We start from the raw sequence: 72,089 nt of genomic DNA, 5'->3' as shown, positions 1-72,089 counted from the left end.
TGATGAATTGCACACTACTGCTGCTGCTGCTGTATGATGAGTTGCTATGAGCTGCTGCTGCTGCTATATGATGCTTTTAGGTGGTGCTGCCATATGATAATAACCAGCCACTTGGACCATCGAATTTCAATAAATAATTGTTCTTCATTTAAATGTGGGTCATGCGTTCTTCGCTTAAATTAGGCAATGGGATCTCTATGGAAGACATTGACCAAAGTAGATTGTGCCAAGTAGATGGTATCTTTGTATTTGCATTTTGAACAAATAGTGTTGGTCTGTTTTCCTATCATATTAATTACTACACTGGGTTCAATTTGTGATGTTTGCAAGTCAAATTAATTTTCATATGGGCAGCAAAATGAAAAAATATAATGCAATCTAGACTTTTCACTGATCATGCCAAAGATAAGCTGAAAAGGAAGGCAATGAAAAGAACTGGTTGGCTTATTACCTGGAGCTTATATTCACAAGTGCTTATTTTCTTAGGATAACTCGTAAAAACTGTCGCTAAGAAACTTGGCCAATAGAACTGACATACAAATCACATGTCACGATGATTGCAATGGAGGAGTGACCTACCATAGCACATTGTATAGGCTCACTGCTGCCTCTCATTTTTTGCGATGTTCCATGAAATTTCCACATACATCTTGTACTTTTTCATTGTGTAACCCCATCTGCAAGTTGACACGGCTAATTTTAGACATCTCTACATGATAATACATTGCATATCGCTTGCGCATATTTAAGCCACCAATTAACGATTGTGTGCGTAGCATAAACTAGCCATGACTCTATGTGCTGGACTAGCAGGCACTCTAAGGGAGCCTAATGTAGTGCACTGGAATTCCTACATGCCACCTACGATTTTGTGTAATGTACTACCTCTGTTCCTAAATATATGTCTTTGTAGAGATTCCAGTATAGACCACATACAGATGTATATAAATGCATTTTTGAGTGTAGATTCACTCATTTTGCTCCGTATGTAGCCTATAGTGGAATCTCGAGAAAGACTTATATTTAGAAATGGAGGTACGAGGTAGTATCATGTATGACATCTACATATCTAATTTAGCAGCCAGTAGTAGAAATATTGTCTGCACAAAGGTATTACTGGTCGAAAATCCTAGCAAAGCACGCTGGCAGGCACAAAACAATACAAGAGAGAGGGACGCACTTACAAGATCATAGCAATGCCTCGGTCCAGGATCTTGGTTGGCCAAGCTGTTAGATTCAGAAGAAACATCGTCCTTGTAGTTTTTGCCAGCTGCATAACAGGTAACATCGACCTGTTAGTATATTTGAATTACATTGGGCAGGTGATGCTAGACGGGTTTAAAGGTGACAAGTACCTAGGCCGTGGCGGGTGCTTGGCATCTTGCCAGACGGTGGGAATCAGTTAGAAACGTCAAGGGTGATGAAGCTGTGCTGCCTGTCGAGGTCCGACAAGGAGATCTAGAACCGTCAAGTAGGGTGTTTGTGGAGCGGCTCCGGTAGGGTGGACTACGGTGTGGGCGAAGCGGATCTGTGGCCGTGGACGAGGGCGTCGGTGAAGCTGCTCCGATGGTTGCACTACAAAAAAAGACACTTCCGTGATGACACGTGTTTGTCACAGTAGGTCACGTTTTCTGTCATGCATGTACATCCATGACAATTTTATGACAGAATCAAGATAGTCATACCTGTGCTGTCGTAGAAGTGTTCCATGACATTACCAAAATTATCATCCGGAAGTGTCCACTTCCATGACGATAAATCGCGCGTCATGGAAGTGCTTTCGTCAAGGGTGACCGACACGTGGCATCCACCGTAACGGAACGCCGTTAAGCTGTCGGGCCGAGTTTCGGATCCGATAACCCGCTAACAGCCCGGACCAATGAGGATTTTCCACGTGTAAAATTCTCATTGGCCGGAGGAAACACGTGTTGGCTAACCGTTGGGACAGATGTCATCCATTCATTGGACAGGAGGCGCCTATGATAGGTCGACACATGGCACGGCCCAACAGTGGCCCATTCCGGTGAAAAAGGCCGGCCCAGTAAAAATTAGCAGGCTGACCCATATAAGGCCTACTTGTGTCAGGTCCATTTAAGCCCAGGGCCCATACGAGATGTGCCAATTCGGCCCGTCAACGGCCTGTTAAAGATCTGACACCATTGTAGCCCATCGTCAGTTCGAGCCCGTTAATAGCCCGCTATATATTTGGGCTCGATATCGGCCCGATGTGATTTCGGCCTGTTAACGGCCCATTCAAGCGATGGGCCAATTTTCAGGATGTACATCTTTCGGCCTTTTAGCGACCCATTTAAGTGTTGGGCCAATTTCCGGCCCGGTGTGTCTTTCAGCCTGTTGACGGCCCATAAATGAGTTGGGCCATTTGTAGTCGGACCTTAGTTTTGGTCTTTTAGCGACCCATTTAAGTGTTGGGCCAATTCTCAGCCCGGTATGTCTTTCAGCCTGTTGACGGCCCATAAATGATTTGGGCCATTTATAGTCGGACCTGAGTTTTGGCCTTTTAACGGCCCATGCTCTTCATGGTCCAATACCAGCCCAGTTTCTCTTTCGGACTGCTAAAGGCCCACAACACAATTGGGCCATTTACAGTACGACCTGACTTTCGGCCTCTTAGCGGCCCATGCTCTTCATGGTCCAGTACGAGCCCGCTGTCTCTTTTGGCCTGCTAAAGGCCCACAGTATAGTTGGGCCATATGTAGCCCGACATAAGTAACGGCCTGTTAACGGCCCGTGAAATCAAATGGGCCCACCTGTTGCCGCTTCGATGTCGGCCTGTTATCGACCCGGGAGGTAAGAGGGCCCACCATTAACTTTCGGCCTGGTAACGGCCCATTAACTTAATGGGCCCACTAAAGTTCGTACATGTCTTTAGGCCCAATTAGATAATTTGAGCCCATTACAACGAGCAATTATGCACATGACCAAAACCGATCAAGCAAAGGTACGACATACAGGGAAAAACGTTGCACATCCAACATATATTACATGAAATTACATCCACTGGGCAATCAAAGATTGATGCCACTGCAAATAAATGAACAGAACCTAACGATCTACAACGTCACAATCTGCAACCTCAGCGCGGATGACGCCCGTAAGCATGTGGGTAAGTTCTTGCTGCTTTGCTACACTGTCTCTGAAATCATTGATCAGTTGTTGTTGCGCACGAATGTGCACCTCTGATTCCTCCACCATTTTCATCATTGCTTCAGCCATTAATTGGTTCACAAACATACATTTTTTCCGTTGCATTCGAGACAGAGGAAACTGAACAGATTCAGATGGCGGTTTTGGCAGGCTTGTATTATTGATAGTGGAGAGTGTCTTGACCACTGCATCATAACATAAATCAGGAGGGGAACCGAATAGATTAATCAAGAGTTATTGTCATATTACCTGGCCTAGATTTATTGGAAAGAAACAATGGGTCTGCCTTGCTGTTTTTAGAGTTTGTCTTCTTATCTTCAGCAGCCTGCACCAAATTAACACACTAGCATTGCTATCATTGGCCAGGTCAGATAATAGGAAAGCAACATTGACACAACGAATGTTTGGGCAACCAGACCACACCAGCCTACACCAAATTAACGCAATATGGCACAGCTATCATCAGCCAGGTAAGGTAATACGAAAGCAACATTGACACAATGAATGAATGAATGGGCAACCAGAACAACACTACTATTCAGTAATGTGCATGATATGAGATAGTAAACTCATGCAGCTCAGTATGCAAAACTACCAGGCAGTTTTCCTTACAAAGATCAACATTGTCGCCTTTAATTATACATTTTGCTATAACTAAATTTAGATCAGATAAAGGTTGGATTCATGCCGATTAACAAAATACATGCTGATGTAAAAATATAGTGATATTCAACAGGTATTTACATCAGCATTGGAGCACAGAGAATTCCCGCAAGATAGTTTCCTCGAATACGATCCCAGTGCAGAAAGTCTTCTATCATTTAGGCTTATTTTCTAAAACAGAGATGGGTAAGAAACATGTAGAAAATATGATTAGAATGCTATAAAATTTCATGATGCGAGGATATGCACACGCTTCTTAGAATGGAGTTGACATATTTTTGCTAGATTGGAGCGGACTAGTTCTTTGGCCACTGGAATCTGCTTATTATCAGAAGGAGTTGGGTTTCTTTGTCCTGGAGCAATATCTATGAAAACTGGAGTTGGTTTATGATCTCCTGGCGTTTGGATCTTTTGCAAAGACCTGGTTTGTAACCCTTCAGATTCTAACATAGGCGTGTTCCCCTTACATGCCTTATATAGAAGAATGGTGCTTCAATTATAAAACATGCTACAACAGAGATGAAATAGGTATTGAAGAATAGAAAGGCATGACATATTGACATGTATTCCCTCCATCCGGAAATAAATGGATGGGTCTAGGCGTATTTCAGTTCTAGATACATCCAGTTTTATCCATTTCCGCGACATGTAATCCGGACAGAGGGAGTATGATGTAAGAGCTAGGGATACGACAGGACAACAGTGTAAAAAAGAACTACTTGAATGTAAAAGTGTATGCTAGCGAAATACATATAGAAAAACACTAAGGCAACATATGCGTGTATGATTGGGAAACTAAGATGGCATTGCAAGAGACCACTAGAACAACACTTCAATGTAAAAAAACATGGTATGGTAGGCAGATGAAGTACATACTGATGAATAACAATGCATAAGATATTGAGAAGCATGATGTCCAAACTAAGCATATGGCATTGCGATAGAGTAGAATGACAGTCTTGAATTTGAAAACATGTTATAATGAATGGAATAGGTACTGAAAAACAGGAAGGCATGCCATATTTACATGCATGATCAGCAGGCTAAGCACAAGGCATTGCAACAGAGTAGATGCACTCCAGGACATTATATGCATGCTGTACCCATATCAAGGGCCAAGTTAGAGCAAGCACCTTATGGGGTGAATAGGATTCATCATCTTTCTGCAAGTCTTGTGAAGAACTGCCTTTACATGTTCCATCATATTTGGTATCATTGATGTCAAGTTTGTTGGCCGTTATATTGCTCTGTGAGGTTCTTGTGGATAAATCAGTGTGTGCAATTATATCTGACATGCATGGAAGACAACTACTAGTTAGATTTATGTAATGAGTGCCTGTAGGAGACGGCATAAATAGTAGGACTGGGGTTAACTAGCAGCAACAGGTCTCAAAAACTAAAGGGAGAACACAGATGAAAGATACAGAATATGTATCGTTTGTACTCGAGATTAACTAGATGGCACACAAAAGTATTAAGGAACAACATAGGTTATACTAGAAGTGGTATAATGCTATAATCACCAGCCTGTGGGATAGCATTGGCTGATGGATGATAACTATGGAACATCGTTACCTAAAGAACAAGTCTCTTAGCCGAACTATGGAACAACGTTAACTCCTGAACAAGACTCATAAGAGATCAACATGAATATACAGTGAAATGTGATAATCTATTTTCAATGCTTAGATGAATAACAAAGCCATAAATTGCACACAAGTAAGATGAGGGTACAACCTATCTGGCCGCCATCCATAGGAGTGAGCATCATGTGCTGACTTGTCGATGGCCCTGCAGTTGTTGTGGCTGTCCATGTCAGGCACGCGCATTCGATGGAGGGAACTGTTGAGTGGGGACTATAGATCCCTTCTGGTGCATGCTTCCCTTGTTGGAGCAGCTGCGGTGAGTCGGAAGACGGTGTGTCTGAAGATGCAGAAAACGCATAATGTTAAGAACGACACATCCCTCTGATCTGAAGAAATACCCTAAGAGATTAACAGCAAGGTAGAAGAGTGGTCACACGTCTGTTGACTAAAGACTAAATTGGGGTCACACGATTTTATTTTATTTTGGTACTATCCGATCTATGCCGTATGGCTTGATGGCTGTCTTGTGCCTCCTGGCTGACACTGTCCAGAATCTTCCCCGAAGAGCTAGCGACCACCGGCAGAGCAGCCTGCCTCCGCCGTCCATGGCCCCGACCAAAACCCCACTCCCCGCCCCACCGCACTGCCGTGGTTGCGCCGCCCCCGGGCCAATCCACAAAGACTCACTGTCATCCAGATCCAGCCGCGGCAGTACCTTCAACCCACACAACTCTAAGATAGCCATCTAAGCACTGCTTCCGCGGCGAACTTGCGCCCCTGCACCCTTACGTTAGACACCAGCCAACCGGCAGCCTAGGAGCTCCACCGGCTCGAGGGGTGCTGCTTCCCATTGGGAATCGATTGGCCCAGAATAAAGATTCAGACAACTGACACCTAAATAAAGTGATTTGAGATGAGGGTGCGTCCTATCTGGTGGCCCGATGAAGTAGGCAGCTCCAGCTGCCTAGTCGGTGAGGCCGACACGGTTGCGGTGGCTACCGGCGGCAGGGAAGTAGAGATGTCGCGATGGTCGACGGCTACGGGGAAGCAGCGCCGGGGCTCTGGACGGGTCCAAAGTTGGAGCCGCTCCGGTGCCGTGAACAACGGCGGGGGTGAGTCGGCTCCTGTACGGTTCACGCGGCCATCGTCGAGGCAGCTCCGGCAGCACGGAGTAAGAGGCACACGGCCGAGTGCATGACGGCAAATGGACAGCGTCTCTGGGATTAGAGAGGAGGGCGGCTGTGAATTTGGTGTGGTGGGGGCGCCATGGAGGAGGGGTTGAGGTTTCGCAGCTCGGGAGAAGGGAGCTTCCGGGGAGAAGGTGATTTGGCGCCCACGAGGTATGAATGGGGAATTGGGAGGGGGAACCATGTCTTACGGACGCATTTGTCTGAAATGTGGGGGGGGGGAGTTACAGTTCTACCCCTGCCTTTAGGCTTCTCGGCTTGGGTCTGTGTACTGAGGGTCGGGGATAGTAGAGTAACTTTGCTTCTCCCAAATAGTGGGCGCGACGATTTCGAGCGAGGAGGGCGTGTTTTGAAATATACTGGGCGCGAGCGATTTCGGGCGAGGAGGGCGTGTTTTGAAATATAGTGGGCGCGAGCGATTTCGGGTGAGGAGGGCGTGTTTTAAAATATAGTGGGTGCGAGCGATTTCGGGCGAGGAGAGCGTGTTTTGAAATAGTGGGCGCGAGCTATTTCGGGCGAGGAGAGGGTGTTTTGCCGACCATGGTTTATGAATTATTCGGCACATGTCATTTCGGCCGAGGAGAAGGCGCGCTTGGATGAAGTTACAAACCTACCCTCGATGTACATCGGGCCAATTGATGCTTGTCCCACATAGGTCGGTAATTTCACGTCTCCCATTTATTTGCTCGGGCGAATTCCACCGAGCAGCGGGTGTTTAACGGTTCATTCAAATTTGGGGAGAACGAGCATCCATGTCTATCTTACCAAGTCGATTCGAATTAAATTTTGAAATATTAGCTTGCCACTTCATTTTTAGATGGAGAGATGATGCTCGGGAGTAATGTGTTTTTACATGCTCCTTGCTAGTGATTTACTATATGACAAATAGTTGACCCACTCAAAAATGGGAATCAAACCCAAAATGAAATATCTCGATTCAATGAAATAGCTCGTTCACCAGGTCAAAATAGTGAACTAAATCCAAAATTGAACACCTCAATCGAGTAGCATGTTGTACAGTATTATAGTACTCCATGAACATGTTGAGAGTCAAATTAACGAACTTGTTTGATATACGCATATCTCCGTTCATGTGTGGATGCAGACAACATGTTCTCCAATTTAAATATTTGAATGCAAGTTTATATCGAAACATGGTTTATATCAGTCTTTGATGCATAAAATGCGACCTCCCCCTCTCCCGGACTCTATCTCTCTCTCTTTCTCTCTCTCTCTCTCTCTCTCTCTCTCTCTCTCTCTCTCGCTGACAATCTTCAATTCTGTCGCACGCATCCAACACACAAACCTTGTTGGTCCCTACTACCTCTTGAGCACTGCGTTGGTTTTCCCTTGAAGAGGAAAGGGTGATGCAGCAAGGTAGCCTAAGTATTTCCCTCAGTTTTTGAGAACCAAGGTATCAATACAGTAGGAGGCTACGCGTGAGTCCCTCGCAACCAACGCGATAAGGGGTTGTCAATCCCTTCACGGTCACTTACGAGAGTGAGATCTGATAGATATGATAGGATAATATTTTTGGTATTTTTGTGATAAAGATGCAAAGTAAAATAAAAGCAAAGTAAAAAGCAAAGGAAATAACTAAGTGTTGGAAGATTAATATGATGAAGATAGACCCGGGGGCCATAGGTTTCACTAGTGGCTTCTCTCAAGAGCATAAGTATTTTACGGTGGGTGAACAAATTACTGTTGAGCAATTGACAGAATTGAGCATAGTTATGAGAATATCTAGGTATGATCATGTATATAGGCATCACGTCCGAGACAAGTAGACCGACTCCTGCCTGCATCTACTACTATTACTCCACACATCGACCGCTATCCATCATGCATCTAGAGTATTAAGTTCATAAGAACAGAGTAACGCCTTAAGCAAGATGACATGATGTAGAGGGATAAATTCATGCAATATGATAAAAACCCCAGCTTGTTATCCTCGATGGCAACAATACAATACATGCCTTGCTGCCCCTACTGTCACTGGGAAAGGACACCGCAAGATTGAACCCAAAGCTAAGCACTTCTCCCATTGCAAGAAAGATCAATCTAGTAGGCCAAACCAAACTGATAATTCGAAGAGACTCGCAAAGATAACCAATCATACATAAAAGAATGCAGAAGATTCAAATATTGTTCATAGATAAACTTGATCATAAACCCATAATTCATCGGTCTCAACAAACACACCGCAAAAGAAGATTACATCGAATAGATCTCCACGAGAGGTGGAGAACATTGTATTGAGATCCAAAAAGAGAGAACAAGCCATCTAGCTAATAACTATGGACCCGAAGGTCTGAGGTAAACTACTCACACTTCATCGGAGGGGCTATGGTGTTGATGTAGAAGCCCTCCGTGATCGATGCCCCCTCCGGCGGAGCTCCGGAACAGTGTAACATCCCAAATTTCCAATTTGGAATGTTATACATAGATCATCATTGCATATCATGTTTTGTTGCATTTTGACAAATCCTCGTTAAATCCTAAGCAACTCAAGGACCCTCGGAGAGAGTTGGGGATTTTCTCGAATTTTCCAATTTGATTTTTCAAACGAGGATTGTGGTTTTAATTATTTTTCTCTCCGGAAAATATTTCAATTTTAAAAATAAACGAGAGGAGAAAATATGACTTCTCCAAAACATTTGAAATACTGGAGGAAAAATGTGAAAATCATTTATTGGCATTTATTTGGATTTTATTTGCAATTTTTATTGCATTAAAAATATTGCATGTTTTCAAAATATTTATTTTTGATTATAAAAATGTTCACCCTATTCTAGATTTTCTAACTAGACGGGGAAAATTTATTTCATATTTTTCTGATTTTTATTTATTTTTCTACGTATTATTTTCCGCGGAACTTATTTAACAAAAAAAAACGCCCGCGCTCTCCTCTTCCCGCATGACGCCGAGCCGCCGCCGGAGTCCGCCGCCCGCACGCCGCCCCGGCCGACCCCTTCCCCAAGCCGCCGCCGCCCCCCCTCCTTAAATACCCCCCCTCGTCTCTCTCCTCACCTCGAGCCGCCGCCGCCGCCCTCATCTCGCCGAGCGCCGCCGCCCGCACTTGCCCGTCGCCGCCGCCGAGAAGCCGCCGCCGCCGCCCCTCGCCGCCCCCCGAGCCCCGAGCCGCCGAGCCCCGCCTCGCCGGAGCCCCTCGCCGGAGCCCGCCGTCGAGGTACTGCCGCCGCCCGTTCCCGTCGTTGACCGGTTTTCTGTAAAAAAAACCTTCGTTTAAAAAAAAACCTAGATCGGTTTTTTTTCCGGTTTTTATTATTTTGCGAGCGTTCACCGAACCGTTCGTTTTAACGAACGCGTTCGTCGGTTTTTCTCTGTTAACAAACGTCCGTTCTTTAACCGTTCGTCCGTTTTTCTTTTTCGTCGGATTTTCTCGTTATTTTCTCAGATTCGATTTCTGATCGAATTTTCGAATCTGTTTAACTTCTCGCTCGTTTATCGGAATCAGGCGATTCAAGCACCTAGAGTTTCGTCTCGAAGTTCTCTTTCCGTTTAACCTACTCAAACAAGTTTTTGCTACAGTAAAATTTGACCTAGATCCAGATTAGCAAACGAAGTTTCTTTCTTTCGCCGTTTGACTTTCGTTGCTTCTTTCGAGTTGATTCTTTTTGCAAACCGGAGTTCTTAAGTTGAACTTTCTGGTTGGATCTTTCATTCGAGTTTTACCCGTGCATTAGATGAGTACTGATTGTATGCTTGTTTGTTTGCGATAGAGTACCCAGAGTGTGCCGCTTGTTACTTCGAATCGCTAGGTTTTGCGGATCATCAGCAAGGCAAGTAACACTTTGATCATGCCCCGTTCATACCCAGTTTTATTTGCATTAGATCTATTTCCTCAAACACTTGCATGATTAGGATCTAATTAAATTATGGGAACTGGGAAGTAGTTGAGGTAGTACCTATTACCTGTTTCTATTCAAACCCTTGGGAGTTACTTCTACGTTGCTATTATTATTGCCATGCTATGCTCGTAGACGTGGATTGGGTTTGAGTGATATTCATGACAGATGTGAGATTGTTAATAATGGTTCAACTTAAGGTGGCAACTAAAACTCACATCTGGGTGGATTGAGGCACCTGGAGAACCCAGTGTTGCCTGTATGTATAAGGTCCGCCACCCAGGCTCAAAGGGATCATGAGATTATTCATGCTAGAAACTTCCGTGCGCAGCCACAAGCTATTATGGGCTCTAGCATAGCTGAGTAGGTTACAGGATCTCTTGAAGAGGTGGACTAGCAGATGTAGGGGAAAGTAGGTGTACCGGTCCATCCAGAGTAAAGAGTGATTGTTTCTGAAAGACTGTGTCTCGGTCATCCGTTTCTCAAACATCATGCAGTGCGAGAATCAAGCGGAGGCGATCGAGTCTTGTGGGGAAAAGTGCACAAACCTCTGCAGAGTGTACAAACTGATCATGATTAGCCGTGTCCCCGGTTATGGACAACTTGAGTATCTAGTACCTGGATCATCATTTGAATCTCATCACCGTGATACTTATAATTAATTTTGTTGGGTTAATGATGACACTTAATTGGGATTGAGTTGGAGGTACCTTCTCAATGTTTCAACCACCATGATAGTTAAATAAAATTTATTCCTTTTGAACTAGGATAAAATTGGCTTTTCGCAAAACTGTAACCATAGAGCTTTCCACCAGCCATATATGCATATAGTATAGCATTATTATTGTTCATTGCTCTCTATGTGTTACTTTGCCATCATATTCTATGTGCTGACCCGTTTTCGGGCTGCAACGTTTCATGTTGCAGACTTTTCAGACGACGAGTAAGGTGCCTTAGGTCGTGGTCTTATACTCAGTGATGCCGCTGGAGTTGATGGACTCACTTATCTTCCAAGTCTTCCACTGTTATCGTTATTAGATGGCCTTAAGCCATGTTTATCATACTTAATCTCTTCGGAGATATTCGATGTAATAAGTGTGTGATTGCTACTCTGTTATAAATCCTCCGTTTGTACTGTGCGTGTCAGCATTACTGATCCAGGGATGACACTGGTGCACAGCAGCACAGGCCATTTGAGGTCTGGTCGCTACAAAGTTGGTATCAGAGCACACGCTGACTATAGGACACGACCACTAAGCTTAAGCCCTAGAAAGCTTCTCTCTTCTCATTTCTGACCCCTCTCCACTTTCTACTCTTTTAGGAATGGCGAATGCCAGGAGCAAGTTCATGCAACCAGATGAAGACACGGCGTTTGGACGACACTTGAAGGAAGTCACCAAGTACTTGAACATAGGAATACCAAGCGTCACCGGAACCTACAACGCCACATTACCTGAAGAGGAGAGCTGGAAGATTCAAGTTGTCATTCCAGGAAGGACGTTTGTGCCAATTACGGAACCCATGAGATTGGTTTTTGAAGCACCAACTTGGAGTTTAGGGAAGAGCATGGCCGCACATATCGCCATGGGACGCATTGGAGAAGTCTATCACCAGGAGCTTAAGGATACAATCTACCAAATTTGTGGACGTCGAGACGCGCAATGGGAGATGATCAAGACCAAGAAGGATGTATCAATTGCAGCTTTCATCCAGGAGCAGAACCAACATATTCGTCGCCAGGAGAACCAGATGTGCACGGACAAGGAAGAACTGAAGAAGGCATTAACGAAGATCAAGGAGCCCCAAGAAGAACTCAAGGCTACACGCGAAGATTATTTGGAGGAAATCGACGCACTAGTAGGGAAGATTGATGACCTGGAGAAGAAGATTGGAGCATTCGTGGGAAATCCAGTGCCAAAAGCAGAAGTCGACGAATGCACTTGTCCGGATAACTACATCATCATCGACGACACCGACTTGGAACCAAGTGAAGACGACTGGATTGATGAAGCTGGAGCAGACATCATGGAGTCTTCAACGGATCAGAATTTCTAGTAGACCACCATATCAGTAGTAGTTTTCCCCCATTTAATAGTATAGTTCAAGCACTTTGTAACGCTAGCTAGATCGATTGTTTTGCCTTGTTTGGATTGATTGAGTGATATTGATTGAATTTGTCTCATGAGCATATGGGTAGTGTTTTCTCCCTAGACCTCATTCTACTCTTAACTCTCGTCTTTTCTAAACCTATCAGATGCCTCCGAGACGCGACACCGGATTTGTTTTCCCGCCAGAGATCACCCAGTTGATTCAGCAGCAGAATGCCCTGATGCAAGTGTTAGTTCAGAACCAAGGCAACAACAACAACAACAACAACAACCCACCGCCACCACCACCTGTTGACCACTTAGCCCGTTTCTTAAGGCTAAACCCGCCGGTGTTTTCCAGTAGCACCGAGCCGATTGTTGCAGATGATTGGCTCCGCAAAGTTGGAAGGGAGTTGACCACTGCAGGATGCACAGATGCGGAAAGAGTGCGTTTTGCCGCACATCAGCTTGATGGACCCGCAGCATCATGGTGGGAGAATTACACAGCCACGCACCCTATTGACACTGTCACATGGGACCAGTTTCAGCAAGCTTTCCGTACAGCTCATGTTTCAGCAGGAGCTATGGCTATGAAGAAGCGTGAGTTTCGCAACCTACGCCAAGGAGGACGCACCGTAGGCCAGTATGTGGAGGATTTCAGTAAGTTAGCACATTATGCACCAGATGACGTTGCTATAGATGCAGCCAAGCAGGAGAAGTTTCTGGAAGGATTGAATGATGAGCTGAGTATGCAGTTGATGGTAGCAACTTTCAACAACTACCAGGAGCTGGTAGATAGAGCTCTCATGATTGAAGGGAAGCAACAGCAGATTGAAAACCGTAAGAGGAAGTATGGACAAGGGAAGTTCAATTCTGGAGCCCAGCAGAAGCCACGATTTACCCCGAAGCTGGGAGGACAGTTTCAGCATACCCATGGAGGAGGTAGCTCGCACAACCATAATGGCTCCAAGAATGGTAATGGGAATGGAGGAGGAAACGGACAGAACCGCACCAACCCATCTACCCCAACCAAGAGAGATCTAAGTCACATTACTTGTTTCAAGTGCCAGAAGACGGGACATTATGCTACTGATTGTCCCGAAGCCCAAAATGGAAATGGCAATGGAAGCTCTGGGAAGAAGCCGAACCCGTTCAACAAAGGACATGTGAACCACGTGAGCGTGGAGGAGGTTGAAGCCCAGCCTGATGCAGTAATAGGTAAGTTTTTGGTTAAGTCATTTACTGCAACCGTTCTTTTCGATACTGGTGCATCGCATTCATACATATCAAGGGGATTCGTGAATAAGTTTAAGATGTCCACCAAAGTTCTCAGAGACCCTATGTTAGTAACCTCGCTAGGAGCAGAGTATATGGCCACCCAAGGATGTTTTCAGATACCGTTGGCCATTGGTAGGCATGTTTTCCCCTCAGACCTCATTGTTTTGGAATCGTAAGGTTTGGATGTGATTTTAGGAATGGATTGGCTATCGTTGTATGGAGGAAACATCGATTGTGCCAGCAAGACGATTTTGCTTACCACCCCGGAAGGAAAAAGGATCAAGTATGTATCCCGGCATATGCCGAAAAGGACTCAAGTGAATTCCTTATCAGGAGTTGTACAGGAGGAAGTACCAGTGGTGAAGGATTATCCGGATGTATTTCCAGAAGAGTTGCCAGGCATGCCACCAGATAGAGACATTGAGTTTTTGATTGAACTTTTGCCAGGCACAGGGCCAATATCTAAGAGACCGTACAGGATGCCCGCAAAGGATTTGGAGGAAATTAAGAAGCAGATCAAGGAGTTACTGGATAAAGGCTATATTCGCCCAAGTTCGTCACCTTGGGGATCACCAGTACTTCTAGTGGAGAAGAAAGATGGATCACTAAGGATGGTTGTTGATTACCGAGGATTGAATGAAGTGACCATCAAAAACAAGTACCCACTGCCGATGATCAATGATTTGTTTGACCACCTACAAGGAGCTAAAGTATTTTCCAAGATCGATCTACGATCAGGATACCATCAGTTAAAGATTCGAGAGCAGGATATACCTAAGACGGCATTTACCACCAGATATGGATTGTATGAGTATACCGTTATGTCATTTGGACAGACTAACGCACCGGCCTATTTCATGAACCTGATGAACAAAGTGTTTATGGAGTTTTTGGATAAGTTCGTCGTGGTGTTCATTGATGATATTTTAATCTTTTCCAAGGATGAAGAAGAGCATGAGGAGCATTTACGATTGGTACTTGAGAAGCTCAAAGAACATCAGTTATATGCCAAGTTCAGCAAATGTGAGTTTTGGTTGAAGGAAGTTGGATTCCTTGGACGTGTTATTTCTGGAGAAGGAATAGCAGTAGACCCTGCCAAGGTTGACACAGTGACAAGTTGGGAATCACCCGCGACAGTTGGAGAAATCCGGAGTTTTCTTGGACTTGCAGGATACTACCGGAGATTTATCGAGAATTTCTCAAAGATTGCTAAGCCCATGACTGAGCTATTGAAGAAGGACACCAAATTCAATTGGACTGAGGAATGTGAAGCTAGTTTCCAAGAGTTGAAGAAACGATTGGTTACATCACCAGTGTTGATTCTGCCAGATCAACGCAAGGACTATGAAGTGTATTGCGACGCTTCTCGTCGAGGACTTGGAGCAGTGCTTATGCAGGAAGGAAGAGTTGTGTCATATGCTTCAAGACAACTTAAACCCCATGAGAAGAATTATGCTACGCATGATTTGGAATTAGCAGCCGTGGTGCATGCATTGAAAACATGGAGACATTTTCTCATCGGAAACCATTGTGAGGTGTACACGGATCACAAGAGTTTGAAGTACATTTTCACGCAGAAGGAGTTAAACCTCAGACAGAGGAGATGGTTGGAGCTCATTAAAGATTATGATATGAGATTGCATTATCACCCTGGAAAGGCTAACGTAGTAGCAGACGCGTTGAGCCGCAAGAGTCATGTCAACACCCTCATGACAGGAGAATTACCTCAGGAGTTAGCCGAGGACCTTCGCGAGCTATGTTTGGAGATAGTCCCTAGAGGCTATTTAGCGACGTTGGAGATTCAGTCTACCTTGATGGAAAGGATCAGAGAAGCTCACAAGTCAGACAGGAAGATTGAAGAGATAAAGGAGAAGATGAGCAAAGGAAAAGCCAAGGGATTTCGTGAGGATGAGCACGATACCTTATGGTTCGAGGACCGCGTATATGTACCAAATGATCCGGAGATCAGGAAGTTGATTTTGCAAGAAGCCCATGATTTACCATACTCGATTCACCTAGGGAATACCAAGATGTATTTGGATTTGAAGAATACTTTCTGGTGGACCGGAATGAAGAAGGATATTGCGGAGTATGTAGCAGTTTGTGATGTATGTCAGAGAGTGAAGGCAGAGCATCAGAAGCCAGCAGGATTGCTGCAACCATTGCCGATACCCGAATGGAAGTGGGATAAAATAGGCATGGATTTTATCACAGGATTACCCAGGACTCGTTCAGGCTATGACTCGATATGGGTTGTAGTCGACCGTTTGACGAAAGTGGCTCATTTCATTCCAGTGAAGACCACTTACACCAGTGCTAAGTTGGCAAAGATATACATGACCAGGATCGTATGTTTGCATGGAGTTCCGAGGACCATTGTATCAGACAGAGGAACCCAATTTACCTCGAAGTTTTGGAAGCAGTTACATGAAACTTTGGGAACCAGGCTGGAATTCAGTACAACATTTCACCCACAGACAGATGGACAGACCGAGAGAGTCAACCAGATTTTGGAGGACATGTTGAGAGCATGTGCACTAGATTATGGATCTAGTTGGGACGACAATTTGCCATATGCGGAGTTTTCTTATAACAACAGTTATCAAACCAGTTTGAAGATGGCCCCTTTCGAAGCTTTGTACGGAAGGAGGTGTAGAACACCGTTGTTATGGGACGAAGTTGGAGACCGTCAGTTGTTTGGACCAGATTTGATTAAGGAGTCTGAACAGAAAGTGAGATTGATTCGCGATAGGCTCAAGGTAGCCCAGTCTAGGCAGAAGAGTTATGTTGATTCTAAACGAAAGGAGACAGTTCACGAAGTCGGAGACAGAGTGTATCTTCGAGTATCACCACTTCGAGGAGTGAAGCGCTTTGGAGTTAAAGGAAAGTTAGCGCCCCGTTTCATCGGACCATACAGAGTTTTGGAACGTATGGGAGAAGTTGCTTACAAATTGGAATTGCCCGAAGGATTGTCTGGAGTACATGATGTATTTCATGTTTCGCAGTTGAAGAAGTGCCACGCAGAAATGGCTGAATACCACTGAGAGACACTGTGCCACTGGAAGCGATTCAGTTGGAAAGTGATTTGACCTATGAGGAGAAACCAGTGAAGATTCTTGAGTATGCCAGTCGAGTTACCCGCAGCAAAGTTATCAAGTTTTGCAAAGTTCAGTGGAGTCACCACATAGAGGATGAAGCCACCTGAGAGCGAGAGGAAGGTCTACGGAAAAACCACTCCCACCTGTTTTCTAGCCAACCCGAATCTCGAGGGCGAGATTCATCTTAAGGGGGGTAGGTTTGTAACATCCCAAATTTCCAATTTGGAATGTTATACATAGATCATCATTGCATATCATGTTTTGTTGCATTTTGACAAATCCTCGTTAAATCCTAAGCAACTCAAGGACCCTCGGAGAGAGTTGGGGATTTTCTCGAATTTTCCAATTTGATTTTTCAAACGAGGATTGTGGTTTTAATTAGTTTTCTCTCCGGAAAAATATTTCAATTTTAAAAATAAACGAGAGGAGAAAATATGACTTCTCCAAAACATTTGAAATACTGGAGGAAAAATGTTAAAATCATTTATTGGCATTTATTTGGATTTTATTTGCAATTTTTATTGCATTAAAAATATTGCATGTTTTCAAAATATTTATTTTTGATTATAAAAATGTTCACCCTATTCTAGATTTTCTAACTAGACGGGGAAAATTTATTTCATATTTTTCTGATTTTTATTTATTTTTCTACGTATTATTTTCCGCGGAACTTATTAAAAAAAAACGCCCGCGCTCTCCTCTTCCCGCACGACGCCGAGCCGCCGCCCGCACGCCGCCCTGGCCGACCCCTTCCCCAAGCCACTGCCGCCCCCCTCCTTAAATACCCCCCCTCGTCTCTCTCCTCACCTCGAGCCGCCGCCGCCGCCCTCATCTCGCCGAGCGCCGCCGCCCGCACTTGCCCGTCGCCGCCGCCGGGAAGCCGCCGCCGCCGCCCCTCGCCGCCCCCCTGAGCCCCGAGCCCCGAGCCCCGAGCCGCCGAGCCCCGCCTCGCCGGAGCCCCTCGCCGGAGCCCGCCGTCGAGGTATTGCCGCCGCCCGTTCCCGTCGTTGACCGGTTTTCTGTAAAAAAAACCTTCGTTTAAAAAAACCCTAGATCGGTTTTTTTTTTGGTTTTATTATTTTGCGAGCGTTCACCGAACCGTTCGTCGGTTTTTCTCTGTTAACGAACGTCCGTTCTTTAACCGTTCGTCCATTTTTCTTTTTCGTCTGATTTTCTCGTTATTTTCTCAGATTCGATTTCTGATCGAATTTTCGAATCTGTTTAACTTCTCGCTCGTTTATCGGAACCAGGCGATTCAAGCGCCTAGAGTTTTGTCTCGAAGTTCTCTTTCCGTTTAACCTACTCAAACAAGTTTTTGCTACAGTAAAATTTGACCTAGATCCAGATTAGCAAACGAAGTTTCTTTCTTTCGCCGTTTGACTTTCGTTGCTTCTTTCGAGTTGATTCTTTTTGCAAACCGGAGTTCTTAAGTTGAACTTTCTGGTTGGATCTTTCATTTGAGTTTTACCCGTGCATTAGATGAGTACTGATTGTATGCTTGTTTGTTTGCGATAGAGTACCCGGAGTGTGCCGCTTGTTACTTCGAATCGCTAGGTTTTGCAGATCATCAGCAAGGCAAGTAACACTTTGATCATGCCCCGTTCATACCCAGTTTTATTTGCATTAGATCTATTTCCTCAAACACTTGCATGATTAGGATCTAATTAAATTGTGGGAACTGGGAAGTAGTTGAGGTAGTACCTATTACCTGTTTCTATTCAAACCCTTGGGAGTTACTTCTACGTTGCTATTATTATTGCCATGCTATGCTCGTAGACGTGGATTGGGTTTGAGTGATATTCATGACAGATGTGAGATTGTTAATAATGGTTCAACTTAAGGTGGCAACTAAAACTCACATCTGGGTGGATTGAGGCACCTGGAGAACCCAGTGTTGCCTGTATGTATAAGGTCCGCCACCCAGGCTCAAAGGGATCATGAGATTATTCATGCTAGAAACTTCCGTGCGCAGCCACAAGCTATTATGGGCTCTAGCATAGCTGAGTAGGTTACAGGATCTCTTGAAGAGGTGGACTAGCAGATGTAGGGGAAAGTAGGTGTACCGGTCCATCCAGAGTAAAGAGTGATTGTTTCTGAAAGACTGTGTCTCGGTCATCCGTTTCTCAAACATCATGCAGTGCGAGAATCAAGCGGAGGCGATCGAGTCTTGTGGGGAAAAGTGCACAAACCTCTGCAGAGTGTACAAACTGATCATGATTAGCCGTGTCCCCGGTTATGGACAACTTGAGTATCTAGTACCTGGATCATCATTTGAATCTCATCACCGTGATACTTATAATTAATTTTGTTGGGTTAATGATGACACTTAATTGGGATTGAGTTGGAGGTACCTTCTCAATGTTTCAACCACCATGATAGTTAAATAAAATTTATTCCTTTTGAACTAGGATAAAATTGGCTTTTCGCAAAACTGTAACCATAGAGCTTTCCACCAGCCATATATGCATATAGTATAGCATTATTATTGTTCATTGCTCTCTATGTGTTACTTTGCCATCATATTCTATGTGCTGACCCGTTTTCGGGCTGCAACGTTTCATGTTGCAGACTTTTCAGACGACGAGTAAGGTGCCTTAGGTCGTGGTCTTATACTCAGTGATGCCGCTGGAGTTGATGGACTCACTTATCTTCCAAGTCTTCCACTGTTATCGTTATTAGATGGCCTTAAGCCATGTTTATCATACTTAATCTCTTCGGAGATATTCGATGTAATAAGTGTGTGATTGCTACTCTGTTATAAATCCTCCGTTTGTACTGTGCGTGTCAGCATTACTGATCCAGGGATGACACTGGTGCACAGCAGCACAGGCCATTTGAGGTCTGGTCGCTACAAAGTTGGTATCAGAGCACACGCTGACTATAGGACACGACCACTAAGCTTAAGCCCTAGAAAGCTTCTCTCTTCTCATTTCTGACCCCTCTCCACTTTCTACTCTTTTAGGAATGGCGAATGCCAGGAGCAAGTTCATGCAACCAGATGAAGACACGGCGTTTGGACGACACTTGAAGGAAGTCACGGTGTGGTTGTGGAGAAGACAAAAAAGGAGAAGATAGTCTCACATCAACTAGGCGTATCAACGGGCTATGGAGATGCCCATCAATAGATATCAATGTGAGTGAGTAGGGATTGCCATGCAACGGATGCACTAGAGCTATAAGTATATGAAAGCTCAACAAAAGAAACTAAGTGGGTGTGCATCCAACTCGCTTGCTCACGAAGACCTAGGGCATTTTGAGGAAGCCCATCATTGGAATATACAAGCCAAGTTCTATAATGAAAAATTCCCACTAGTATATGAAAGTGACAAAATGAGAGACTCTCTATCATGAAGATCATGGTGCTACTTTGAAGCACAAGTGTGGTAAAAGGATAGTAACATTGTCCCTTCTCTCTTTTTCTCTCTTTTTTTATTTGGGCCTTTTCCCCTTTTTTTATGGCCTCCTTTTTTTATATTTTTCCTCCGGAGTCTCATCCCGACTTGTGGGGGAATCATAGTCTCCGTCATCCTTTTCCTCACTTGGGACAATGCTCTAAAAATGAAGATCATCACACTTTTATTTTCTTACAACTCAACAATTACATCTCGATACTTAGAACAAAATATGACTCTATATGAATGCCTCCGACGGTGTACCGGGATATGCAATGAATCAAGAGTGACATGTATGAAAGAATTATGAACGGTGGCTTTGCCACAAATACGATGTCAACTACATGATCATGCAAAGCAATATGACAATGATGGAGCGTGTCATAATAAATGGAACGGTGGAAAGTTGCATGGCAATATATCTTGGAATGGCTATGGAAATTCCATGATAGGTAGGTATGGTGGCTGTTTTGAGGAAGGTTTATGGTGGGTGTATGATACCGGCGAAAAGTGCGCGGTATTAGAGAGGCTAGCAATGGTGGGAGGAAGAAAAGTGCGTATAATCCATGGACTCAACATTAGTCATAAAGAACTCATATACTTATTGCAAAAATCTACAAGTTATCAAAGCAAAGTATTACGCGCATGCTCCTAGGGGGATAGATTGGTAGCAAAAGACCATCGCTCGTCCCCGACCGCCACTCATAAGGAAGACAATCAATAAATAAATTATGCTCTGACTTCATCACATAACGGTTCACCATACGTGCATGCTACGGGAATCACAAACTTCAACACAAGTATTTCTCAAATTCACAACTACTCAACTAGCATGACTCTAATATCACCATCTTTATATCTCAAAACAATTATCAAGCATCAAACTTTTCTTAGTATTCAACACACTCATAAGAAAGTTTTTACTAATCTTGAAAACCAAGCATATTAGGATTATTTAAGCAAATTACCATGCTATATAAGACTCTCAAAATAATCTAAGTGAAGCATGAGAGATCAATAGTTTCTATAAAACAAATCCACCACCGTGCTCTAAAAGATATAAGTGAAGTACTAGAGCAAAACTATATAACTCAAAAGATATAAGCGAAGCACATAGAGTATTCTAACAAATTACAAATCATGTATGGCTCTCTAAAAAGGTGTGTACAGCAAGGATGATTGTGGTAAACTAAAAAGCAAAGATTCATATCATACAAGACGCTCCAAGCAAAATACATATCATGTGGTGAATAAAAATATAGCTCCAAGTAAAGTTACCGATGGAAGTAGACGAAAGAGGGGATGCCTTCCGGGGCATCCCCAACATTTGGCTTTATGGTGTCCTTAGATTATCTTGGGGGTGCCATGGCATCCCCAATCTTAGGCTCTTTCCACTCCTTGTTCCATAATCCATCAAATCTTTCAACCAAAACTTGAAAACTTCACAACACAAAACTCAACAGAAAATCTCGTGAGCTCCGTTAGCGAAAGAAAACAAAAGACCACTTCAAGGTACTGTAATGAACTCATTCTTTATTTATATTGGTGTTAAACCTACTATATTCAACTTATCTATGGTTTATAAACTATTTTAATAGCCATAGATTCATCAAAATAAGCAAACAACACACGAAAAACAGAATCTGTCAAAAACAGAACAGTCTGTAGTAATCTGTAACTAACGCAAACTTCTGGAACTCCAAAAAATCAGCCAAAATAGGAAGACCTATACAATTTGTTTATTGATCAGAAGCAATTGGAATCAGTATTTTATCACGTTCTGGTGATTTTTAACAATTATTTTCGTGAACAGAAAGTTTCTGGAAATTACAGCAAGATCAAATAACTATCATCCAAGAAGATCCTATAGGTTTAACTTGGCACAAATACTAATTAAAACATAAAAACACATCTAACCAGAGGCTAGAACAAATATTTATTCCTAAATAGAAGCAAAAAGCAAAAAACTAAAAATAAAATAGGGTTGCCTCCCAACAAGCGCTATCGTTTAACGCCCCTAGCTAGGCATAAAAGCAAGGATTGATCTAGGTATTGCCATCTTTGGTAGGCAATCCATAAGTGGCTCTCATGATAGATTAATATGGTAATTTTATTTTATTCCTAGGGAAGTGTTCCATGCCTTTCTTTAATGGAAATTGGAATCTAATATTCCTTTCCTTCATATCAATAATTGCACCAATCGTTCTAAGGAAAGGTCTACCAAGAATAATAGGACATGAAGGATTGCAATCTATGTCAAGAACGATAAAATCTACGGGCACATAGTTCCTATTTGCAACAATAAGAACATCATTAATTCTTCCCATAGGTTTCTTAATCGTGGAATCCGCAAGGTGCAAGTTTAGAGAGCAATCATCAAAATCACGGAAATCTAGCAAATCGCACAAAGTTTTGGGAATAGTGGAAACACTAGCACCCAAATCACATAAAGCATAGAACTCATGATCCTTAATCTTAATTTTAATACTAGGTTCCCACTCATCATAAATTTTTCTAGGGATAGAAACTTCCAACTCAAGCTTTTCTTCATAAGATTGCATCAAGGCATCAACGATATGTTTGGTAAAAGCTTTATTTTGACTATAAGCATGAGGAGAATTTAGCACGGATTGCAACAAGGAAATACAATCTATCAAAGAGCAATTATCATAATTAAATTCCTTGAAATCCAAAATAGTGGGTTTATTAATATCTAACATTTTGATCTCTTCAATCCCACTTTTATCAAATTTAGCATCAAGGTCTAAAAACTCCGAATTTTTGGAACGCTTTCTAGGTAAAGGTGGATCATATTCAGTCCCATAATTATCAAAATTCATATTGCAAAACAAGGATTTAATAGGGGACACATCAATAACTTTTAGATCTTCATCTTTATTTTCATAAAAATTAGAAGAACACGCTTTCATAAAGCAATCTTTCTTAGCACGCATCCTAGCGGTTCTTTCTTTGCACTCATTGATATCATGCTTAGGAGGAATAAATCTAAGTTTTAAAGAATCAACATCAAGAGAAATTTTATCAACGTTCCTAGCCAATTCATCAACTTTAAGCAATTTCTCTTCAAGCAAAGCATTGAAATTCTTTTGTGAATTCATAAACTCTTCAACACTAGTCTCAAATTCAGAGGGCATCTTATTAAAATTTCCATAAGAGTTGTTGTAGGAATTTCCATAATTATTTGAGGAATTGCTAGGATAAGGCCTAGGATTAAAGTTTCCTCTATACGCGTTGTTACCAAAATTATTCCTACCAACAAAATTCACATCCATAGATTCATTATTATCCTCAATCAAACTAGACAAAGGCATATCATTAGGATCAGAAGAAACACTCTTAGTAGCAAATAATTTCATAAGTTCATCCATCTTTCCACTCAAAACATTAATTTCTTCTATCGCATGCACTTTTTTATTAGTAGATCTTTCAATGTGCCATTGAGAATAATTAACCATAATATTATCTAGGAGTTTAGTAGCTTCTCCTAAAGTGATTTCCATAAAAGTGCCTCCCGCGGCCGAATCTAAAAGATTTTTAGAAGCAAAATTCAATCCGGCATAAAAGTTTTGTATAATCATCCACAAATTCAAACCATGAGTAGGGCAATTACGTATCATTAATTTCATCCTCTCCCAAGGTTGTGCAACATGTTCATGATCAAGTTGCTTAAAATTCATAATATCGTTTCTAAGAGAGATGATCTTAGCGGGAGGAAAATACTTAGAGATAAAAGCATCTTTGCACTTATTCCATGAATCAATACTATTTTTAGGCAAAGACGAAAACCAAGCTTTAGCACGATCTCTAAGAGAAAAAGGAAATAGCTTCAATTTAACAATATCATTGTCCACATCTTTCTTCTTTTGCATATCACACAAATCAAGGAAGCTATTTAGATGAGTAGCGGCATCCTCACTAGGAAGGCCGGCGAATTGATCTTTCATGACAAGATTCAACAAAGCAGCATTGATTTCACAAGATTCAGTATTGGTAAGAGGAGCAATCGGAGTGCTAAGGAAATCATTATTGTTGGTATTGGTAAAGTCACATAATTTGGTATTATCTTGAGCCATCGTGACAAACAAGCAATCCAACACACGAGCAAACAAAAAGCAAGTGAAAAAGAGGCAAACAAAAAAGAGAGGGTGAATAAAACGGCAAGGGTGAAGTGGGGGAGAGGAAAACGAGAGGCAAATGGCAAATAATGTAATGCGGGAGATAAGGGATTGTGATGGGTACTTGGTAGGTTGACTTTTGCGTATACCTCCCCGGCAACGGCGCCAAAAATCCTTCTTGCTACCTCTTGAGCACTGCGTTGGTTTTCCCTTGAAGAGGAAAGGGTGATGCAGCAAAGTAGCGTAAGTATTTCCCTCAGTTTTTGAGAACCAAGGTATCAATCCAGTAGGAGGCTACGCGCGAGTCCCTCGCACCTACACAAAACAAATAAATCCTCGTAACCAACGTGATAAGGGGTTGTCAATCCCTTCACGGTCATTTACGAGAGTGAGATCTGATAGATATGATAGGATAATATTTTTGGTATTTTTGTGATAAAGATGCAAAGTAAAATAAAAGCAAAGTAAAAAGCAAAGGAAGTAACTAAGTGTTGGAAGATTAATATGATGAAGATAGACCCGGGGGCCATAGGTTTCACTAGTGGCTTCTCTCAAGAGCATAAGTATTTTACGGTGGGTGAACAAATTACTGTTGAGCAATTGACAGAATTGAGCATAGTTATGAGAATATCTAGGTATGATCATGTATATAGGCATCACGTCCGAGACAAGTAGACCGACTCCTGCCTGCATCTACTACTATTACTCCACACATCGACCGCTATCCAGCATGCATCTAGAGTATTAAGTTCATAAGAACAGAGTAACGCCTTAAGCAAGATGACATGATGTAGAAGGATAAATTCATGCAATATGATAAAAAACCCATCTTGTTATCCTCGATGGCAACAATACAATACGTTCTTTGCTGCCCCTACTGTCACTGGGAAAGGACACCGCAAGATTGAACCCAAAGCTAAGCACTTCTCCCATTGCAAGAAAGATCAATCTAGTAGGCCAAACCAAACTGATAATTCGAAGAAACTTGCAAATATAACCAATCATACATAAAAGAATTCAGAAGATTCAAATATTGTTCATAGATAAACTTGATCATAAACCCACAATTCATCGGTCTCAACAAACACATCGCAAAAGAAGGTTACATCGAATAGATCTCCACGAGAGAGGGGAGAACATTGTATTGAGATCCAAAAAGAGAGAAGAAGCCATCTAGCTAATAACTATGGACCCGAAGGTCTGAGGTAAACTACTCACACTTCATCGGAGGGGCTATGGTGTTGATGTAGAAGCCCTCTGTGATCGATGCCCCCTCCGGCGGAGCTCCGGAACAGGCCCCAAGATGGGATCTCGTGGGTACAGAAGGTTGCGGCGGTGGAATTAGGTTTTTGGCTCCGTATCTGATCGTTTGGGGGTACGTAGGTATATATAGGAGGAAGGAGTTCGTCGGTGGAGCAACAGGGGGCCCACGAGGGTGGAGGGCGCGCCTGGGGGGGGGGGGTAGGCGCGCCCCCTACCTCGTGGCCTCCTCCTTTACTTCTTGACGTAGGGTCCAAGTCTCCTGGATCATATTCGTTCTGAAAATCACGTTCCCGAAGGTTTCATTCCGTTTGGACTCCGTTTGATATTATTTTTCTGCAAAACTCTGAAATAGGCAAAAAACAGCAATTCTGGGCTGGGCCTCCGGTTAATAGGTTAGTCCCAAAAATAATATAAAAGTGAATAATAAAGCCCAATAATGTCCAAAACAATAGATAATATAGCATGGAGCAATCAAAAATTATAGATACGTTGGAGACGTATCATTCCCTCTCCGTCTCTCTCTCTCTCTCTCTCTCTCTCTCTCTCTCTCTCTCTTTGTGTGTGTGGGGGTCTTTCTAGTTCGCATGCATATATACTCCATCTATAGGTCTCTCTAGCACACTATGTATGATTCTCTAGTCCAAGCTAAATATCTTGGGTGCACTCATTGTATGCACACAAATTCCTTGGCTCATTGCCCGTAACTCTCTCATGCACCACTCTGTCGTCTCGGAGCTCTTCCCTCTCTCTCTCTCTCTCTCTCAAACTCTCCATCTACCTGGGTCACACATAAACATGCATATCTCACTCGCACTCGATAGACCCATCTAAAACTTTATCTCTCTCCCTCGTTCTCTCTCCATCTCACATGCACACACACACAATCTCATGCCTAGCCAAGTATGATGGTCTCTCACACAAATGTAGGCACACGCAGTCCCCCCCTATATGTATATGACTAGCTAATATTAGTCTCCATCACAAATATGTTCATGGTCTATCTCGATTTCTCTTGGGGCATCTTTCTATCTCGCACGCACCTCCCTCGATCTCCCACCCATATAAGTCCCCTCACGATCTCGAGGGGATCTCTCTATCACAAACACACCCTCTCTCCCTCCCCATGCATCCATGTTCTCCATGTGTCCCTCTCGACCTTTGTTCCTTGTTGGCCAGACCTCTATTGGACATGTGCTATAGGGGTGTCTCTCTCCATTGCAAACAATCACGCACTAGCTATCTTCGTGTATCTCCTCACCTCGCTTTTCTATCTCGGAGATGCATGTGTGATATGTTTGCATAAGAAACGAAAAACACTCTCTCTAATTTATCGTTTGTTGTCCCTTTCTCTTTCACACACATACTCTTTTTGCACACTCACTCATTCTCCTTCCCACGCACTTGATCTCTCTCGACTTAGGCACTCTCTTCGGTCCATAGCATATAGATTTATTGAAAAGTTAAACATCACAAAGTTTGACCATGTACATGGAGAAAAACAATTACATCTAGAACGGCAAACATATACCATTAGATTCATCATGAGATGTAGTTTCATATGATGTATCTTTGGTATTGTAGATATAAATAACATTTGCGTAAACCTGATCAATGTTTCCAAAGTTTGACTTCTAAATTTTTTTACATGCACTACATTATCGAGCGGATGGAATATCTCTTTCCCCCTCTCAGCTATCTGATGCACCACTCAGCCTTATTGGGGCTCCTCTATCTCTCTCAAACTTTATATCTCCCTGGTTCACACATACACATGTCTCGCTCGTGCTACATATAGACCCATCCAACACTCTCCGCCCTTGTTCTCTCTCTATGTGACATGCACCCCCCTAAGTACCATAATCCCTCACTCCATCATAGGCGTACACACTACCACCCCTAAGTATAATTATCTCTCACTAGCCATCACGAACACACGTATTGTCTCCTTCCATCCATACATCTGTCTCGATATCTCTTGGGGTATCTTCTATCGCGCACACACCTTGTCACTCGATCTCCCACCCATGTAGTCCCATCATGATCTCCAGGGGATCTCTCTATCACAAACATACACTCTCTCCTCCCCATGTCTGCATTTTCTCCGTACATCTCTCTCAACCTCTCTCCCTTGCTTGCCAGACCCCTATTGGACACGTGCTAGGGGTCTTCTCTCTCGGTTGCAAACAACCACACACTATCTCCTCACCTTGCTTCTGTTGTTGAAGATGCATGTGTGATATGTTTGCATAAGACACACATGCCTTTTCTCTACTTTTATCGTGTGTTGTCCATGTCTCTTTCACACACGCACACACACACTTTTTTCACTCACTCTTTCTATTTCCCTCACACAGACACACTCTCTCACTCACTCTCTCTCTAGTTAGGGACTCTCTCATGTCCATAAGCATATGGATGTTTTGAAAAGTCAAACTTCAGAAAAGTTTGACCAGGTATATGTGGAGAAAAATATTTACATCTGGAACGATCATTAGATTCATCAGAACATGTACTTACTTTATACTATCATTTATCTTTGGTATTGTAGATATAAGTAATTTCTTTATAAACTTGGTCAAAGTTTCAAAAGTTTGACTTAAAAAAAATGTTGGCACTACATTATCGAACAGAGGGAGTAACTCTTTCTCTCTCTCTGCTACTCCCTCCGTTCCAAAATAGATGACTCAACTTTAGTATAAAATTAGTACAAAGTTGAGTCATCTATTTTGGAACGGAGGGAGTATCTCTCACGGGCCTCCCCACTCACTCGAACTCTCTATACCGATGGATTATACGCTCACCGTGTCAGCGTATAGCTCCGTATATTATTTAGTTGACCGGTCAACCAGTCCACATGCTGCCTTGTCAGCTCATGTTCTGTATCTTCGTGTGCTGGCCCATGTGGAAGTGGGTGAAAATAAGTAAACTGGAGGCCCATCTGACACGCGGTGAAGTAAACAAAGTTGAAACCACTCGGGGTAGCACCCCACATGCTAGTAAATTGAGGGCGCATTGAGGACACACTTCTTCCGCGTGAAGGACGCACTCGTGCACAATTCACCACTGCACGGCGGCATGCACAGAAGGACGCACTCACGCACACCCAGCATGCCAGCACACAACACAGACCAGCACACGTGTACACCGGCATCGCTGCCGGTTGAGATGGACGGCGAGGCAGCCAACAAGCGGAGGCGGCTCGAGCCAAAACCGCATCCGGCGAGCCTGGACTTCATCAGCAGCCTCCCCGACGACATGCTGCTCGTCATCATCGGCCTCCTCCCCACCAAATCTGCCGTGCGGACCGCCCTGCTCTCCCGGCGGTGGCGCCCCCTCTGACGCCGCGTCCCCCTCAACCTCACCGTCGACAACTGCCTCTGTGACGGGGATTGCAAATGCATGGCCGCAATCTCCAAGATCCTTTCATCGTACCCTGGGCCAACCAGACACCTTCACATCCGCATGTTCAGTACCAACTGCAAGGTCCAAGCCAAGTTCGACGAGTGGTTCTTATCCCCCGCCCTAGATCAGCTCGAGGAGCTCAGCTTTGAAGCTGGACGATGTCGCTCTCTGCCGCCGTCCGCGCTCGGCCTCATACCAACGCTGCGCCGTGCCAGCTTCAGCTCCTGCTATCTTCCCCAGATTAATGCCGCGCCTGCCCTTCTTCTCCCTCAACTCAAGCAGCTCGACCTCTTCGACGTTGGCATCTCGAAGCAGGCTATGGAGCACCTGCTCCGCAGCTGTACTGCGCACGAGTGCCCTTGTCTTGAGCAGATCCACGGGTTCATTAGCCTCCACATCGCCTCGACGAATCTCCAATGGATTTTTGTGTCTTGCTGGCCCCGCAACAATACATCAATTGGGAAGAGATCACTCCAGTTGTTCCACATTATGGTCACTGAGAATGCGCCTTTCCTTGAGAGGTTGCTTGTATCTGATCTATAAGGTCCAACAAAAATCTGGGTCATTGACGCGCCGAAATTGACAACGTTGGTGTACTCGTCTGCCAAATTCTCCGAACTCTTTATTGGATCTGTAATCGTTCAAGTACAACACTCATCTTCTTCTCCGTCTTCTTGAAATTCACATTTTTAAATTTCTTCTTGATGTATTTACGACCGTCTTCCAGAAAATGATTCCCACAAGCTTGACCCAGTCTATGCGCACAGTGAAGATCTTGGCAATAAAATCTATCGGCCCTAATCTGGATCAAGTTGTTGGATTCCTTACATGCTTTCTGTGCACGGAGAAGCTACTCATTGAGGTGAAACTTCTTTCCTATTAGTAAACGGTAATCACAACATAGCTTAGTTTTTTTCGTAATTTTCCCAAATTACGATGACAAGTTTAGTGTTCAAAATTGCATCTACGCACTGCACGGAAAGAAATGTTTTTAGTATTTTTTCTCACATGATCACGGACTGAGCTTTAGTGACATAACAGCAGGTGCAGTTGCGTCACTTACATGTGGACCAGATGCCTCTTGGGCCCACATGCTAGTGACCCAACTGCACCTGCAGTTAAGTAACTGAAGCAGCGTCCCGTGATCACCTGCATCGTTTTTTTGTTGTACTAGTATAGTAGCCTAGGCTAGTCATAGTTGAAAGTAACTTAGACTAGTAACTCTATGGTTACCCTAAGAGCAAGTACTACCTCCATCCTGGTTTACTCTTCCTAGTCTGTAGTATCAAAATTTGACCATAGATTTAACTGACAAAATGTTAATGCATGTCACTAAACATTATATCGTTGGATTCATATTTGAACATAATTTCAAATGGTATAATTTTTGGTGACATGCATTGGCATTTTCTTAGGTAAATCTATGGTCAAAATTTTACACTAAATACGAGGTAGTACAAAAGTGGGCTATAACGGCCCTCCACTATGTAGGCCAAAACACGTGCCAAATTCATTTGTGATGCATTTGGCGTTGATGCCCCTCCATTGCTCACCCGGTGCCCCAATCTGGATCACCTACTTTGCTCCGGTGCCAAATTAACTCACGCAATGAAAAAACACTTGCGTGGGAGAGAGAGGGAGGACCGAGGCAATAAAAAAACCTTTTTTGGGAGAGTGAGAGGCTGGTGTTGTTGGTTTGATTGATATGTTTATACATGTGGGTCTGTGTGCACAGTGGTGCCAACTCTCTTACATCGCGAGAGCGGTGCCAAAATCTTTTGATTTGACATCGATGCGTATTATGTGGCATACTTTTGAGAAATATGGCATCGGCCACATAGTGGAAGGCAATAAATGCCCAAGCTCTTCACGTGCTCCTAGGTAAATGAGAGGAAAGAGAAAGAGAGAGAGAGAGAGTGAAAAAATATCACTAGCCAGCCAACCCTATCGTATGAGCGAATGATATTGGTACCTCTTGATGACACGGCAATCTTATACAGCGAGCTGCTCTAATATGTTCTCTTCTTTTGCAGATAAAAAAAGACCCGAAAGTGAAAAATGTGCTGCACAATAACAATCTCATCGAATGCCTTGATCTCCATCTTACAGAAATATATTTGATCGACTACCGAGGCAGCACATCTGAGATTAAATTGGCCAGGTTCTTTGTTCTGGAGGCAAGTGTGCTCAAGGTAATGAGGTTTGGCGTTCTCTGGCGCAACAATGAATGGCGTGCTGATCACCACAAGCGTCTAAGCCTAAATGACAAAGTCTCCGCAGAAGCTGAATTTGTTTTTGAAACATCAAGTGGCCAAAGACTCAAAAATTTATTTGCCCATTAGTGACTTGTCAGGGCGGTGGATTTTAGTTTGTACTATAATGCTGCATCCACCTAAAGTAACGAAAGTTCTTACATAAACTTCCTAGTAATTCCCTCTTCGTAGGTGCAGCATTACTCCTAACATTTGTAATATCAGTTTGAAACTTGTAATATTGCCGTGTCCTATTCCTACGTTTTCAAAATCCTGCGAATCAAAGAGGTCCTGAGTTGGTGATGATGTTGTGCCTGCCATCTTTCACCAATAGCCGTCGGATCTAGATCTGACGCATACAAACCAAACTTCTCCAGTTTTGCAAAAAGATGCCCGCACTTTTTCCCTATTTACAAACAACTCCTTGTCTCTCACAATAAGCCTTATCTCCTCCCAACCACATCTAGAAGGCCATGGGAAAATCTGGCGCGATGGCCGCTGCCGGCGCCGTCCACCCCCAATCTTGGTGTTCCGTGCAATGCACGGGCATCTACGCACGGGAAATTATGTCGAACATGGCTAGTTGTAAGCAGGCTAGCTCTACAGCCATGATGATAGTGACTGTAGACGGTGAGGCTAACTATGGTATGCCGAACACGGCGCCTATACTCAGGTGTCATCTCCGGCGCAGGGTCTTGTCACTTCACTGTGAGGAGCAGCACGTACTAATTTGACCAACGGGTAGTACAGTGCTACTAGTACATTGGTAGTACTACTACTAGTACTAGCACCACCGTCTGGATTTAGTAGTACTACCACGTCCATCTGGATTTAGTATTTGACTAGCAATATCTAGTAATGCATGTCACAAAAAATGTACTACTCCCTCTGTAAATAAATACATGGTGTATTGTTTTATTCCTATCGGCGAGAGAACTTAATGTCTTTTTGCTAATTAATAGGATTACATGCAATGAACTAACTACTGCATGTCATGTTTGGTACTCTCAAGTCATTGAAAGCATGCATGGCCCACATCTCTCATTGGTTGATATGTCACGAAATAAGAAATGAGGAGGGAGTTAATGTACCGTGCCTAAGTGTTTTGGGATTACACAACATTTTTGGTTACATGCATTAACATTTTATTAGTTAAATCAAAGGTCAAAACTTGGCGCAAAATGCAAAGGGGACCAATAAACCAGTAAACATCAAAGTTCTCTTGTTTGGCCCCAACTAGAGGTCCGGTGAGATGACTATACTGCACCGACACGGAGGGGGACGCAGCTTCATTGACTTACTGCACCTGCCTTTGGTTGTATGACATGTGGGCCCAACAGGTGGCCGGCCCGCTTGTCATACAGCCAAAGGCAGGTGCAGTAGAGGGCCGAGGAGTAGATGGCCAATACGCACGTGAATTCAACGCAGTCTGCACTTCTCATATAAAGGCTCCCCACCAGTCCAATCTACGAAATCCTACGCACCTACGCACCCTAACCAAGGGCAAGAGTGATCACTCCAATCGCAAGATCAGTTGACTAGAAGCTAGACCCATGGAGGCGATGAGCGCGAGCATCAGTCGGCTGTGCCAGATGGTCCACGACGCCGGCCTGCGGCCCGGCACTGAGGAACGTCTCCAGGTTGTGCTTGAGGCCGCCAGGGTGAGTGGCTGCTTGGACGACAGCTTCATCTCCTTGTTCGACAAGGTCCTTGTCGGCTTCCTCGACAAGTTCACCGTCGTCAAGAAGCTCACGGACGACCTTGACGTATGCCTACAGCCCACGCGCCTAGGATCTGCGATGCCCGCCACCCTCAACGGCCTCTATGGTGACAACCTCTTCGACGCACTGGTGGCCCTGCGACTGCCCGCCGTCGCGCCAGAGAATGTCCACCTCGAGGTCGCGCTCGCTGCGCAGCGACTGGCGCAGCAAGACACCGTCGACATAATCACCCACGTCTACACACAAATCGTCCACAAGGACTACTACGTGCAAGAGGAGGACGATAGGTCGCAGGCTTTCTTGACCCACAGGGCAACCTTGGACGGCATTGTTCAGAAGCACGTTGAGCTCGCCGCCAACGCCGCTGCTCCTCACACGTCGGTTGCTGACCCGGCGCACTAGGGCGTGAGGATGTCGTTGATGGATCCGTATGTATCTTTATCTTTTCGTCAAATCCATGTAGTAGTATATGGTACTACTAGTAATTATCTTACCTTTCGCATCAACTTCATAATTTTTGTACGTACTCCATGCATGAACCGCGCCAGAACCTAACTTCTCATTACTCTAGGGAAAATCGTTATTTCTATCTATCGGTCGTGCCATGGAGCAGAACCAAATTTTACAAGTTACAAGTTCAAAAGAAAAAGCTTGCCATGTTCGCGTCGCACCCCGCTGCCCACACGGTTGGTCCGGCACGCCGCTCAAGGGGGGATGTGTGCTGTGTTGCATTTTCACTTACAAGTGCCCCCAGCTAGCCCAGCGCACGATGGCTGAGAAAACAGGAGGGAGAAGAGATGGTTGTAGCACAGACTCCAAGAAAATTGGTGTCGGATGGGACTCGTGTCGGTGGCGTGTGTCGTACTGCTAGACGTGAATGCTAGTTATGGCCCATGCCACCCCACTATATCGAGCCTATATCGAGGTGCTGGTTACGTACAACAAATTTCCTGGAGTCCGTGCTCAGCCCTCCTCTATCTCTCTTCTTAGTCAGCCAGCAGACGCGCGGAGCCCATCGTCTGCTTGCTCACATGCGGTCCCACATGTCAGTGAAAACGCAAGAGGACCCACTGAACCTGCACATCTTTCACCTCGACGTGCTGGTGATGAAAAACAAATCTAATAAAGATCTTCGATGGCCGCTTTTGGAGTTACTCAAGAGTAGTAAGATTCTATTTACAGTTTAACCCAAGATGCACATCACGTGGCTTCAACTACCACTCCATTTTCTTGCATGACACGACCTGGATGCTGGATGTCCCACGTGTCGGCAAAAGGAGGCAGACCGGAGGAGTAGGAAGCACGGCAAGGCCGTCCTGTCAGACCTAGCGCCCGCGCGCGATGGCTTCTGTCCCCCACACGAGCGAAGCCACTTGGCACCCCCACACGATTGGTCCGCCACGCCGCTAGGCCAACTCCAACGTGTGCAGCTCGGACGCGCGCTTGCTCAGCCCCCTTTCCCTCGATGCCCCAGAGCTACCCAACCACGGCTACGTGTTTCGCGCACCCGGCGGCCGGATTTCGAGCGGATCCGGCCGGGCTTGAGGTCGCCCGGTTAGTTATCGACCTTTATTTTTTTAACATACAATCTGAGTGGATATCTCCTGTGGTCATCACACGTGAGGGGATATATAGGTGGGCTAGGTGGGCAGGAGGCAACAATCTAAGTGCTAAAAGAGTTGATCCAATGCTTGGTTTTGTTTGGATTTTCCAACTATGACCATTGGATAGAGTGAATCAATGGCTTACGTTCAAAGTTATTCTCATACTATAGAATGGATAGGAACATGGAGAGATTTGGTTGATTTTATATCGCTGAATAATATAAAATATTATGAGTGCAGACGCTCCACCGCGAGGTTTGTTGCTCCTTCTCGGTCCTCGGGAATCTATATTCTTCCACTCTTTCGTTTAAGACATGAGCTTTGTTCATCCTTTTGCCGACACATGGGACATCTATATGCCTCCATTTTAAAAATCATACTATATGCCTCCATGACGCGCGGGACATCTAGCATCAAGGTGGCGTGTCATGCAAGAAAATGGAGATATGCAGTGTGTAAGTGAGTCCTGCACTTCGATAGCACCTAGTACTACGCAATATTTTTTCTCCTCGATGGCACGTGAATAGTGCACGTACTCAATGATAGAGCACGGGATGGTAGCCATGGACATGTTCGGCCCTTTTTAAGAGAGTACTAATAAATACGTAACTTTGATGTGTCCCGTCAACTCGCAGAACGACGAGAAGCTTGATTACTATGCCTTCTCCCTCGCCAACGCGTGCGCGGTGGCTCGCAGCACGAGGAGAAACTTTTGCTTACAAGAGGTGGACGTGCAGCAGTTCATTTGGTGTTAGATTGCCAGAAGTACTACTGTAGTACCATCATTATTGTTTGACTTCCGGAAGAGGAGAAGAGCCAAGCGCAAGGTCACCTACTAACCTAGTACAGTACTACTATAGCCAAAACTGGTCCACCTTTTTAGAGCATGGTTAATTAATATAGGCGGCTCTTGCAGCGGCACATCATTTAGAGCAAGTACTCTCTTCATAGGAACAAAGGAAGTGAAACAAAAGTTGGAGTGGATGCTAGATTGCCAATTAAAACATGATTACATAGGAAAAAATCCTATAACATTCTATCCTATGAATCAAACGACCAATGTAGGAAAATTATGAGGGGGGGTCTCTCCAACAGTGTTCCTCGGCTTGCACCTAGCATCACGGTGGTCGAACTTGGAGTCATTCATCTGGTACACATGGCATCTCAGATCTGGACACAAGGTGACGCAACCTCTCACTTCGTCCGCCATTTGAAGCGGTGTGCCGGTGGAGGGCTAGCACACTCCAATATTAGGTTGTCTCTATGTGATGTGGCAACTTCATATACTAACCAGATGCTGGCTATACTACTACGGTACTCACACTCCAAGAAGTGACTCGAAAACCATTCATAAATTGAGTCTATGGCATGCATTTGCAAATGTACCATTCATTACATACAACAAGTGATCAACACACAACGACAACGAGGATACATGTTGGATTATAGATTATTTCCAACAAAACATTCTAGTAAATACAGAAGTTTTCATCACACAACAAATAACAAGCAATGAAATGAACTTCAACTCAACCAATCCTCGGCATTGGAAACGCTTGCTTTGAACCATAGGTGCTCTGGGAAGGGCCAGCTATTGTCAATATCGAGAGCAATGCAGGACTGATCATCCAGGCTGAAGCGGCATATATCAGGACCAGGGTAGGGAACCACCGCAATGTCTGAGGTATAGATACAATTGATTCTCATAAATGGTAGTAACGTTGTGTCAACAGCAGCTGGATCGCCTTTCACCATCATTGGATAGTTTGGTCCAAGGAAGAGCGAGTTTTCTCCAAGACTATCAATACTGAACCAGGGAGAAGGTGTTGGTGCTAGCACACTAGTATCCATCCCGAATACCCTACAACGGGTGTTGGAATAGGTCCGGAGAGGGCGACCATGGGAGACAACACGTGCTCCCTCAGTAGTAACAATCTCAGTGCACTGTATACAGACAAGAAGAGGTGATCCATCGGAATTAGTTGCCAGGCGCCACTGAGTATATAAGTTCTACTCGTCCTCATGCTCGTGATCATCACCATCATCATCTCCCCCTTGGTTATAAAATTTTTCAAGTATAGGTGATGGAATGTTCACAGGACCTTGGAAACACAAGAAGGTTAATTAGTAAAGGGAAACTTGCTAACCCGCATGCATGTGAATGAAACAATTATAATTACGGTGGAAGACAAACATACCAAAACTACGAGGATCCCATGCAAAAACAGTGCCACGAGCGGTGGCAGCAAACACAAGATCCTCATATTCAATTGCATCACAGTACTCATCCGTGTATAGAAACTGATTTTTGAGCAATATCCATGGACGAACCATGGAATCAGTAACGACGGCAACAAGCTTGTCGAAGATAGCAAGAACTTCATAGTTCTCGTAATTCCAAGAGCGGTTGGGAACTCGACAAATTGCTATCTTCCGTAGACGACAGCCACCATGATCGTATTTGAACGTATGTAGATCATCTGTGTGCTCAATCTCAGGGCACTCTGAGATTTTTGGAAGTGGAATCCGCTGAAGAGTGTACACATTCACAAGTTCCCACTCACAATTGTACCCAATATAAACAACCCAATCTCCATTTGCGCCAGCCCAGGCCTTACCCTTAAGCGATGGCATCTTGACATCACACGTATCGTTATCAAGTGGCATCAACTTGCACAAGGCGAGGCCTCCGTCGTCCGCGCCCATGCGAACAGGCTTATAGCAAAGAAGATAAGGGAGATCAAACCGCTCCTGGACCCTTGGGTTCGTTGTAATGATGTTATTAGTTGAGTCGAGAATGGTCTTGAACGAACCTGCCATGCTAGCCGAGGTGATGACGTCGCACTGATCAATGAGTTCCTCCACCACGCCATCTTTCAGATTGGGGCAAGAATAACGGGGTCGTTTCTGGCTTGTTCCCCCCATGGAGAAGACAATCGAACAATGGCAGAAGGAAGGGTGAAGGAAAATGGAGGAGGGAGGAAGAGTGTGCGACAACAGTTCCAAATCAAGAGGGGAAGGCGAAGAGGCGGTGGTCGGTTGCCACGGTGCACGAAGAGGCACCCCGGCCTACATAGACATTCATTCGGAAATTGTACAAAAGGACTCACCGTCGTCTCATTGACATGGTTGAACGGGACCACATGTCAACGAAACATGGTGTGTCATTTCTCGTGCAAAATGCGATCTGGCCGCGTTGGCCCGAAGTGCCGCATTATTTCTCGACTTTATTTTTTTAATGGCGTGTCGTTCAGTTTTGAAGCACGACTAACTGGTACTGTATGCAGAGAAAATATAAACTACTCTACCACTACTCCACCTCTAGTACTAGTAGTATAAAAAGATATATAGGCTGGAGCTTCAACGCTTTCTTGCTAAGGGCTGCCCACTTGCTTCTCACACTATCACCCTCTCTCCAGATCTAAAAATGACGGCCTCTCTCTCCCTCCTCACCGGTGGTCACAGATCCGCCGGGGAAGAAAAGGACGTGCAGTGTTGATGCACTCCTCGTCGGCGAGCGAGGTCACACACTGACGACAAGCCCGTCCTCTCAGACCTAGCGCCCGCGCGGGATGGCCTCCGTCCCCAAGCTCGCTGCTGTAGTGTGTGCGGAGGACGACGACCACGAGCGAAGCCACTTCCCGCCGACCCTCAAGTATGCTACCTCTTTTCGAACCATACCCTTGTTCTATTGCCCCATCTGCCACGTCGCTGCATGTGGATCTTTTTCCACTCCACCATCTTCCCAATTTGCTATCCTCTGCTCTGCTGGTCACGCAGACGAAAACCTTAATTTGCACTATTAAAGGAAACCCTACTTCATGCAGACTAATCCATGTCTGGGTTGAATAAGGAATGGAAGGGCGACAGTACTGTCCAAGAGAGTAGGCATCAAACCCGCATCTAGGTTGAAAAGGGGAAAATCAGTAGCTAAGGAACGAGTCTCGTGTCTCTTGGTTGAAGAAGGGTAGAAAGGCATGACAACGCAATAGAGAATGACCAGGTCGATCGGTTTGTTGTTCTCACATAGGAAAAAGGTGGCTAAAGAGAAGAAAAATGGGACATAATCCACATATGCTGCCTGGATATTTGTTGCTCTGGGCAACCATACCTCCCTCACCACTCTATGCGTCCGTGGAGGTACATCGTACTGGTGCGCCCACTGTCTGAATGGGCCTCCCATGCTCTTGTTGCCACTTTTTTGCTGTTAGTATAACGCCAGCAGTCAAGTCAAGCAATGCTACTGCTAAATTGATGCCACATTTAACTAATGCCGCACTCAGTCTAATGCCACTGATAATTTTAAGCAATGCCATTTAATGTCACTGGATTATTTCAGGGTTAGCTGTTGATTGTGGATGTATTAAAGATTTTTCAGCTAAGGCATTCTAATGTTGTTGCACAACCAGTATACCAACGATGAATCTTGTTACTACCTTCATATTTTTGCACTGTTAATGCTTATAGATTACATACCTCACTTTCATGAGATAAGTCAATTTTTTTGTACAGTGTCAATAGGAAAGGTCAAGAGTGGGCACCTCCTCCTCCGGCTGTTCTCTTGATTCGTTCAATCAAGTTTTTATGTTTGACCGATTATCAAGATTGGGATAGCAATTTTTAGGTCCCCTCGAGTTCGAAATGATATTTACCTTGAAGGTACATGGTTTGCAATTTTTGTATACTGTCATAGTTAATAATGCTAGTTACCTTTAGACTTTTGTATTTGGTTTAATGCTCATGCACAGCTAGTGCACCAATGCTGAAACTTGTTACCTTTACATTTTGTATTGTTAATTCTTATAGAAATCTTCCAGTGCTAGAGTTTATCGAAATCTGATCAGTAAAACCATTGTACTATACCCTGGAATAAAATAACTACTCTACTATTGCACTAGCCACTGGATTAGTGTATATTTGTACTATTCGAATGGTGTTGCATTAGCGTTGGACATAAATAAAGTGTGGCAAGCTTTCCCAGATATGTGCTCAAGAAAACTACTACCTGTTTTTCTAAATACTAGACGTTGGGTACTTTAAATTGAACTGCAAAAACGTCTTATATTAAGGAACAGAGGGTGTAGAGTTCACTCAAATTATCCCGGTAAAGCTAGTCACACCTTTGTTAAAATTAATGTTCATTATGTTATCGGAGGAGGTCTGTATGTTTGTCTCTAATGCCTGTCGACTACATACCTGACATCATGATGTAATGTTAAGTCATTTCCTTTTGTACAGTGTCACTGAATTGTCAAGGCGGTGATGGCATTTTATTTTAGTTGAACTGCACAAAATATGCTTAAAAGAAGAGGAAAGGTCAGGAATTGACCATTCTTTCAGAAAGAACTATATATGCCTTCCTGACATCAGCCGTTGTTGCCTTATTTATTCCTTCAAACAGGTGGTTAGAAATAGTCTTGCCACCTTTTCCCATTTAGAAATTGGAATGCTTATATTTGTGAGTCTATGCTTCAACTAGTGCCACTTTTATAGTAATCACACTTTCAATATCCATGCAAACAGGGATGCTCGATTTTAGTGGAACTGCACAAAAAGTCCAAATGGTTCAACATTAGGAGCATGTTTTCTTCCAAACCTTTATATCCAATTGGTGGCACTATGAGCTGTTCATTACGAAGGTACATGGTTTGCTACTATCTTGCTACTCTTTTTGTACTGTCATTAGATAGTAAAACTAGTGGTTTGCATGTGAATTTATTGGCAGGGTGGACCTACATTGGAGGTGCAGGACAGGATTCAATGATTGGATGCTCAATTTTGGTTGTATCGATTTCACCTCTTCCATCACTGCGAACATGGATATCCTTGGTCTGATGAAGAATAGGCACTATATTCTGCTCTGAACCAGCAAATCAATTCAGTATGAAATTGTCCAGGGCAAAACATGACTGTATCAAATTGTCCAGTGCAAAACATGACAGATGCTAAGTGGAAGAGATGTCAGTACTAGGAAAATGCTTATACATAGAAGTTTACCAGTAGCGTTTGTTCGTGTCCCCACGCTACTGGTAATTATCAGTAGCGCTGGGTACAAAACGCACTACTGGTATGGCTTAGCAGCAGCGTTGCTTTCTTTTGGGCACGCTACTACTAAGTGGTTCTCACCATGCCCAGGTGACAGACTATAGTAGTAGCGTGGTGTATAAAAGCCGCGCTACTACTAAGTGGATAGTAGTAGTGCGGTGTGCCATCCGACGCTACTAATATGAATAAACGGGGTGAGTTGATGTGCCTCACTTAGCAGCAGCGCCGCACCCGTGCCTCCGCGCTACAACTAGTCGACATGCCCTGCCAATTAGTCGCACCACACCGCGACTAAGCGGTGAGTTCTCTCCCCTCTCCCTCCCACGCCCCACCCAATCTTCTCCTCGCCGCTGCTCCTCCCAATCCCACCGCCGATGCCTCCTCTGCCCCCCAAACGACGGTGACAGGGACGCCAGCGCCCTCACCCGCCTTCCACCTCCCTCAACTCGTCTTCTCGATGGTCTCCTTGGAGGAGCCTCCTTTAGCGCACCACCATGGTCGGGGAAGAGAAGCAGCCGCCGTCGTCTCGATCTCGGGATCTCTCGTCGCCGGCGCGCATAGGGGAGGAGCGGTGGTTGCGAGGTGAGTCAGCCTGCTCTGATCTCTCCGTCGATGGTGCCAAGTAGGATTCATGTGTGGATTGGATTTGAGCGGCCATTTTGGTCCTTTTCTTGGAGTGGACAGGGAAGAGCGGTGGTGGTGTTGGTAGGGGACGAGGAGGATGAGCGAGAGCGAGTAGAGGCCGGTGCCGAGGTGGGAGAGCCCATGCGGTTTGCCTGAGGGGGACAAGCGGCAACCCAAGGCGCACCGCTGCAACGACCGCATCGAGGATGTCGTCCAGGTCCCCTCCTCCCTAGACACTTACCCTCCCTCTGTGATTGGTACCAACTGCTGGTCTTCAGCTGGCATGTATGTGTAGATGATATCTATAAAATCGCTAGTGCAAAGATGATCTTGTACTATACTAGTGACCACCTGCAATTAGGCATTTGGTTGTTTTATGCCTAGTTTAGCTCCTGTACTATACTAGTATGAGGGGGGGTCATCAGAATGTTTAGTTAATTTACTGTCAGACTCCCAACTCTTTAGATGTGATTCAGAAATGTTAAGCACATAGTGTTGCCTGCCACAAAGTACACAGCGTGGTTCGATAACACGTAACCAGGATGATTCCTATCCTACCTCTGCTGCGGTTACTGCTTTCAAGTTGGTGATGGCGGTGGCATGTTGAATCCCAAAAACACAATTAGAAATGACCAATGGACTATCTGAAACTGGTAGTAGCTGACCTGGCCACTTTGGAGATATCATGAAATAAAATGCTTGTGTAGGATATAAATTGCCATAAGTTGGACTGGTGTGGAGTTCAGGATCTCTTCCAACAAATGGCAGACATTGGCTCTGTGTTTCATCATGTGAATTCCAAGTCTGAAAGGAACATATTTTAGTTTGCTTATTAATTATTTGCAGGCTGCCTTTGAAGGGAATCCATTCAAGACAGATCCAGGTCCATTCAAGGTCTTTTGGCAATGCATGCGCTCGAAACTTGGGTATCCGCTGCTTCTCATGATCTCTATTTTAATGCTTTTGGTGGAATCCTTATAATCACTGCTAACAATCTCAATGTGTTTTTAGGCTGTCCACAACAATTTAATAAAATGCAGTATTTGAGGAAAATGTTAAGTTAGTGGTTGCTAAGTGTGCTCATGTTAAACTGTTTCTTTTTATCCATTGGTTGCTTGCTTTTTCAGCAACTTAAATGCTTATTGACTAGTTGCTACATATGGATGCTCACTAAAAAGTAATCTCTTCAGTATGGTTTTATGTTCTTGTATACGGGAAAGTTTTGCTTCTTTGATGAGAACAGATTTTTAGAATGAATCATTTGTGAACACCACAAACTAGTGCTACTGTTCATATACTTCTGATCAAACTCCGTGATTGCTCTGTTTCAGCCAAACATTTTTTTTGTTTGTTCATGTTTGAGGAAGAAAACCAAACATTTTTTTACGTTCAGAATTGGGCCTTCCCAAGCAAATCCTAGGTATTAAGTGTACTATTATAGAGTGCACTGGGTTAAGTTGCCTTAACTTAAGTCAAACAATTCTTAGAGCTGCCAATAATTTTGAACCTTTGAGTTGGTCTAGGTCGTTCGTGATTCTGTTCCGAAAAAATGGAATTTATTGATCCAAAGATGGATCAGATTAATAGTCGCATTACCAAACCACCAGATAAGATGAAATCATACTGTGATTTGGATTTTATGTTTTACTAGGCCTCCCCAAGCAAAACCCAAGTATTTAGCGTACTACTATTATAGAGTACACTGGGTTAAGATGCCTGAATTTAAATAAAAGTCAAACAGTTCTAAGAGCTGATGTGTGATCAGAACTATATTTGTATTAGTTCAAGAGATTTGATATGCGTAACCGTTGCTGCATCACATATTATTATTAGTTGTTCCTTACTTGCTCAATGGTTCACGTAAAGTATGGGATGCTGTTGAGGTATCGGGCAAGAACGTGATGCAAACATCATGAGTTGTCACAACTTCGGTTGTAACACACATGTAATGTACATACACTGTATTGCATCCATGCTTTCAAAACTTCAAATGTTTTTGGTTCAACAACAACTAGTCATAACCAAAATCTTTTGTGCAGTCATGATCGTTTCATGCCGCCGGTTGATTGGATCGTTGATATTTCTTCTCCTTTTTGTAGGTGCGGCGATCAAGCAGGAGAGGTAACACAAGATTATCTCCATGCCACGGGAAACGCTCTTCAAGCCGGAGAGATAACGCAGGACTACCACATCCCGGTGGGTGCCGTGCTCTTCAAACCCTCAGAGGCGGACTTCGTCGTGAAGACAGGAGACTGCGTCGCACAGATGATCGTCCAGGTGATTGCGACACCGGAGGTCGCCGAGGTGGAGGACCTTGATGCCAACGCCACCCTCCGGGGGGAGGGAGGGTTCGGGTCCATCAGAGTTTGAACTCAGAGGCTTTGGTAGGTACATCTAGAGAAGTGGTTTGGTTGTTCGCGTCTGATGTTAAATGGGATCTCATGATCTCTTTGAGTTGAGATGTTCAATGTTACATCCATGAACGTTGCAATTGCTAAGATGGTTATGTGACCTTTGCACTAGATGTGTCTTGATTTCCATCCATGAATATTGCATCTAAATTTTTTTATTTTCTAATTAATTAGCAGTAGCGATGGGGCAAAATGGTGTGCTACTAGTAATTAGATAGTAGTAGCGTAGGTGCAGAATAGTAGTAGCGTGGGTTGCACGCGCTACTACTAACTTTTTAGCTGTAGCGTGGGGTAAAAAACGCGCTACCGCTAAAAAATAGTTGTAGCGTCGTAGCAGTAGCACGGTACCCCACGCTACTGCTATGCAAAAAACCTACGCTACTCGTAGCGTTTTTCCTAGTAGTGTGTGTTTAAACCGCAAATACAAGGTGGGGTATATGTTTACTAGCTGCTTGATATTTGTGCAGACAGAGATGTCTGCCCATTGCTATTTGGCAAATAAACAAAGTGACCGCAATTTTGGTTGAACTGCACAAGAGAATAGTATAGTCACTGCATGCAGTGCAATTTGAAAATAGACACAGAAAGATTGGATAGTCACTTCATTGACTGCAGAAAAGTAGTATTGTACTATTTATTGGCCAACACTAGGTGCTTCATTGCTTTGGTCTGATTATACAATGGGCATCATTTTGCCTAAGTTAAAGTTTGTATTCCGAAAATAGTCTCGCCGTGTGATCGAGAGAAGACCAAATCATATTGCAGTGGATGTTCCTCCATCATGTGTGGTTCAATCTCATGGTTCCAGCTGTTGGTGAAACCACTTACGTTTGCAAGAGGAATTGTAGACTTCACAAACAAATTTGTCTTTTAGTCTGTACTGAATGTTGGCCAAGAGAAGCATCCATGTTAGTAGGAAGAACAGATGTTTTTTCTGGATGTTTGCTTTTGTAGCTACATATTTGTATATGATCTATGAATCATTGAGATGCATTAACATGTTGATCTTATGTATGGGAATCATACTAGTTGGTTTTGAATTTGGGCTACTAATGTGAACATATTACAATGCCAGGCCTGTGAGTCTCATGTGAACATTTCGAACGGATCGGCTCTTACTGCTGTACACAGCATGATCCTTATTTCTTTGTTCCCATTGTTTACAAGTTACTAACAGTTCCTTATTTCTGTTCGCTCACTGTTTACAAGTTACTGATCGATCACTAGCTAGTCTACTAATGCGCTCCTGGCAGTTTTAGTTGCGACGCAAGATCCGAAGTGGCAGTTTTTTGAATAAAAATGCCTACCTCTGAAGAAACTGACAAGCTGCTCTGCAGAAAATGCCATGCGAATCTGAAGAAACTGCCAGCAAAAACGTTCGCAAATGCCCTATCTCCCAGCTAACGTTCATCAGCTAATTCGATCGTACACGTACACCATCTGACCTACTCGATCCTACACGTACACTATCCGACCTACTCGATCCTACACGGATAAATAGCGGATCACGCACGTACTACCTCCTTTCCGGTTTGTAGGTCCCAATTAGAAAAATGACCTACTCAATCCTACACGAATAAATAGCAGATCACGCACGTACTACCTCCATTCCGGTTTGCAGGGCTGAATTCAAAAATCTAACCAACCAAGGTGCTAGATGATGAGTGGTGGAATCATTTTTGACAAGGAGGGAGTACCTCATCTGGATGATTCGAGTGCACTCGTTTGACCGTCATGCCGACGTGCGACCCAGCAAGGACGGGACGCACCACTGACAGGATGGGACGGCGCAGTCATAATTTCAGTTTTTCTAGTTTTCCACGGCAAGATGGCGCGCTAAGCCATGCCTGCTTATGCATTGAATTCTGATGACCGCGATGACCGTCGCGTTTCCCACGACACGCTAGTTCGCCTACCTTCCGCCTATAATTACTGTTTCCCGGGCTTCTCTGGTGGCACCATCGCCCAACTCGCCCTATCCTCATAAGCCCCCACCGGCCCGACGTCGCTCGCCACGTCCGCCATGCCCCGCCCGTCCGCGATAGGCGACGCCGGAGGCGGTCACCGCCGGAACTAGTGTTCAGTTTTTCACCGGAAGGCAGACGGAGGGAGGAGGCATTCTATCGGTCTTTAGATGGCAATGCAGAGTGTGAGGAGCTGTTGGAGCGCGACCGCCTGGCGGAGGAGCAGCGTATTGCCAATTTGCACCGCCAGCAGGACATGGAGCAGCAGCGCACTGACGCCCTGAGTCTCGAGCATAGCGCCCGCAACTGGGCTGACTACCTGGAGGCCGGCGCCTGGCAAATAGCCCTGGAGGCTGTCGGGCACGCACGCGTCCGCGACGCAGAATTTTACTACAAGCTCGTCAAGTGGGTTTCCCGCTTAGAAGCCGAAGCTTCGGTGGACCACGCCGGCATGGAAAGGGCCAACGCGCCCTATCGCACCTCTGGCAAGTCCGAGGCGAGGCGGAGGATGCTGGTCCCGGCATTTAGCGTGTACTGCAGATGGCGGCTGGCATCGTCTAGTTAGCTAAGAGTAAGTTAGTACTTGTACACTACTAGAGTATTAGTGGGAGTAGAGAGTTAACTTGGCTATGATGGTTGTCAACGTGGAAGTTCAATACTTTATATCTGGATCAGACCTATTACTTTGCTCTGAATGTTGATCTTTCCGTTTGGACGTATGGAATGGGCTGTCATTTTTTTAAATGGGTTGTATTTGTCCGCCACGCGTTTAGAGGTTGACTTGTGGGCCTACCAGGTTGACGCGTACACAATCAGGAGATGATTGTACGTGGAGATGATGACAGCGGGGACCCACCAAGGTCATGGCAGTACGCAAGCAAGTGCCTCCTTATTTCAAGCCAATAAAAAAATGGCTCCTCCTAATGGATTTCTGACATCTAGGTCCCATGCCATTGTCAACGTAGTCAATAAACGAGAGAACTGCACAACGAGCGGCTGACACCAGGGATCCAGCAGCTCGCCCATTTATTTTTGTTTTGGGTTAATTTGATAAATGCCACTCCAAATCTGGTGATTCCGAGAAATGCCACTTCAATTTCCAAACTTTGAAAAATGCCATTTCATGCCATTTCCAGTGGCATTTTTCGAAGTCTGGAGTGGTGTTTTTCAAAGTTTGCAAATTGCAGTGGCGTTTTTCAAAGTTTGCAAAAATTGCAGTGGCATTTTTCAAAGTTTGAAAATTGCAGTGGCATTTTTATGAATCACCATAATTGGAGTGGCATTTATCTAATTTGTTTTTGAGACGGAAGCAGGGTGTCAACTGGGCTATGCGGGGCTCTCTGGCCTGTCTAGACAGCCTTTTCTTTTATGTTTACCACAGACCAGCCCAGTAGTTTTTTGTTCTTTCTGAAAATGGCTAGCCTAGTTTTTTTGTGATTTGTCAAGTAAGTCGCTTTGTCAGGCCTGTTGGGCTGCAAACTTTCAAGACGAGGAGAGCTTCATTCGGCTGGCCGAGAAAATGGCATATCAGTAATGAGAAATGGGCTGTACATTTTTAAAACACATCAAACCGGCAATTAGTTTCAAATTTCTTTTTTTTCATTTCGAGATTTTAGATTGCATTGATTTTTATGTGTGGACAGTTTGTTGGATTTTATATTGATATACATTTATTTTTAAAATCCGTTTGAATGTGACTCGAAATTTCGGGATTAAAAACGGTTCGGACAGCACCGAAATATGCAAATTTTCATATAACTTTTTAACCATGGCCACAATATGGGCTGTAATGCTAACAAAAATAATATGGCTCCAAAAAAACCCTTAAGAATTAGCAAATGGGCTATAAATTATTAGAAATAATGGCAGATGGGTTGTATGCTGTTTCCCACAGATCTGAGGCTTTCCTAAAAAAAGGTTGACGCACAAGTAGTGACTGTTGGATGTCCATCCAACGACCGTCGTGCTTCTTCAATCTCTGCTCTTCCTGCTCCAGCCGCTCAAACAAGCGCCGGCGGGACTGCCTACTCCCTCCTCCCATCCCTCTACTCACCCACACCTGCTGTTATTCTCCGGTGCTGGCAGCCGAACCAGTCAACCCTCGTACTCCCCACCACGTGGGCAGCCACTGCTGTGTCTTCCCCGGCTCTGTGTCGTTCCCTTCGTAGGCCTCGCTGTCGTCCACTGCCCTGGTGCTCTCAGCGTGGCGTGGTCAACGAACGACATCCATCGGAAGTGGACTGTACGTGGAGAGGCTGAAAGCTGGGTCCACGGCCGCACACAAGGAAATGCGTCCTTATTACACGCAAAATAATGATTCCTCCACCTGACATTTGGGACCCACCGGAAGGGCCTCTGTATATTGCGAAAAATACATTCACCCCGCTGACAGCTCGGACCCACCAGATATATCTTCGCATGCAAGGAAGTGCCTCCTTATTGCGCACAAAAAAATGAATACTCCCCCTGCTAGCTGGGACCCAGCATAGTGGGAGGCTGACTTGTGGGCCTACTATGTTGACGGGGATGGAGGGCTTTGTCAACTTAGTCAATATGAACGATTCTAGCTCCAGTGACCGTACGATGTCCATCCAACGGCCGTAGTGCTTCTTCAACCTCTGGTCTTCTTGCTCCAGCCGCCCAGAGCAGCGCCGGTCGTGTCGCCTGCTCCTGCCTCCCGTGGCCGGTTGTGCTGCCGCGGAGGCCTCACCGCCCCCTACTACTCCCACCGCTGGCCAGGCCCTGCGGTGACGGCAAACTCACGCTGCAGCCGAACCAGTGAACCCTCATACTCCTCTCCGCGTGGGCTTCCACTGCCGCGTCTTCCCCGGCTCTGCGTCATCTCCTTCCTAGGCCTCGCCGTGGTCCACCGCCCTGGTGCTCTCGGTGCGGCGTGGTCAACGTGGTCAAGGAACGACTTCCATCGGAAGAGTACTGCACGTGGAGAGGCTGATAGCTGGGTCCACGGCCGCAGCAAGGAAGTGCCTCCTTATTACGCGCAAAATAATGATTCCTCCACCTGACAGCAGGGACCCACTGGACGAGCCATCGTATTTCGTGAAAAAATGTTTCCCCCTGACTGCTGGGACCCACCAGCTACAACTTCGCATGCAAGGAAGTGCCTGACAGTCGGGACCCTCCTGGTCGAAGCGTACGTAGCGTTGTCATTCTGGTTGCGAACGTGTATGTACATACGATTGCTCTATCTGCAGGCTGCAGCGATGAACCGTGGTCGTGTATGGAAGGGCATTGTCGTAGTAGAGGCGCGCACGTAGCATGTACACGTATGTACAGCGGCCATGTTGCAAGAAAGTAAATACGGCCACGTACGTACATATGGGCGGGGTCTCGAACGCCTACTCGCGCATACGTACGGCTAGGGCTCGTGTACATGGCTGGGTCGGAATGGAGAAACCGCGTCGTCGTCGTGTTCATCGGGAGCCAACCGGCTTGGACGGAACAGCCGATGGAAATGAGGCCTGGCATACCGCAGAACGGAGGAAACGGCCTTGTGTTCGACCGGCCACAGTGGAAACGGGATCCTGTTCATCAGGAGGGGTCTGGCATACCGCAAAACGGAGGAAACGGACCTCCTGCAGTGGAAACAGGGTCTTGTTGATCGGGAGGGGTGTGGCGTACCGCAAAACAAAGGAAACAGACTTGTGTTGGAGCGCTACGGTCGAAACGGGGGTCCTGTTCATCGGGAGGGGTGTCGCGTACCGCAAAACGGGACTCCACGGGATACTGTTCATCTCCACCGTCGACCTCCTCCAGCCTCCATGGGCTCCTGTTCATCCACCGTCGACCTTCTCTAGCCTCCACCTGCGACTGTTCATCCACGGGCTCCTGTTCATCCAGCCTCCACCGCGCGCTCCTCCACCGGCTACTGTTCAACCAGCCCTCTCCACGGGGGTCCTGTTTAACCACCCCTCCACGGGCTACTATTCATCCAGCCCTCCACTGGCTACTGTTCAACCAGCCCTCGACCGGCTACTATTCAACCAGCCCTCCATGGGGTCCTGTTCATCCACTGGCTCGATCGATCGGGGTACTATTAATCCAGCGGCAACGGCCTCTACTACCACGGGGTCCTCTTCATCCAACCCCTCACCGGGAACTGTTCATCCAAACACCCTCACCAACACTCACTGTTCATCCAGGGAAGGAGGCAGCAGTGTTTGATCGGCTTCAGTTAGCAGCAGTAGCGAAGGAATCACTCGGGTTCAGTTAACAGCAAGGGATCGATCGATCGCTCGGGTTCAGTAACGCGTAGCCTGCAGTGCAATCGCTCGGGTTCAGTTAGAGCCCAATGCCTCGCACACACGCGCGTACGTACGAGAGAAACACGCATCGCTCGGCCCCCGACCACCCACCGTAACCGGGAACTCCCCGATATTTTCCTCGCCCTCGCTTCTACCACGGTTTTTTGCCGTCATGGACGGCCCAAAGAATGTCATGCAGCTGCGTCTCCGGCCCGCCCAAGACGAAAAGCCCATTTTCTGTCATGATTTTTTGTCATAGAAGTAGGACCCCACCACATCTCTGATGATACTGGGTTTTGTGACAATTATTGTCATAGAAGTGTCATAAGTATGACAGAAAAAATTCGTTCGGCCCAAAATGTCACGGATGTGTCTTTTTTTGTAGTGTTGGGTTAAGGATGGTGTCGACGATGCGGATCTGCGGTCGTGGACGGGGCGTCAGAAGCTACTCCGGTTGGTTGGATGAGGGTGCGTCGAAGCGGATTTGAGGCCGTGGACTTGTGAGTTGGCAAAGCGGCCCCGGTATGGTTGAGAATGGTATAGGCGAAGCTACTCCGGTAGGGTTGATGATGGTGTCGGCGAAGCGGCTCCGGTAGGTTTGAGGAAGGTGTCGGCGCAGAGGATCAGAGGCCGTCGACGGGGCCGTCCGTGGGGCGGCTCTGGGGTGGTGTGGACGAAGCGTCTCTGGTGGGGAGTACGAATGAGCCGCTGCAGATGCGCCGCGGTTGACGAGAGTACCGGCGAAGCAGATCCGGCACCGTGGACAAGGCCGGCACTGAAAGGGCTGTGGTACAGTGGTGGATGAGCAGTCTACTTGTTTCTAGTGGAGGTGGGAGGGGTAGATGTGGCCGTAGAAGTAGATCCGGTGAGGTGGACGCCGCTGGCAGTGAATGGGCTATGGTACGCTGGTGGATGAGCAGTCTAGGGTTTCGAGAGGGGAGGGGTAGAAAGGTCGATGAAGTACGGACGGCGTGATGTCAGATGCTCTGGTGCTGTGGAGTTAGTCGTTTTTGTGGGAGGGGAGAGGAAATGGGGGTGCCGTGTGGTGGGGGGAACCGGAAGTTACCAAAGCAGCCCCGACCTATTATGTAGATGAAGGCGTTATTGTAACTGTTGTTCTTCGTGCACCAATGACAAAAGGGGAATTTTGCATGCTAAAGACTAGGTGGCGGAAATTTTAGGAAGGAGGCGGGAGATTTTGCCGCCCGTGGGATCGTTCGTATCCATTTTCAACTAATTTTGGACCATGCTAGCGGGAAGGTCATGTGAGACTGTGTACACAGGGCATGCGTCAGCAGTTAATAACTGGTGTGAAGTCCACCCCAGAAAAAAACACAATAACTCAGGATGATGCGCCGATAACTTGGACGTTCACACGGGCGCGGCCAATCGTACAGGTGTAGAGGCGCGTTAAAAAAGGGATCAAACGCTCAGCCTATGTATTTCTCGTGTAAATAGATAATTTAGTGCCATTGGTTATTTACTTTAAACATAATGCATTGACATGTTAGTGTAGAGGCGCACAAAAAGAAATGGATATTGTAGTCCCACAAAAGAAATGGATATTGTAGTCAGCTACTTAAAAGTGTTACCTCATATGATTACATAGCCTCCATTTCATAAATTGCGTACCCGTTGAATTCATATATGAATATTACATATATTAATTCATAATAGAACCTTAAATCATCCAAGACTAATGAATTTGAATGCAAGAGTAACAATGGTGCATGTACATGATACCTACATTGGTTGTTTGAAGAAACATCACTGTAACTTTGGCATGCACAATTGAAAAGGTTTATTTAGATAGAAAAAATGTGATATGTGAGTGTCCAATCTTTATAGCGTTGAATCGATATTGTACCTTTGGCCATGATACGAAGTAGATATTGATTTATGTTCAAGCGATGCACGTCCACGATCGCTAGATAGTGATACATGAATGAATTGTGCAATCTCTCTCACACACATACATATCTCATGTCCCCGTGGGCATCGGAATCACACACGCGCACTTCGTGTATTTCTCTCCCTCCGTCAAGGTTAGAATTTGTCTTTCTACCCCGTCCTACAAGTCTCTCGCACAGAAACACACACGCTCTCTCTGTCGAACACGCCCACCCTTTTAATTCCGCCCACCCACAGCCACTAATGTCTCAAAGTATAATTATGTCTCTCACACATATGCCTAAGGTTAACTCGAGTTCCGGAAACATATGAATACATACAATGGGATTCCTGCAGAGCACCTTTTGTTTTGAGATTTCTCTCTCTCTCTCTCTCTCTCTATCTCACACACACACACATGCACGCTTAGAGTATGTTTCTCGCTTCATTTTTTCCGGCACTTGCATGCACACCGTTTGTTTATCTCCGTCATGCTTTAAGTATGCCTCACACACATGCTATCTACATATCTCTTAATATAGATATGTGTCACACAAACTCCTTCTCCCTACTAGCAAGATGCCCATGTGTTGCACGAAACATCAAGATGCATTTGTATGAGTACTTTATCTTGTGGGAGAAAAGGATGAACGAGGGAATGCCTTATTTGCAAATGTGGAGAGGGGTGTGGGTATCTTTTTGCAGAATTGCCATAGTTTCCTTCCTATCCGTCAAATATAAATCGGATGGCCTATATTGCAGGATGGCAGGAACACCATCATCACCAACTCTGTTTTTTATAAGAGTAGAGATATGTAAGTGTCACTGCCCCCCCTCCCCCCACAACCACACACACACACTTCCCGACACCGAAGGAGTAGGGTGACACCTCGATCTTGATACTAATCTATCGAGTGGATTCTCTCTAACACACATGCACACACACACACACACTACCTGACACCGATGGAGTAGGGATGGCACCTCGATCTTGATAGTAATCTATCTACTCCTCTTTCAAACACACACACATACACACACTCGCTAGTTGTGCCTCTGTGCCTACCGCGCACACTCTCGATATGTCTTTCTCTCCCTCCACCCCCCCAACCCTAACAATGACAACAGAAGGGTGACAACTCGATCTAATATTAATCTGTCAATTGGTTTATCTCTCAAACATTGTGTCTTTGTGCCTCGCTCATACACACTCGATACGTCTTTTTCTCCGTAGCCCCCTCGATATGTAGACTTCTCGCGCACGCACAGCTGTAGTGACGATGACGCTGAACCCAGTGTGCCTTGTTTTTACCGGCCTCATGTGATAGTTTTCACCTTGTTTCTGTTAATTAACAAGGCAACCTTTTCTTTGTTACTAGTAGCGAATCTGAAATCATTCGGGGCAGACATAAAATATATCACTTCAACCCAATTATCGCAATAACTATTTTAAAAGAAACTAGCTAGATGCCCGTGCGTTGCACGGAACATCAAGATGCATTTGTATGAGTAGTTTATCATGTGAGAGACTAGCAAGATGCCCATGCGTTGCATGGAACATCAAGATGCTTTTCTTTGAGTAGTTTATCTTGTGAGAGAAAAGGATGAACGATGGAAGGCCTTATTTGCAAATGGGAAGAGGGGTGTGGGTATCTTTTTGCAAAATTGCCATAGTTTCCTTCCTATCCGTCATATATAAATCGGATGGCCTATAATGCAGGATGGCAGGCACACCATCAACACCAACTCTGTTTTTTATAAGAGTAGAGAAAAGGATGAACGAGGGAAGGCCTTATTTGCAAACGTGGATAGGGGCGTGGGTATCTTTTTGCAAAATTGCCATAGTTTCCTTCCTATCCGTTAGATATAAATCCGACGGCCTATATTGCAAGATGGCACGCACACCATCATCGCCAACTCTGTTTTCTACTCCCTCAGTTCCTAAATATTTATCTTTTTAGAGATTTCAACAAGTGACTACATACAGAGCAAAATGAGTGAATCTACACTCTAAAATATGTCTACATACACATCCGTATGTGGTAGTCCATTTGAAATCTGAAAAAGACAAATATTTAGGAACGGATGGAGTATAAGAGTAGACATGGAGATATATCTCCAGCATGGTCTACAACAAAAATGTGCTGGACTGGTTAGCGCCGGATGCTCGCAGCGCGATGACATGAGTTCGAATTTTGTCTTTGACTTTAGATTTTTATATTATATATTACTTATTTAATATATAATTCTTTCGATACCGTACTGATAGTGGAACCCACAAAGTACTTAGAATACAAGATTAAGGATGGACTTGTTTTTTTTTAATTTTCTGTATGAAGCCGTAGCCACCCTACAAGTCACGTGCACACTGTACATGCAATTAAATTTTTATAGAGGGAGAATCATACACGCAATTAACTCAAATGGATTGGATGTGACTCTATTATTTCCAGCATAAGAGCATCTCCAACGGCAGCCGACAAATTTCCTCCCGCTTCCTTCCGCGGAGGACGACATCAAACGCCAGCAGCATACATTTTCACAACTCTAACCAACCAGATGAAATTCGTGCAAACACGGATGTTTTCATATAAGCATGAAGGATTTCGTATAAAAAAGCCGGATCTTCATATAAACATGATGGATTTCATTACATTTACATGAACTAAGCGGTGCTAATCCGGCTCTCTTCGTATAATTAATACTCCCTCCGTCCGGAAATACTTGTCCTAGAAATGGATGTATCTAGACTTATTTTAGTTATAGATACATCCAATGTATCAATTCTTAGAACAAAAAATTCCCGCCAGCCAGAGAGGGAGTACCTAATCTAAATGGCCGCCCGCAGATCCATTTGTCTTCCTCATGTCCGGCAGACACTTGCGGGGTCGGCGAAGGTCCTCGGAAGAGACGAAGCAGCAAAGAAACCACCTGAATGCGCAGCTGTCGCCTCGGCGGTGGCCTTCATGGGACCCAAGTGGTGGCGACCTCTCGTGTTCTACTTCTCCTCGATGATGGCGGCGGACACGGAGAAGCTGGCCACTGACTCGTCGCTCTCCACGCACCTGACTTCTGTCTCTGCCTGCATGGCGCTGCCGCAGGCACGGGAGGCACGGCCACATGCACGGGAGGCGCGGCCACCGCAAACACTGGTGGCACGGTATGACGTGGCAGCGACGACACCCGTATCGGCGTGCTCGCCGCTGTGCCGGCGTGGAGCAACTTGGCACTCCTCATCGAGCTGAACAGGAGCAGCGAGTTGCTGAACCACGCGCCGGTTTGGGGCGGCAACTGGCTCCGTCGGGCCAAGCGAGGTTGGTGAAGCACCGAGCGGCCTCGCCCGTATACGGAGGGCTCGGTGGGCCACCCAGCCGGGTAGTGTGCTGGAGAACGACTCCTCAAAATCCATCGGAAGAGTGGAGAAAATGGTGAAGGAGGAGATGGGGGAACGGCTGAGGGGTGCGATTCTTGCCCGCTGTCTGTCTGGCCTTGTTTAAATAGAGGGCGGATAGTAGGAGCTTGTCCGGCGTCTAGGGCGGACGGGAGGAGCTCGGCCGGTGTTGCGTTTAATTCCGGCCCGCTCATGAACAGACGTGTGGCCGGAGTAGGTTTCTCGGTTTGCATGTGGGTTTAACGGAGGGGTTTGATGGAGGCGAGGAGGCGTGTTCAGCCGGGCGTGCAGCGGGCGGCGCAGTACTATTCGATTTGACCGCGGGCGACGCAGTTCCCGATACGGCTTTAATGCAGACGAGGGAGGGGGTAGCGGTTCCCAAAATGTTGAACGACCAATGATGCATCCTCCTTCAATTAGCATCGTGAATGCATGAGGGAAGTAATGGGAGGAGGACCGGGAAGAGAGGTTGCACGATGTGAATGCAACGTAGTTTGCACTCATATAAAGGCGCCCCTCCATTCCAATGCATCTACCACATCGTACGCACCTAAGCATTTGCCTAAGCACCTACACTAAGCGCAAAAGTCCTCGCTCCAGACCCATGGCGGCGATATGCGCGAGCGGCCAGCGGCTGTGCCAGATGGTCCATGACGCCGTCCTGCGGCATGGCACCAAGGATCGTCTCCAAACGGTGTTGGCGACCGGCTGGTGGATGGCCGCCGTCGACGCCAACTACGACTCTCAGTTGGACCAGATGATCATTGCCACCACCAACAAGTTCACCGTCCTCAAGAAGCTCGCGTACGACATCGCCGTACTCCTCCAGCCCGCGCACCCGGGCTCCTCATTGCCTGCCACCCTAATCGGCCTCCATGGTTGGAACCTCTTTCAAGCACTGGTGGCCCTACGACTGCCCGCCAATGCCACGAAGAATGTCCACCTGGAGGTTGCGCTCGCCGCGAGGCGCCTCGCCCTACAAGAATTCGTCGACCTACACATCCATGTGTATGAGCAAATCGTGTACATAGGTATCTACAAGGCCAGTGAGGACTCTACGACGTTGGCCTTCCTCAACCGGCTAGAAGCCTTGGATGCCTTTGCTGAGAGTCAGGCAATTCCTCAGGCGGTTTAATGAGGAGAGGCGGAAAGCCATTGGTGAGGAGGTAGCCCGGCTCTTGGCGGCCGGGTTTATCATTGAAGTCTTTCATCCAGAGTGGTTAGCTAACCCGGTGCTTGTGCTCAAGAAGAACGGCACCTGGCGTATGTGCGTGGATTATACGGATTTTAACAAGGCTTGTCCGGCTGATCCTTTCGCTCTCCCTCGTATTGATCAAATTATTCATGCTACGGCGGGTTGTGAGCGTTTGAGTTTTTTGGATGCGTACTCTGGTTACCATCAGATCAAAATGGCTGTTAAGGACCAAGAGAAGACGGCGTTCATTACTCCTTTTGGAGCCTTCTGTTATGTGTCTATGCCTTTTGGGCTCAAGAGTGCACAGGCGACTTACCAGCGTTGCGTGCAGAATTGTCTTCATAATCAGATTGGGCGCAACGTTCATGTCTATGTGGATGATATCGTGGTCAAATCCAGAGAGAAGGAGACCTTGATAGATGATCTGAGAGAGACCTTTGATAATCTTCGGGTCTATAAGATGATGCTTAACCTGGCCAAGTGTGTTTTTGGTGTTCCTGCAGGCAAGCTCTTGGGTTTTCTGGTTTCTCACAGAGGCATTGAAGCTAACCCGGAGAAGATCAAGGCAATCACCTCTCTGGCTAAGCCGGCGTGCATAAATGACGTCCAGCGTCTGGCGGGTCGCATCGCTGCTTTGAGTCGGTTTATAAGCCGGTTGGGTGAAAAGGCCATGCCACTGTATCAGATGATGAAGAAAACAGATGACTTTGTCTGGAATGATGCTGCTAATGCTGCTTTTGAGGATTTGAAAAGACAGCTAGCTGAGCCACCAGTCCTTGCTGCTCCTGTCGACAAGGAGCCTTTATTGTTGTATGTAGCCGCTAACACACGAGCCGTCAGTGTGGCTGTGGTGGTGGAGCGTAAGGAAGCGGGTAAGGAACATCCGGTTCAGCGGCCGGTTTACTACGTCAGCGAAGTACTCATTGAGTCCAAACAATGGTATCCACATTGGCAGAAGCTTGTTTATGGGGTGTTCATGGCAAGCCGGAAGCTTAAGCATTATTTCCAGGGCCACCCTATCACTGTGGTCAGTTCTGCTCCCCTAGGAGATATCATCCAAAACAGAGAAGCCACAGGAAGAGTTGCTAAGTGGGCTATAGAACTTGGGCCTCATGGTCTAAAGTACGTGCCACGCGCTGCTATCAAATCTCAAGCATTGGTGGATTTCATCAACGATTGGACAGAGCAACAGATGCCTGAAGAGAAACCGGATAATACATACTGGACTATTCACTTTGACGGGTCCAGGCAATTGGAGGGCTCGGGGGCTGGAGTTGTGTTAGCTTCCCCTCGAGGTGACAAGTTTTGTTATGTACTACGGTTGATGTTTCCCTGTACCAACAATGCAGCTGAGTATGAGGCTTTGCTCCATGGTCTTCGGATGGCTAAGGAGATGAGCTTAAGCCGGGTAAGGTGCTTTGGCGACTCAGATTTAGTGGCCCAACAAGTATCAGGCAAGTGGGATTCCAAGGACCCCCTCATGGCGGCTTATCGCCGTGAAGTTGATGCCATTGCTGGACATTTTCAGGGTTACCAAGTAGAGCACATTGATCGCAGAAAGAACGAGGCGACTGATGCATTAAGCCGGCTGGGCTCTCAGCGAAAGCCGGTGCCGCCTAATACTTTATTGGATATTCTGCATAACCCTTCTGTCAAGTTGCCTACAGAGGAAGACTTGGCTGTTCCTGACCTAGAAGCACAGTTGGTGGCGGCTCTCCACGTTATCCCAGATTGGACAGTGCCATACTTGGCTTACATGACCCGGGGAGAATTGCCTGAGGATGAAACTTTGGCCAGACAAATAACCCGGCGGTCTAAGTCAATGATAATTATCAATGGTGAGCTACATCGTCGCAGTGTCACTGGAGCTTTTCAGCGTTGTGTTTCCTCTGGGGAAGGTCAAGAAATTTTACGTGAGATTCACGAGGGGGATTGTGGCCATCATGCCGGCTCAAAATCCCTTGTGGCCAAGGCTTTTTGTCATGGTTTTTATTGGCTGACGGCTCATGCTGATGCAGAGGACTTGGTCAGTAAATGTGACGGTTGTCAGAAGTTCTCAAGACGGGCTCACGTGCCGGCTCAAGAGTTGAGGATGATTCCAATCACTTGGCCGTTTGCAGTTTGGGGGCTTGATATGGTTGGGCCTTTCAAAAGGTCCAAGGATAAGAAGACCCACCTCTTGGTGGCAGTTGACAAGTTCACAAAGAGGGTAGAGGCAGAGCCAGTTACTAAGTGTGACGCAGCCACGGCGGTCCAGTTCATGAAAAAGGTGATATTTCGCTTTGGTTTTCCGCACAGCATTATAACTGACAATGGTACCAATCTATCTAAAGGCGCCATGGAGGAATTTTGTCAGCGAGAGCATATTCGGCTTGATGTTTCATCAGTGGCTCACCCTCAATCCAATGGTCAAGCTGAGAGAGCCAATCAGGAAATCTTGAAGGGCATCAAGCCCCGGCTTTTGGTCCCTTTGCAACAGACGCCGGGTTGTTGGGTGGAGGAGTTACCCTCCGTATTATGGAGCATCAATACTACTCCTAACAGGTCTACGGGTTACACGCCTTTCTTCATGGTTTACAGAGCTGAGGCGGTCCTCCCTAGCGACATCCGTCATGATTCGCCTCGAGTGGCGGCTTATGTTGAGGCGGATAATGAGCAAGCGCGTCAAGATGCTCTTGACTTGTTGGATGAACAGCGTGACATAGCAGCAGCTCGCTCGGCGATTTACCAACAAGACCTGCGCCGCTATCACAGCCGCCGGGTTAAGTCCAGGGTCTTTCAGGAAGGTGATCTGGTGCTCTGGCTCATCCAGGATCAAACAGACGCACACAAGTTATCCCCGCCTTGGGAAGGGCCCTTTGTGGTCAGCAAGAACTTGCACAACGGGTCATATTACCTTATTGATGTTCGGGAGCACAAAGATTCACGTAAGTCGGAGGAGGAGACCCGCCGGCCGTGGAACATAGCTCAACTTCGGCCTTATTACACTTGAGCCACCGGCTCTCATAATGTATATATTTCTATAGCCATGTATATATTGTGATAAATAATAAAGCAGGACCTCTGTCCTTTTTTCCTCCAAAGGTATATATATCATTGTTATTTCCATTGTAATATTACATGTAATATTACATGGTCACTTGGAGGTTGATCCGGCTTATGATCGTATTCGAATCTAGCCGTTAAAAATATGATCACTTGGGGGCTTCCTGTTCAAACATAGGTCGTATTCGAACCAAAGAGAACATAGCTGTCGATACCCACTTGATTGGCATATTGCCGAGCTCATTGGGGAGTTTCTTGATCATATTTGAATCATAGCTCAACCCCCTTTGGGAACCGACGTGGATCGTATTCGAATCAGCGTCGTTAAACAACTCTCAAGGTCATTTGGGGGCTTCCTGTTCAAACATAGGTCGTATTCGAACCAAAGAGAACATAGCTGTCGGTACCCTCTTGATCGGCAACGCCAAAGCCATTGGGGGCTATATGATCGTATTAGAATCTTAGCTTAACCCCTTTGGGACGGTTCTCTGGTCGTATTCGAATCAGAAGCCTCCAAATTTTTGAAATCTTTTTGTTGCAAACAAGTTCTTTTGATCATATCAAAAGTATTCAAGGGTGGTTCTTATTCCACCGGCTTAACCTTGATTAATAATGTTGATGGCACATAATAAGCATTATATGTGCTGGTGAACCGGAGTTGAGTTCTCAACCTCATTATTCGGGTTACATAAACTGGAAGTATATTTGAAGGCTCGCAGGTATGCTGTTATGGTTATCTCGAACATATAATTGAGAGCCGGTTCATTATGACTTTGATTCATATTTCGGGTTATACGTAAAATATATGACTCTCCATGCGGTAAGCCACCTAGAGACTTGTGATTTGTTTTCTATGCAGGACAATTAAAGACAGCTCTTTAAACTTAAGGAAAGTAGAGGATCAAACATAGCCCGGAAGAATATAAAAAGGGCAGTTTAAATAAGAGTTAAGCACTACACACGTGCACGATGGCACGACAAAATTAAGTGTTCGTCCTATTCTATTACAGGACTCCCCGAGTCCAAAAGGTGAGGCATTGTTTTTGAGACATAACCATGAGCCGCCTAAGAAATCAAAGGTGCTTGTTGGGCTGAAGCTTCCGGCTCATCCCTCTCTGCTCCTCCGGCTGTTTCCATGTCCTGGAAGGTTGATGATTTCCAGTCAATGCCACTCAAGGCTTCAAATTGAGCTTCATCATCAATTAACCCAGCCGGGTCAACTTCAGGGGCGAAGGTATGCTTACGAGTCGGAGGAATCAGGCTGACTGCTTCATAGCGTGGTGTTGGGATCCTCTGATTCTCCGCGTCATAGCCCGGTTGATATTTGGTAAGGTCTGTATCATTACCAATCAAAGTGGCCACCGGGCGTACGCTCTTCACACAGGCGGCGAAGTCTTTCTGGTCAAAGGGAGTGCCATCTTCCTTCAAGCTAGGATACCCAAGGGCGATGTCGGCCGGGTCTAGCTCTGGTAGAAACGCCTTGGCCCGGCTTAGAGCGGCTATGGCTCCGGCTCTTGCAGAAGCTCGTCTTAACTCTTGGAAGCGTTGAGGAAGCACGGCAAGCCGCCTGAGTACATCCGCCAGATGAGTGGGAACTTCGTTTGACAGAGCCACAACGGCTAAGGCACGTTGTGACCCGGTGTAAAGTTGTTCTACCAAGGTATAAACCGCCTTCAGCTTGGTCAGCACATTCTGGTTGAGATTGGAACTCCTGGGACCTGCATTACAAAGTCAGGTGAGGTGATGGCAATTGAGATACTTATGGGAAATGAACGATGTAAACTAGTTAGAAACTTACAGAGTAACTTACCAAAGATTGCGGAGACCATCTGAGAAACATGGTGTTTTAAGCCGGATAGCTCGGCGGCTGTTCCAGCAAGAGTGGCCTCCGCTTGTTCGGCCAGGCTGAGCAAAGCCGCCTTTTCATCCGCCCAGGCTTTTCTCTCTGCTTCAAATCTCTTCTTCAGTTTCTCTTGAGCAGATACACTGATTTCAAATTTGGAGTTGGCCTTTTGGGTTTCATTTTCTTGAGTCTTCAGGCGGTTCTTTAAATCAGAGATCTTCGATTCAAATTGCTTAACGGCGGCTTGTATAAGTTCCGGGTCACAGTTACGGTGATTATAATGCAACATTAAGTCCCAAGCACTTTGCAAGCAAAGACACTTGGCACTTGGGGGCTAATTTATGCCGAAGAGCTCTATTTACAGTGGCGGTTAATGCAAATAAGTCCCAAGCACTTTGCAAGCAAAGGTATTTGGCACTTGGGGGCTAATGCAAATTGTAGTTCTACCAGGTAAGCCGGACCTCGAGTGCTATTAGGTAAGCCGGTTTTCTTGCAGTGATTACTAAGCCGGTATTAAGTCTACAACATATTTCATCATAAGTAATAGACTTGGGGGCTGGCATGGTAAGTATAACTATGAAGTAAGAAAGAGAGTTATACCTCAGATTTTTGCTGTATTTGCTTCACCATATCAATTTCCAGGTCCCGGCTGTTGTGCACTTGATTAACATAGCCAGAGACAATATCTCCAATGCTCAGATTAGCATAGTCAGTGATGTCCAGCCTGGGCCTGCGGCGTTCCAGAAGTTCTTCCTTGGCAGAGCATCTAGCCAACACGGTGGGTCTTCCCGATTCAACAAGCTCGGTCCGGGTGATTACAACGTCTGGATCATCTGGATGAGCCGGGTTGGGGATCTCCGGGTTATCAGAACCTTCCATAACTTGTTCATCAGATGGAGCAGTGGTGGTTTCAGGAGCTGGTGCAGACGGCGGCTCATGAGTAGAAGCATCAGGTTCAGTCAGGACCGATCTTCGGCCGGCTTATTTTTCTTCGCCCTCTTGCTGGGCTTTACTTGTACACTGAAAGTCAAAGGGTTAGTGCAAAAACATGAGTAAGATAAGCACAAAATAAGCTGATCATCATTACCCAGGTGCGGTCTTGAAGGCTGGCAAGCTAGACTGCATTGAGTCGCCGGAGGAAGGTGAAGTTCCCTGGTAGTTTGAATCAGAAGAATTGAGTGGTTGACGAGTGACGCCCGCCAAAGGATGAAAAGGATATAAGTCGGAGATAACCTCAGTCCGGCGCTTCCTTGATGCTTCGGGTAAGACGGAGGAGAGGTCTGCATCTTTGCTGGTCCGGGTCTGCCTCCGGCTCTCATAAATCTGTCGCTTCAAAAGAAATTGAGGATCTTGATAAGCTAAAGGATGTGAAAATCTTACTTTTCGGTTTACTCTTCGAACTTTCCGTCTCGGCAAAGGCTCGGAGTCGGATGAAATTATAGTTACCTCTTCATTCACTTCATGACTTGTTCCAGTGTCCTCCTGCTGATAATCCGTGTCAATATGATGGTTAAAAAAGGAGCCTAAAGAGTCAAGAGCTACCTCTGACTCGGAGGTGTCTTCCAGACGAAGCAGGTCCGAGGCGCTAGGTTTACTCCCCTTCTTACGGGGAGCGGCTTTCCTGGCGGCTTTTTTAACTTTCCTGGCTTTTTTGGCAGCTTCGTGGTCATACTTGACCTTCTAGAATTTATCATTAGCTTGTAAAATACAACAAAGGTTAGTGAGTTAAGACAAAATCGTTAAAATGCAAGGAGAAGCATTCAGGTCAATGGTTTACCACTGGAGCCGGGTAAGTCTTGCAGAAAGGGCTTAAGCCCACTCTCTCGCAATCTGCCAGGCTCTCGTTCAGAAGCGACTTGGTTGTATCATCAATGATGTCCTCAGGTAAATCGTCTGGACTGTGTCGTAGAGGATCATCTTTCTGGCCTGTGTAATCACACATCAAGCCGAGGCGGCGGCTTAAAGGAATCACCCGCCAGGCAACCCAGACCCGGACTAGATCAATACCATTTAAGCCGTTCCCCAGAAGAGCTTTGATTTTGTTGATGGTGGGTGTAAGTGGTTGACATTCAGCTTGAGATAATTTGTCTGGCAAGGGGTGATTTGACTCCAGACGCAGGGCGCGAAAGCCGGGCAGAGGGTTCTCGTCAGCCGGAGAAGTGTCCTGGCAGTAGAACCATGTCTGGTTCCACTCTTTCGGGTGGCTTGGCGGCTCAGCATAAGGAAAGAGACAATCTCTCCATCGTTGGACTGAAATTCCACCAAGTTCCAAGCTAGGCCCGTTGGCACATTCATTCTGGCGGTTTAGGTAAAATAACTCCCTAAAGAGCAGCAACCTGGGTTCTTCTCCGAGGTACACCTCACAGAACACTTGGAAGTTGCAGATGTTTGACACGGAATTGGGTCCGATGTCTTGAGGTCGCAGATCAAAGAAGTGCAGGACATCTCTGAAGAATTTTGAGCCGGGAGGAGCAAAGCCCCGGTTGATGTGATCAGTAAATATGACAACTTCCCCATCCTTGGGTTGAGGCCTCTCTTCTGACGGGTCAGGAGCACGATAGGACATGACTTCTTTCTTTGGCAGGTAACCCGTTTTCACGAAATCAGCTAAGATGCTGTCGGTGACGTTGGATCTAACCCAGTTGCATGTGATGGGTGCTTTGGGAGCCTTAGGCGGCATTGTGAAAGATGGAAGCCTATGACAAAATAAAGTTTCCGGTTCAAATTTAAGCCGGAGGAAAATTTCAGTTCAGTATTCAAGATGGCGGCTTATGAAAGGGCCTAATGATATATGGTTAATTGTGTCAGGTTATTTAAGCCGTCGTGGATATCATGAGCAATTAAGTTATTTAACTCTATTATGAATGATCCAGAAATTTCACAAAGCATGGCCTCTTTTAAGCCGGTGATATGACCCGCCATGGTTAACAGATGCAGTTTTTGCCTAAGTGTTGCACAAACAAGTTTCACAGATTACAGGGATTATTTTGGATCAAACAATCGTCCAGAAAAGAAAAATGTCTAGACCTAAAAACTGATACAGAGAAGTTCATAAGCTCTAAATGAGGTCTTTTTGCAAGCAAAAGGGATCTGCTAGTATTGAAAATGGGCGTGAAACGACTACCGCCGAAGTTATGCATTACTCTTGGATCAAAGGGGGCCGTTGTGGAAGAACTGCGAAGGAATCGCGAGGAACCACGAAGAACACAGAAGAACTTGCGAACCCTAATGTGGATCTAGTATACGGGACGGCGAGGACTTACTGGTGCTGATGAGCACCGGAGATGCGTCGCGGTTCTCTGGTCAAGACAGGTCGATGCAGCGGCCTTGGTTGGTGCAGACGGGATGCGCGGCGGCGGTGGCAGAGCTCGGGCTCTGGGGTGTCGAGAGGAGGAAGATGACAGAAAGGAAAGAGTGACGAAGACCTGAGGGCCGGGCCTATTTATAAGGGAGGGTTGTTAAGTGGGTGCGAGAAACGAGGAGGCTGAAGACATGATTATCCAGCCGCAGAGGCGCCTCGATTTTTGGGATAGTTATTAAGATAAGGATCCGATGAGATACGTTCGACGGAACGTGCATTAATGGCGGATGACGTCACGGCGGGTTACCACGAATCCAGAAGATGACGTCATGGCGGGTTATAACCTTCGCGCAAATAGAAGCCGAAAGATTTTCTCTTAAGGTATTGAAGATTGACATGAACCGGTTCAAATCAATCTGGGGCCTAATGTTGAGGACATAGCTACTGGTGTAACCCGCCGTAGATGGGCCGGGTTACGTTATGACAGCTCTTCGTTCAGAAGCCCAAGGACAAGTTAAGGATGGCGGTTTAGTAATAGGTCTAAGGCCCAGAGGTGGCTTAAGGCCCGTAGTGGTAAACCGTCGTTGTGGCATGACTTGTAGTGTAAGGCAAGAATAGTTAAGAGTCCGAGCCGGACACAGTTTATGAGCCGGCCGGGACTCTGAGAGCCGCTGGCGTTAACCTATCTATATAAGGGGACGACCCGGCAGCGGTTCAGGACAAGTAAGATCAGATCGATAGCCAGGCAGAGCGGTTTAGCTCCTGGTCATCGAAACCCTAAGTAATTCCACCTCAACTGGAATAGGCTTTCACCTTCAACGTAAGGGGCCGAACCAGTATAATCCTCGTGTCCTTTGTCCCGTTTAACCCCTTTAAGCTTCCTAGCTGCGATGGCTCCACGACTAAGTCCTTGCACGAGGACATCTGCCGTGACAATTCCACGACAGGAGGGTACCAACATCAATTCACACAACATTTACAACGGTGACACCGTTCCCGTAGAATCTTTGTCCAACATTGGGATCAACCATGCAACGGGCCATCGCCTGAATTGGTACGATGGAACCACGGTGAGATTGAAGAAGATAGCACGAACCTTGCACATGGCGGTCAAAGGTGGACCATGCTGTCTACGGGTACGAAGACGCCGTGCTCCTTTCTAACCGCATCTTCACGGTGACAAACCAGGGGATTTGTTTCGTATGGGACACATCCTACGGTATAGTCCCTCTCTCCCAGTTTATTTGTTTTGAATTTTTTCGTTTTATAAGTTTCAAATTCATATTTAGAGCTCCCCATCACATGTTGAGATTACAATGTCCATTAAATCGTTGCGTGCATGTATAGTAAAGAAACAAATCTCGAGTTTGGCACGAGTTCGTGCAGCGGTAGCACCACAAGGCCTGGCGCAGGAGTTACATTTCCCTCTCGGGGCCCTCGGGACTGAGCTTCAGTGCCTTACTACACCTGCCTTTGAGTCAATAACATGTGGACCCGATAGGTGGCTGGTCCACATGTAATGCTCCCGAAGGCAGAGGGGGGGTGGGGCCGAGAGGGCTGAGCCGCAGGTCGGGGGACGTGTGGTGTCATGGGTTCGAGAGGCGTCGTGGGAATCGCGTGTGGCCGTGGTAGAAACTTGATGCTCGCCGCATTTCAGGTGGCCCACATGTCAAGCACACAAAGGCAGAGGGGCGGTGCAACCGAGAGGGGTGAGCCGCACGTCGGGGGACGTGGTGCCGTGGGTTGGAGCGGCGTCATGGGAATCGCGAGTGGCAGTGGATGAAACGTGATGGTCGCCGTAGTTGAGCTTCCATGGACAAGTTGTCATGTCTATGGACACATGCATTGCATACTGATCACTGGAAGGAGTAGTAGTAGAAAAAGCTAGGGGGATAAATACCGGATAGTCAAGTGGACCCACGCTATTACTTGTTTCAAAGACATGCACACCATTGAAATAGTCCATATATATCAATATACACAGAGAGGGAATATCTTTTTTACAAGAGAGGAAATAGTTCATCCATCCATAATGCCCTGCTGCTGGTGCAACTTCTTCTTGTTGTTGTTGTTGTTGTTGTTGTTGTTGTTCTCATTTTCTGTGGGAGACGGCTTCGCAACAAGCTCTCTAGACCTTGCAGCTATCTCGAAACTCACACGGGCATCGAGGGCAGCATATTGTATCCGCTCGTACGTCAAGGGATAATTCTCCCATCCAGACGACCTTAATGCCAGCGTCTCGTCACCCTTCTGAAGATTTGTTCCGAGCACAAAATTTGCTACGTCGAATAGGATGCTGTCGGTTTATCACAATCTTCTACAGGAATCTTTATTTTGGTTTGTACGTCAGCGATGCTTTTCAAATCAAGGTTGTAAGGCTCCAACTTCTGTTTGTCCCCTGCGATGGCTGCCCCACAGAAGTATATGTCCTCCCGAGACAAGAAATCGTGAAGCTCACCTGGTATGGAGGGCGCGTGTATGATGTGGTACACCAAAACATCATCTTCAAGGCACAATTGAAGGACGGCGACGCATTGGATCTTCCCAATGGCACACTCCGTGTATTCTGCGTCGAGACCGATGACCTTCATCTCCACCTTTTGGAGGGAGTTGGATACATTGTTGATCCACTTCCGAACAACCATTGGGTGGTCGGTGACTGTGGCAACTATGGTCAACGAGCCTTCGACGAGGACATGTTAGACGCTAAAAACCTGCATCTCGATCTCTTTCGCCATTTGGAACCGCTGGACCTGAGGGCTATGGTTTGGAGAATTAGGATTAGATGGCTAGTCTAACTGAAGATGATTATTTAAAGGGGCTTCGGAATTACTCCAGGAGGATGTGAAGAGGTTAAAACAATGTGAATGCAGTGTGGTTTGGATGCAAATGAAGATGAAGGAGTAGTGAAGAAGCCGAGGAAAATCAGTTCCCGATGGAGAAGTGGCCTGCAGGAAGTTGATTAGACGGCTAGGTAGACTAAGCAAAAAGGCTACGCGGGTAGACTGAGGACTGGTACCTGTCCCTGTACGTGCCCATCTTTCTAGCGCTACATGTGCCACTGGCTAGTTGAGGTCACTCTTTCGAATCACCGTGGCGAGACATTTTATGATTCCTTTTTATTTCTGCACCCCTCCTGACAGGTGGGACCTATGCAAACGGATAAAAAGATGTGTTGCAGCTGGTTCGGATGGATATTGGCGCGTGCGTGGGAGACAAAACATTCTCTAGTTAAGGAATATGCGGTTATCCTCAAAAAAGAAAAGTCCTTCTTCACGCTTCTGCATGCACGAGAATTTGGTTCTGCTCGCAATATGGATGATACCTGGAGGATGAAGTGAACCCAGAGGCATGCTAGCATGGGAGTACTACTCATGTTCCTACTACTACTAGTAGTAGTACAACTGTGGCACACCTGATGGTCAAAATACTATTATTCATCCAGTCCTCACAGTGAAGTGACAAGACCCTGCGCTCGAGGTGACACGAGTCCATGTGGCGTGTCCGGGTTACCAAAGTCAGCCTCACCTTGTGCATCGTGCAGTCACTGGCACCGCCGCTGTATAGCATGCCTCGCCTCGTCTCCCTCTCCCCTAGCACCACTCCATCTCCATCTCCATCTCCGTCTCGCCGGAGATCCTGAGGTCACTCTTCATCATCTCACTGTGCCCCCTGTGTACCCTTGCCTCGCTCGCCTCCCCCAGTACCACTATTCCCTCGCTAGCTGCTCCAGCACCGAGAGCCTTCTCCCCCGTAAATCAAGCCCCCCAAAACCCCACCTTCCAAACTCCAGCATGGCCGAATGCGAACCGCGCAGCATCCATATGAGCCACGATTGGAGCACTCTCCCCAATGATGTCCTCGACTTCTGTTGGTCGTGTATGGATATGTTGAGTGCCCCGCGGCTGGCTACATGCTCGAGGGGCATGCACACGGCCATCATCGAAGCGAGGCCTAAGCTTTTCAGGACACCCTTCTTGCTGCTATCTGGTCTTGCGAGATTTGCTCTCCATGATACGGAGGTGTACATGATGCCCCTCGACTTCAATCCGACCTCCATTAGCCAAAACTTCTTTGCAGGTATGTAGTGGGTCGCCGTACATCATTTCCCTCGACTTCGATCCGATCACCATCACTCGAAACTTCTTGCAGGTATGTACTGTTGGGGAACGTAGTAATTTGAAAAAAAATCCTACGCACACGCAAGATCATGGTGATGCATAGCAACGAGAGGGGAGAGTGTTGTCCACGTACCCTCGTAGACCGAAAGCGGAAGCGTTAGCACAACGCGGTTGATGTAGTCGTACCTCTTCACGATCCGACCGATCAAGTACCGAACGCACGGCACCTCCGAGCACACTTTCAGCTCGATGACGTCCCTCGAACTCCAATCCAGCCGAGCTTTGAGGGAGAGTTCCGTCAGCACGACGGCGTGATGACGATGATGATGTTCTACCGACGCAAGGCTTCGCCTAAGCACCGCTACGATATTATCGAGGTGGATTATGGTGGAGGGGGACACCGCACACAGCTAAGAGATCAATGATCAATAGTTGTCTATGGGATGCCCCCCTCCTCCGTATATAAAGGGGGGAGGAGAGGGCCGGCCAAGGGGAGGAGGCGCGCCCAAGGGGGGCAATCCTACACCAAGTAGGATTCCCCCCTCTTTCCTAGTCCAAGTAGGAGAGGGGAAGGAAGGGAAGGAGAAGGAGAAGGAAGGAGAGGGAGGAAAAGGAGGAAAGGGGGCCCGGCCCCCTAGTCCAATTCGGTTTGGGCTAGGGGGGCCGCGCGCCCTGCCTCCTCTCTTCCACCACTTGGCCCATGAGGCCCATTGCTTCTTCCTCGTATTCCCGTAACTCTCCGGAACCCCCGAAAATACCCGAATCACTTGGGACCTTTCCGATGTCCGAATATAGTCGTCCAATATATCGATCTTTACGTCTCGACCATTTCGAGACTCCTCGTCATATCCCTGATCACATCCGGGACTCCGAACAACCTTTGGTACATCAAAACTCATAAACTCAAAATATAACCGTCATCGAAACTTTAAGCGTGCGGACCCTACGGGTTCGAGAACTATGTAGACATGACCGAGACACATCTCCGGTCAATAACCAATAGCGGAACTTGGATGCTCATATTGGCTCCCACATATTCTATGAAGATCTTTATCGGTCAAACCGCATAACAACATACGTTTTTCCCTTTGTCATCGGTATGTTACTTGCCCGAGATTCGATCGTCGGTATCTCAATACCTAGTTCAATCTCGTTACCGGCAAGTCTCTTTACTCGTTCCGTAATACATCATCCCGCAACTAACTCATTAGTCGCAATGCTTGCAAGGCTTAAGTGATGTGCATTACCGAGTGGGCCCAGAGATACCTCTCCGACAATCGGAGTGACAAATCCTAATCTCGAAATACGCCAACCCAACAAGTACCTTCGGAGACACCTGTAGAGCACCTTTATAATCACCCAGTTACGTTGTGACGTTTGGTAGCACACAAAGTGTTCTCCGGTAAACGGGAGTTGCATAATCTCATAGTCATAGGAACATGTATAAGTCATGAAGAAAGCAATAGCAACATACTAAACGATCAAGTGCTAAGCTAACGGAATGGGTCAAGTCAATCACATCATTCTCCTAATGATGTGATCCCGTTAATCAAATGACAACTCATGTCTATGGTTAGGAAACTTAACCATCTTTGATTAACGAGCTAGTCAAGTAGAGGCATACTAGTGACACTCTGTTTGTCTATGTATTCACACAAGTATTATGTTTCCGGTTAATACAATTCTAGCATGAATAATAAACATTTATCATGAAATAAGGAAATAAATAATAACTTTATTATTGCCTCTAAGGCATATTTCCTTCAGTCTCCCACTTGCACTAGAGTCAATAATCTAGTTCACATCGCCATGTGATTTAACATCAATTGTTCACATCTTTATGTGGTTAACACCCATAGTTCACATCGATATGTGACCAACACCCAAAGGGTTTACTAGAGTCAGTAATCTAGTTCACATCGCTATGTGATTAACACCCAAAGAGTACTAAGGTGTGATCATGTTTTGCTTGTGAGATAATTTTAGTCAATGGGTCTGTCACATTCAGATCCGTAAGTATTTTGCAAATTTCTATGTCTACAATGCTCTGCACGGAGCTACTCTAGCTAATAGCTCCCACTTTCAATATGTATCCAGATTGAGACTTAGAGTCATCTGGATCAGTGTCAAAAACTTGCATCGACGTAACCCTTTACGACGAACCTTTTGTCACCTCCATAATCGAGAAACATATCCTTATTCCACTAAGGATAATTTTGACCGCTGTCCAGTGATCTACTCCTAGATCACTATTGTACTCCCTTACCAAACTCAGTGGTAGGGTATACAATAGATCTGGTACACAACATGGCATACTTTGTAGAACCTATGACTGAGGCATAGGGAATGACTTTCATTCTCTTTCTATCTTCTGCCGTGGTCGGGCTTTGAGTCTTACTCAATTTCACACCTTGTAACACAGGCAAGAACTATTTCTTTGACTATTCCATTTTGAACTACTTCAAAATCTTGTCAAGGTATGTACTCATTGAAAAAACTTATCAAGCGTCTTAATCTATCTCTATAGATCTTGATGCTCAATATGTAAGCAGCTTCATCGAGGTCTTTCTTTGAAAAAATCCTTTCAAACACTCCTTTATGCTTTGCAGAATAATTCTACATTATTTCCGATCAACAATATGTCATACACATATACTTATCAGAAATGTTGTAGTGCTCCCACTCACTTTCTTGTAAATATAGGCTTCACCGCAAGTCTGTATAAAACTATATGCTTTGATCAACTTATCAAAGCGTATATTCCAACTCCGAGATGCTTGCACCAGTCCATAGATGGATCGCTGGAGCTTGCATATTTTTTTAGCACCTTTAGGATTGACAAAACTTTCTGGTTGCATCATATACAACTCTTCTCTAATAAATCCATTAAGGAATGCAGTTTTGTTTATCCATTTGCCAGATTTCATAAAATGCGGCAATTGCTAACATGATTCGGACAGACTTAAGCATAGATACGAGTGAGAAACTCTCATCGTAGTCAACACCTTGAACTTGTCGAAAACCTTTTGCGACAATTCTAGCTTTGTAGATAGTAACACTACTATCAGCGTCCGTCTTCCTCTTGAAAATCCATTTAATCTCAATGGCTCGCCGATCATTGGGCAAATCAATTAAAGTCCATACTTTGTTCTCATACATGGATCCCATCTCAGATTTCATGGCCTCAAGCCATTTTGCGGAATCTAGGCTCATCATCGCTTCCTCATAGTTCATAGGTTCGTCATGGTCAAGTAACATGACCTCTAGAACAGGATTATCGTACCACTCTGGTGC

Source organism: Aegilops tauschii, chromosome 3, assembly GCF_002575655.3.
Source record: "Aegilops tauschii subsp. strangulata cultivar AL8/78 chromosome 3, Aet v6.0, whole genome shotgun sequence".
Classification (NCBI taxonomy): Eukaryota; Viridiplantae; Streptophyta; class Magnoliopsida; order Poales; family Poaceae; genus Aegilops; species Aegilops tauschii.
Note: the sequence above shows the minus strand (reverse complement) of the source record.